We start from the raw sequence: 72,089 nt of genomic DNA on the forward strand, positions 1-72,089 counted from the left end.
GTGGCTAGAATGGAGGCAGATTTGATTTAAGGTTGCATTCCTTCCTTGGTTACTAATGTTATGAACGACTCTCTCACTAAGATTCCTTCCTTGGTTACTAATGTTATGAATGAATCTCTCACTAAGCCTATTACTTTGGAGGAGCTTGAGGGGATTGTTCTCCAGATGAAGAAAGGTCAAGCTCTTAGACCTAATGGATTTCCTATTGAGTTCTATCAAGAATTTTGGGACATTGTCAAGATGGACCTCTTGGAGGTGGTTCTAGAATCCCAAAGAAATAAGTAGATGCTAAAAGCTATGAATGCCACTTTTCTCACCCTTATCCCAAAGTGTGAAGGGGATGATTCTATGAATCTATTTAGACTAATTTCTCTATGTAATGTTATCTATAAAATCATTACCAAGGTGATTGTTGAGAGGCTTAAGAACTGGTTTAGATTCTTTATTTCTGAGGAGCAAGAAAGTTTTGTTGCTAGGAGTTAGATTTTGGATGGGATCATGGTTGCTACTAAAGCTATTCATTCTATGCACTTGTCTAAAGAGAAAGCCATGTTTCTTAAGTTGGACATGGCTACATGGCTAAGGCTTATGATAGAGTCAAGTGGTCCTTTTTTCTAAAGATTTTAAAAGCCTTTGAGTTCATTTTGGAGTGGATTGAATGGCTTAGGAGCCACATTACCTCTATGTCCTTTTCTGTTCTTATTAACAGTGAACCATATGAACTCATTGGAGCTTCTCATGGTCTTCAACAGGGGGATCCCCTCTCACCCTATCTCTTTATTCTTATGGCTGAAGGCTTGGGGAGATTTATCAAGGCTAGAATGAGTCAAGGGTTGATTCAGGGATGGAGTCGGGGAGATAGACTTCCCCTTTATTCTCACTTATAATTTGTTGATGACACCACTCTGATGGGTCTTGCTAGAGTTAGTGAGGCTGAAAACTTTAGGAAGGCCTTGGATATTTAATTGGTGGCTTTTGGGTAAAGAATTAATGAATATAAGTCCTACATTTTTTTCTTTAATACTCCTAAGCCTATACAAATTAGAATTGCTAGAATTTTACACTTTCAAATTGGGGCTCTACCTCTAATGTATCTTGGTATTCCCATTGCTATTGGATCATTGCATGATAGGTTTTGGCATGAAATTCTAGATAAGCTTCATAAAAAGGTCTCCCATTGGACTTATAGGTGGTTCTCTTTGACTAGGAGAGAGACCCTTTTGAATTCTGTTATTCAAGCTCTTCCTATTTATAGGTGTCTTGTGCAAACTGCCCCATCTAGCTTCATTCAAGAATTTGAATCCATGTCTCCTCAATTTTTATGGGTTGGTAATTTATTGACCAAGAAATGGAGTCTAGTAAAGTGAGATTTAGTTTGGAAAACTCAGCAGGAAGGGGACCTTGGTCTTAGGAAAACTAGACTCATGGGTCAAGCCTTGGCAGTCAAGTTGTATTAGAGGTGTTGTTGTCATCAGGATTAGGACTGGGCTAGAATTATCATAGCTAAGTACTTGGGGGGGTTGAGAACTATGATATCCACCTATAAAAGCTTGAGGGTAAAGGATATTATCTGATGCACCCCCAAAAGAGGGGCAAAGATTATCAAATAGGGATTATTTAGGATCTGCAATAAAGGCTTTGAGGCTTTATTCTAGATTGACTCATGGGATGGGTTCCCACCTCTTCTTTTGGAGTACCCTCATCTTCGCCCTTTGAGTAACATTTTTTTGGAAGTTGGATGGACTAAAGTGGAGGACTACAAAGTCTTATAGAAGTTGGGGTAAATTAATGTTTTTAGTTGGAAAGAGCTATAGGAATGGCTACCAAGAGGCTATGAGGAGGAGTGTCAGGAGTTAGCAAAAATCCTTGCTAGAAGAGTGTGTAGCTCTTCAAGGGATAGGGATAAGATTGTTTGGGGACCTAACCCAAAAGGTAAATTCTTTGTTGCCTCTAGATATCATGAGCTTGTTAAGGTTCTTTTTGGAGATGTTGGGGTACCTTGGTGGAAGCAAGTTTGGAGAAACTTGTCTTGGCCTAAGTGCAAATTTTTTATGTGGTTGGTGGTCCAAAATAGATGTCTTAGTTGGGATAACTTATGCAAGTGGGGATTTTAGGGCCCTTCTATGTGTATTCTATGTAAGGGTAGCGTAGAAACCTCCTCTCATATTTTTTTGTTATGCCCATTCTCGAGAGAACTTTGGCATTGTTGGTGGGGAATTTGGAGTAGGCCTTTTTTTCATGTTTCTACCTTGCTAGATTTTTGGGACTAATTGGGATATCCCCCTACCAAGGCTTCTTTTCTACACAAGGCTTGGGATTCTGGCCCTACTTTTATTCTTTGGCATATTTGGCTAGAATAGAAAAGAAGAATTTTTCAAGATAAGAGTATGATGAGTCATCAAATATGGATGCAAGTTATTATCAAACTTCAAGAAACCCTTTTAGCTAAGTGTGATATACCTTATAAAGTGGATCCTATTGACCTACCTATTATTCAGAAGCTGGGACTAGAGGGTAGTAGCTCTCATTGCTCTACTTCTTGTGTGATTCATCATGCCAAGAAAAAGGTTCATCGAAAGAGTTGTTGGAAACCCTCCCTAATGAGGTCTTGAAGGTTAATACAAATGGCTCCTCTAGAGGCAATCCTAGGCATGCTGGGATTGGCAGTGTTGCTAGAGATCCCTCTAGGGTGGTTCATTTTTTCTTTTTGACCTATAAGGGACATCACACTAAAAATATTATGGAAGCCCTAGCTATCTTTCATGCCCTAGAGATTTGTTGTGCTCTGAGAAGGAAAAATATCATTTGTGAGTCCAACTCGCAAGTGGTTTTTGATATGATGAATAAAAGAGTGACAGAGGATAAAAGTTGGCTACATTGTTGGATACATTATTATGCATATCTTCTTACATATGATTTTTTATCCAACTTCCCACCTAATAATACTCTATTTAGTTCTATAATGCATTTGTCCTCTAATGATTCTTGTCACCTGTGTTCTCTCAAAGATGGCTCATAGGTTTTCTCTATTTCCATCCACTTATGTTTAGTGCCTCGGCATAGTATTTCCCTATCTATATTTATTGCAACCTTTTATTAAAAACTCTTCATTCATTCCTAATGTCTCCTCTATCCTATGTGGGCTTGTGTATGTTAGCCAATCGTTACAAATGCCAGTTAATTCCTTTTCATGTGGGCCCCTAACCCCAAGGATGGTGGCCCTCGTGCAGGTGATAAAAAAACTATTGTTAAGAAATATTACTATTATATTGATTTATTTATTGTTAATTACTATTATTAATTCAATTGATAAATATTTTGAATAATAGAATATATTCAATTATTTATTGATTGAGATGTATTTCTATCTCTATACATTTATTAAGATATAATATTTTCATATATGTATCAATAAGCATAATGACTAGTAATATTTATTGACTCATATCAATGCTTTAAGCAATTTGTCAAAATTTTATTATTTATGTTTTATAATAATTTATTATTAAATACTATTTCAAATGAGGGATATCACATAAGTTTTCAATGTTTTATCAAGTTATTATGATAAGGTAATGCCTATTATTCTAGAGTTATATTCCTAAGGTTTTCATTCTCTTGGTAAACACCCATTTTGAACATTTGGTTGTGTGAAAATAAGGAAAATAAGAGGGAACATACACTTTTTTATAGAAAATAATTCAATTTGTTTAATACTAATGTTCACATTATGAGATTTGGCTTGATTTTCTTGGGTTATCAAATCTTAAATCAAGATAGTGAATTTATTACATGTCTCATCAAGTATGGATAGCGTGCTCAAGTATCTCATAGTAAATCCTTAATGATAATTTTGTGTGATAGTGTTTAGATGAAATTTAGACTCCTACAAAGTGAAAAATATAAAGTTCACCTTTGTTACCAACTTAGTTTCCAACCTAGAAAAAATGACTTCACTGTCATCATATTTGGAATGTGAAATAAAAATAAAAATAAATATTTAATATAATAGGTGACACATGTAACTCTACTAGAGCTATAGGTGCTTAGTTGTTAATAGAGCTATAGTTTGTAGAGTCTAAGGCACAAATTTTACTTTCTATTTTATTCATGCACAAATTTTACAAGATGAAGTATCTAGAATTGCACATTTTATTGAAAAGCATACCTCTCCTACAAGCAAAATTGTTATGGAACTCTAAGCTCAAGTGCCCTATTTTAAGAATTTGGCATCTCTAGAGTTCCTATTTGCAAAAAATATAATTTGAAAAAGCTATAGATACTAAGTATTCTTTATTGTTGTTGTATATGTTGAGTATTTTTCTCCTCTAAAAGTTTCCAAATATTACAGTACAATCTTTTTTATTTGTGTATAATCATAAAAAAAAGACAAATATTGTGTGATGGAGGAATGGTGCCTATGGGAAGCAGAGAGGTGCAATTTTTTGTGCCTAAAGACATTAAAGGTATTATAAAATACTCTTTCATGAAATGTTTTTTATGCCTATTTTAAAGGTCTATTTGTTTGGTGTTGTTGCACATTTGATTGAAAATGATTTACTATTATTTCACACACTAACACTCCTTTCTAGATAATATAGAAGCATCTAGTAGTAGTCCCACATGCCCTCCCCATCCAAGATTTATGTGGGGAGTTTGCATCTGATGTGGTGTGATGAAACCAAATTTAGACTCAAATGATCAAACTAGAGTTTCTCTTAAATATATTCATAAGGTATCCATTTTATGAAAACCAATTGCATGATTTAATTATTTGTTCGATTTCATTGAATTTGACTCAATTATTAAAAAAAGGACCTTTTCTTAAATGTTTTTACAAACTAATTGTTTGTAGATAATACATTTAGTCTTAAATTTTCCTCATATAATTCCTTGTATTGATCTTTTGACAAATAAAATGCAATTATATGTTTTTGTAACTAAAACCATTTCTTATGTAAATATTTTTTATGATTTTAATCTCACAAATAGAAAAGTTGCATGGTTACATCATAATGATATGAAGAAGTTACTACCAAAAAAGAAACTCTATTTAGTGTTGGATCTAGATCACACATTTCTCAATTTTGCTCATTTTGTTGAAGTCCCCCTCAAAGAGGTGACATATGTTGCATCAACTTACTTAAAGGTCATATCAAATGTTGAATTAGGTGTGCTAGTCAATCAGTTACCTAGATAATTTTTTAAATATCATTTTAGTCTTTGAAATGATTTCTTCTATAGTTCTAAGGAATCATGCTCTAGTTACCTATTCCTTTTCCTTGATTCCACCTTTTCATGTCTTTTAACAACTCTAATTACCTATGTTGTTCATTGTTAGTCTATCCACTGCTTATTTTCACTTGATTGCTAACTTAAGATTGCTTCCTTAGACTTATTTAATCTTATTCATGGTACATGACTTATAATCCTTTTCATTCATGATAAGAGTTTCTTATTGAGGTGGTGCTATGAAAATGATTTAACCAAGGTTCTGAGTCTTGTCTTGCCAAAGCTTACATTTACTAAACCTTTTTTTTCATTTTTTTTTTATGAACCCTATTTAAACCTTCTAATCATGTTGAATAGAATTCAAGATTTTGTTCATACAGAGTGTAAATATGATGCTAATATTTTCTTTTCTTGATTATATTTTTTATTTTGCCACATATAGTTTCAATGTCTTTGACAAAATTAATTAAGCCAAAGGTTCAATAGATGTAATTCAACACATTCACATCTTGGCTATTGTAATGGATTTGGACTTGTCTAGCAGTAGAATTACAGGGACAAGAAATTTGGTTGCATTGTCATTCTTGGAGTTGAAGCATGTTGGATCAATTTTTTTGGTAATCTTTTGTTTTTTCCTCACAAAAATTTTCTCCCAAAAAATAGTCCCTTAGGTTATGGCAGGATTTGCATAGTTCAATGTGTCCTCTATACATCCATTGCACATGACTTTTGCGTGCTCGACATTAGTATTATTATGGTGATTACATTTCATCATTACATCAAGTGGCTCTATTTTGCAATGCATGCAAGCTAGTCTTAGTTATTGCAAACACTATGAAAAGAAAAAATAGCTAGTTTGATGTGATTTTTTAATGGGGTTTGATATTTTTATTTAATACAAAGCTCTATTTTCCTAGCATAAATTACATAATCATTTGTATCTTTTTCTGAGAAAGCACAAAAAATAATACTTGTGTGTGGCCAAGTATCATGTTATAGTGACCATGATCACGATATATCTAATGTAAGGAAGACAACTTTTTCAATTTGTTGCATTATTCTTTAAAGGGTACTAGCTTAATGGAAGAGTGCATACTTTATAAGTAGGAGGATGGTGGTTCAATTCCATCGTGCCTAATATGACTAAATTAATGATTAAATTAATTACCAAATAAACTACCAAATATATTACCAAATATACTACCATATATACTACCATATATACTACCAAATATACTACCAAATATACTACCATATATACTACCCAAAAAACTACCAAAATTACCAAATAAACTACCATATAAACTACCAAGTAACAACAATAAATGACTAAATCAATTACCTAATCAATGATTAAAATGGTTTAGTCATAAATTTGGTTGGGAGATAAATGTACAATTTTTAGTAGTTTATTTATTAATATATTGATATTTTTATACTAGTGAAATTTCAACAACCATCAAACTTTGCAATAACTATTTCTAACTAGCTCAGGCATCCAAGACATTGTTAAAACAATAACCAACAAGAGTCTTAGATGACTCTATCCATCATAGATACTCCCCCATATAGGAAGCATCAATATTCAATATAGACAAACAAAAGTACTTTGTTACACTAGACTGATGCACTCTTGCATCATCTACTCTGATGTAGGAAGGGGCATAACCCCTAGCATACCTCACAAATACTCAAAAGTCTCTTTGGGAAGAGGCTTAGTGAAAATATATGCAATCTTCTCACTAGCGCTCACATACTCCAATCTAGTTTCCTTTTCTACAACTTTCTCTCTCAACATGTGATACTTGATAGAAATGTGCTTAGTCTTAGAATCCAACACTAGATTCTTAGACATATTTACTATTCTTGTTTTGTCACAATGTATGACAATAGGTTCACTGAACTATATCCTTATATCCTTCAGTATCTACTTCATCCAAACAACTTGATTACACTTTTTTGCTATTGTAACATATTCTACTTTTGTTGTACTTTGTGAGATATAGTCTTTCTTTTTTCTTAGCTAAGAAACTAATCTTTCTCCAAGAAAGAAGGCTCCACCACTGGTGCTCTTTCTATCATCCATATTGCCTACCCAATCAGCATCAGTATAAGCATATAAAGTGAATTAATTAGATCTATCATACCACAATCCAAACTCTAGAGTTCCTTTTAGGTATCTAAATATCCTTTTGATTACTACATAATGTGCTTCTTTGGGATTAGCTTAGAATCTTGCAACAATTTCAGCTACATTTGCTATATCTAGCCTTGTGTGAGTCAGATATTGCAATCCTCTGATCATAGATCTATACTTCTTCTGCTCAACAGTACATGTCTCATCCTTTGTAGATAACTCATGTCTAGTTACCATAGGTGTTCCAATGGGTTTACATGTTTTTAAATGAAACCTTTTCAGTAAATCATTCAAATACTTAGTCTAAGAAATAAAGATTTCTTCTTTGTCATATATGATCTTTAATCCTAGAAAATATTTCATTTCTACAATCATGCTCATTTCAAATTCTTTATTCATTTATTTTGAAAACTTGTCATTTTCATTATCATTTCCTCCAAATATGATATCATCAATAAATATTACCAAAAACATTAATCATCATTAGTTTCTTTCCAATAGATATTACTATCTATCATACCTTTGTTATATCCAAGCTTTTTCAAATGCTTGTCCAATCTTGCATACCAAGTTCTGGGTGCTTGCTTTAAGCCATATAATGCTTTCTTCAATTTGCATACTATGTCAATGTCGTCTATCAAAGGACAACCTTTAGGTTTTTCTATGTACACCTCTTCTTCAACTTCTCCATTCAAAAATGCTAACTTGACATCCATCTAATATACTTTGAATTTCTTATATGTTGCATATGCTAAGAATAAATTTACTACTTCTATTCTTGCCACAAGAGCATAGGTTTCATCAAGTCTATTCCTTCTTGCTATGAGTAACCTTTACATACCAATATTTTCTTGTTCCTTACAACTTCACCTTGTTCACTCATCTTGTTCCTAAATACCCATTTAGTTCCTATCACATTCTTATTTTTTGGTCTAGGGACCAATTCCCATGTCTCATTCTTTACTATCAAATCCAATTCCTCTTTCATAGCTTACTTCCAATAGTCATCTTTACATGCTTCATCTAAATTCTTTGGTTCAACTTGAGATATCAAACATAGTTCTTCATTGATTATACTTCTTATCATCACACATTTATCTCTACTTCTGATTATCTACTCAGGTGGATGATTCCTTTTCATATTCTTACTTGAAGTAGGAGTTGTTATCTCAACTCTTAGTTTTGTTGAAGGTCATAAGTTTTGTTCATGCCTTGGTTCTCCTTCATTCTACAAATAATTGTTAGTCTCAAAGAATACTTCATCCTTCCTTGGTTTAGTGACAACATTCTCATCATCTAAATTATAATCAACTACTCTTTCTTGTATCCTAAATTTCTCATCAACTCTTACATTTTCACTTTCCATAATAGTCTTAGTTCTCATACTATAACATCTATGAGCCTTGTTTTTCAATGAATAACCAATAAGTATACCTTCATCACTTCTAACATCAAACTTACCAATATCATCATCTCTTTTGATATAGCACTTACTAACAAAAATTGTGGAATACTTGACTATAGGTGAGTGACCAAACCATAGTTCATAAGAGGTCTTATTTATGTCTTTCCTACCTTGCACTTTGTTCATAGTGTAGATTGTTGTACTCATAGCTTCTCTCTAAAACATCTTGGATACATCATTCTTAGCTAACATAACTCTTGTAGCTTTTGTTACTAACAGGTTTCTTCTTTCTACAATCCTATTCTACTCAGGAGTCATCAACTCAACTCTTTCTTCTGCTCTAGGATCAGATCTTTTCTCATCAATCTGATTCCCATTTTGCAAATCAATGATAATTTCTACATTTTCATTGTTAGCCTTTGGATCAAAAATAGTTACCAAAGCTATTTCTTCTAATACTTACTTTTTCAATTCACTCTTACCACCATAATTATTCAAGAATCTTTCCATGCTTGCTTTAAATTCATCATCTTCATTAGAAAATGAACTCACTAATACATTTGGTAGTGTTTTGTGATGTCAATTTGCGACGTCAATGTGTATTTGGCATTTTTTTTGTCTTAGAACCTGATGATGTCGCAATTGTGACGTCGTCAGGTTATAAGACAAAAAAAAGGCGCTTTTCTCACAATGTTTAAGAGAAAGCGCCCAATGAACCAGATCTCCTGGCTGAGCGTAAAAATACATTAGGGTTGGATCGATGATTAGTCGATCTCCTAGCTGAGTGAAAAAATACCTTAGGGCTGGATCGATGATCAGTCGAGTGTAGCTTATCTACCTCCGAGCACAACTTATCTACCCCTGAGCACAACTTATCTACCTCAGAAGAGTCATCGAACGAATGGAATGAATGCAATTAAAGGGAATGCAATGGCGGTAGCAGAATGAGTTTAGGCCAAGTTGCATTTCTTTACTCCCTTTGATTCTCTCTATTCCAAAATAAATATTTTGCAATCCCCTTCATTTTGATTGCCCTCGTAGGATGCAGGGGCATTTCTTGTTTCTCTCTCAGATTTTTAAGAGTTTGTTTGGTTTCTTTTGTTTGCCTACTTTCACCAAAAAAATATCATTTCTTGATGTTCATCTCAGTCTAAATTGATGTTTATCACTGACTTGAATTTCTGTCTTGTATGCGAAATATAGTAATTCCTTGGTCTTTGTGTTAGCAATTGTCTTGTCAAAATCATGCGTAGTTTCATCTAAAACCTTTTTGACAAAAGTTGTCTCAATCACTTAGTATGTATGATGTGCCATTTAAATTTATCCTAGACCAAATCTGCTACAGAGATTAGTTTGCATTAAAAAAAAACTCATTTAGATTCACAAGATTATGGAATTTTAATAATGTGCTCGATGAACCATGAGGTTTATTCTCACCACGATAGCTGACATGAATTTGTAGTTCCCTTGAAACATTGGACCAGTCAAGAGTAAATAGATAGTAAGCTTTTTTTAACATAGTTACATTTTACAACCCCTACTTTGGTTTCAATTTATGATGCCTCATATTGTCTTGAGGTCCATCACAAGAAACACATTTTGTGTGCATCCAACAATTTTTACATTTCAAAAGGCCTCATTTTTTTGAGACATTTTTCAAACAACTTACTTGTTCCTATGCTACAGGTTAATATACCTCTATGCATTTTAAATACAATACTAACAATGCCCTGTCATTCTTTAGTTGTCACTCATTCTTGTGGAATGAACGCCAATTCCTTTTCTTCTAATTAGCAGACAAATAAATAGATTATCCAAAGAAACAAATAGATTAACCAAAGAACCATCAATCTTTGGATTGTATCCCCCACTGCCAACTATATCTGGCATCTTGGTCTATAAATTACCACGTCTTCAAAAAAATTGTACCTTATAGAAATGAATTGTGGATGAGAGAGAAAAGAATCTGAAGTGGGAAAAAAAATCCATTCTTTCACCCAAAATCTACGCTCTTTTTTCTTTTCACATTTCTTCACTGCAATTCCAAATTTGTCCATTTCATTTTGTCAAACAGATAACTAAATAACTTCACAGGCTATGGCATTTTCTTATGAAAGTTTATCATCAATATCATCTTTATGTGAAAGAGCCCAAAATTGTGGCATCAGTTTTAGATCCAATTCTAGAAGAGCTATCAGCGAAAGAGCCCAAAATTGTGGCATCAGTTTCAAACCCCATTTCAGACAAGCTATTATCAGCATAAAAAAATGTAAAGTTCAATTGAGAATTAATTGCCATGGGAGAGGTGGACATGGAAGCCCACTCAAGGTAAATTCACATGAGTCTTTCAGGAACTCCTCCATGGAAGATGCTCTGATCACTTCTTGGGCACTCTATAAGCACGATGATGAAAAACCCAAACCAATTTCATCAAAAATCTCATCTTCTAGTTATATAAATTCTCAGGCAGTTGCAAATGATAATCAGACCACAAGTTTTATGGTAGAAGCCCAAGGTTTGTTTTATGGGCATGGACCAGAGTAGTTTTAAGTCAAGGATTTCAATATTTATGATAGTTTTGCTATTTTTATGCCATCGATGTTTTAGTGTGATCTTCAGGTAAGAAAGGGGGACCAAATTCTAGAATGGGGAATCCTTCCCTTAGTTTGTCACATAGTTTTGATGTACAAACTTGCACTGGATATGTTGTTTGAGCTACAGTGCCTCTTGCAACGTTGTCAAAACCATTTGTAGGTAAGGAAAAAGCTTCTAGAGGATTTCTATTGCTCTATTTCTTTAGATTTTATATTAAGTTAGGTGTTTTTATCCAATCTTAAACTTTGTGACCTTGTTTGGAATTCTAGGAGGGGCTGGATTGTGTATGGCACTAGTGTTCCAAGGAGATAATTGGTTGGATGAACTTCATTGGTAATTCTTCATCTCGACAGAGTGCATGGTAGGTACACTGATTTTCAACTAGTTGCTTTGTTTTTTTGCAGTTTAGGGCAGTGGTCCCCCAAAGGGTTTCTCTAGCAAATCATACTCTCTTCAACACCCTCTATAAATTCTCAATAATGGGGACAGATTCCTCATAGAATTCTTCATGAATCCTCCAAATTTATTCCTCAATTTAGTTTTCAAAAATGCTTGATGATGGAGGCAGATTATTCACAGAATTCTTCTCGAATCTTTTAAATCAAATACTGAATTCACTTTAGAGAGTTTCTTTTAAAAAAATTGTATCCTCCTCCACTACCTCTACATCACCATCATCCTCTGATTACTCTGAGATCTAAATAAAAACACCATTGCCATCGTGCTTAGTTTCTGCAGCTAGGGGGACCATTGTGAAGTGACTATCCAGAAGCAATGCACCCATAATGAATGGGTGCTTTGCAAAATCCACATTCTTTCTAGCCATCTTCCCTTGTATGGAAAACTCTACAGAAGTTGCCCTTTTCATATAGGGTTCCGCAAATATTACACAAAATAGCCAGCTCCCTAGATGGGAATAACCAGCTACTTCTCCATCAGTTGCTCTCTTTTGCTCCACAATATCTATTCATACATTTTTTCTTTTTTATTTTCTTTCATTCTTTTCTTTTTTGTAAATCTTAAGTTAATTTAAAATAATATAGTTTATGTGAGTTTCAATATTTTCAGGAAAAAATTATAGAAATAAGAAAATGTGGTATGATGAGAAAAAAACACAGTTCCATGAAGAAAATCTAATATAAGTACATAGCTATAGACAATTTTGTATGTTGATAAATATTGGTCATTTGGTAGATAGTGGTTCAGGTGCACAGTAAATGAGACTAGTTTTGATAGACTAGCCCCTAAGAAAGCTTTGGTCCCCCTCCACTCATAGTGAGCTACTGCTCACATAGGGGAGGCAATGTGTGTGGGTGGGTATGTGTGAACCTATTTTTACAAATAATTTTTTAATTTAATTTTCCTTATCTTTGTTATAGAAGTCATTTATCATTTAGGATTCTTATAAAAACTTAGAAGACCACCATGACAAAAATATACATACATACATACATATATGATGGCAATCTAAAGGATTTAAATCTCATTTCACACATACCAAGTCTTCATCATAATACCAGAGCTATGAGTCAAATATGGAGGCTAATTTCTTTCTTAACATGAATGAGTAGATTTTTCTTTCAAGGGTGGAAATTATGTCACCTAGCTGAGCCACATCTTCAAGCTAGATCCCCACTAAAATAAATAGCTACAATAGAAAAAGTATTACAAGACAACAACCCAAAACAAGAAAACAATTGACAACTAAAATAAAGTTAAACAAAGATCCACTTGCCCAAAAGTTAGCACAAGGTTAAAGCCACACATAACATAATGATTCTATCTATTAAGGAGACCCATGGGGTTTAGAAAGGCTCCCTGAACCTCATCATTAGGTTTTGACTTGGCTCCCATAGCCACTACTATGGGTTTTAACATGGCTCTCAGAAAAATCATCACCCACAACCTTAGAAGATCAATCATCAAAACTCTGACTAAAACTTTGGGGTTTTGGAATGCTCCCAAATTTTGAATTGGATTGCACAATTATTTTGATAGGATTCCCAAGTCTTTTAAAAATTGCATACCTCATAGAAATGATAATTAGAAAGTGATCTAAAACTCTAGGGTTTAAGAAGACTCCCCAAACCTCCATGGGATTTATTTTGGATCCCACAACCATAATGGGATTTTTAGAGGATCTCCAAAAGAACACAATTTTTTTTAAAGGATCCCCAACCCTTCAAAATGGGATTAAACTTGGCTCCCATAGCCAAAATGTTGCCGTCAAAAAAGAGACCTGACCAATCATCCATAGTTGTAATGTGTATTTGGCATTTTTTTTCAATAAATTCCCTATGTGAGCAAAATCATGAATGATTTATCATATCTCTATTTTATGCAATCTGAGACAACTTTTCATGGTTTTGTTTGATCAAATACACATGGATTCTTGTCCATGGGTTCCTGCAAAGAAGAGGGAATATGAGTACGATTATAGTTAAAAGTCTAACTATCTGTCTCAAACTTATAGGTATGTTCTACATGTGACCTAGTATGGTACCTATCTTATCGATTCAAAGAATTCACCCTTGCACCTCATCAACCTTGTAAAGTTTCCTCCACACTGTCATTTTATTGACAACAATAATATAGCATGAAGTTCAAACAACCTTTTAAAGATAAAGATTCTATACAAATAAAGCACATATGTTACAGTTCAGACTTTGCTAAAAGAGATTTAAGATATACAAAAGTCCTAAACAAGGGAAAATAATTTTATTTAAGAGACACAACAGGCTAAAAGTAACATTGCCTACACAGTTATGCTTGGGACTGAATGGCTTAGTCGCCACTTGCTCCTTGTAGCTTTTAAAACCTTCAATGATCACCTTAGTGCATTACTTAGTGATTAGCCTATTGCATAATATAATACAAGTGTTTGAACTTAAACACAACATTTTTGGAAATATTGATGACACGTGCACATCAATTAACATGCTTCTGAACATGAACAAAGAAGCAACCCAAAGCAAGCCACATAAACACAACACCACCAAAACTACAAATAAAATTGTTGGTAGTTATTTTAAATCTATATCATGCTAAAAACTTATGCAAGGTAGTAGAAAAATCCCACCTATTGCTTTTAATCCACAAACACAATCCCAGAAACTCAAAATTTATTCTTGAATGAATTTTTGAAAATAAGTAAATACAAAAACAAAAAAATAACATAGAATAGGTTAAAATGGAAAACTCAAAACACATTGTATTAACAAGGCATATTTTTGAATATTGGGATGCTCAGAAGGATAATTTTGAAGTTAAATAAGCAATTTAATCCATAAAAATAGTCTAGAAGGCGAAAGTTGAAAATAGATCATATTATATTTATTGTAAATTTCAAACGCATATCTCTAATTCGATTAGAACAGTGAAGTAATTTGTAAAGAGTCAAGACTTTGACAAAGCTTAGTTTTGTTAACTTTACATAGCATCTTGACATTCAATGCATGTATGTTTGACACTGAGCTAAGTTATATGTAAGCGTGATAATTTGTGATGGACATGGATTAGAATAAAAGTTAAACCCACATCACTTTGCAAATGATTATTTGGATTCCCAGAAGAAATGTGTAAGTGTGATGCAAATCAATTTGGAATTTTCATACTGATAACTTTATCCAACCTTTTGAGAGAAAGCCAACATCATTTGTGCAGGTTCTTCTGATACTCAGGAAGGAAAGCGCATATTTAAAGTGAACAGAAGACTGGGAAAATATTCCCTCCTAAACTATATCTTTGAACCAATAACCAACCCATGATTATAATAAAATCAAGGTCAGTTGAGCATCTGAAGAAAGTCCATGCAAGGCTCTGTCAATTTAGACAGCACTGAAGCAAATTAACATTCTTCTTTTTAATGACTATGTAATTTATCTTAATTTTTTGACTATGTTCAAGAATTATTTTGTTTTCTTGCAATTTTAGGTATGGATTTTACGATGAATGTCTGAGAAAATATGGAAATGCAAATGTATGGAAGTATTTTATAGATCTCTTTGATTACTTAAATATATGCATTTAAATATCATTTAAACAACAACAATGAGTATATATCAAATCTCTGAACCAGATAATAACAAAGCATTATCAACAACAATATGTCAACAAATCAATAACTAGATAATTTATGTGCTTTTTCATGACTATGTTTGACTCATATAATTGTGATCTCTCTAGCATTATGATATCATTTAATATGTCTTACTAAAGCTTGTAAATTTTGTTCCTTTTTCCATGTCATATAATATGTCTTGCCTTGTAGCTTATATGTTTTGAAATTGTTGTTAGGCCTTGTAGCTTGTATGATTTGATTGCTAGAGAGCTTCTACAGCTAAGCAAGAAGGTTGTTACACGAGTTATATAGCCGCGCACTCAGGTATGAAAATTGTATATTTTTTAATCTAATGTATATTTTAACTAGACTTTTAGCTTATATGTTTTGAAATTGTTGTTAGGCCTTGTAGCTTGTATGATTTGATTGCTATAGAGCTTCTACAACTAAGCAAGAAGGCTGTTGCACGAGTTATATAGCCACACGCTCAGGTATGAAAATTGTATTTTTTTAATCTAATGTATATTTTAACTAGAATTTTAGTTTATATATTTTGAAATTTCTGTTAGGCCCTGTAGCTTGTATGATTTGATTGTTGGAGAGCTTCTACAGCTAAGCAAGAAGGTCATTGCACAAGTTATATAGCCATGTGCTCAGGTATGAAAATTGCATATTTTTTAGTGGCTTAATGTTGTAAGGTCTCTTGAAATAAGACCTTCAGGTGGTTGGTCAAAGTTTTACAAATAATCTTATCCAAAATTTTGCCTAAAGCAATTGAGTGAATGTTATAAAAGGTGATTGGATTAAATGTCTTAGGAATAAAGTCAAAGAAAGTATTTTTTAAATATTAAAGTATTTAGCTAGGTCTAAGAAGATTTGTGTACTTTTGACAATTTTGCCTAGTTTGTGAAAGTTGTAGACCAAATTTTTCATAGCTCAATTTTTTCTTCCTACAAAGAACGATCATGTCAGATAATATAAGTGAAGAACAAAACAAGGAGACAATTGCTAGATTGTGGTCTAACTTGAAAAGAAAAGGTGATGGAAAATGTTATTGTCCTTGCAAAATTTGTAAGGGCTTAAATCATAGAAGACTGCTAATCAAAATAGCTAAGAGACATTTTAGGGAGAATGGTCACATTGAAGTGGGGCATGACTATCATCCACTGGTAATTCATTCATTATATCATTTTAACAATTTATATACATATGAAATCACTTGATGATGAGTTGATGATCATGGTTTATTTATGTTAATCAATTTTATATAGGTTGATCTCCTTAGGGAAGTACATGATATGAACCACAACAATCTGAAGAATATGGTTTTCAAAGTGGAGGAACATGGAGGTACAAATATCCAAGGTGAAGATAATGATCCCATGGAAGATGATGATCATGCGCCAGAAAAAACAATTGAAGATGATGGTATGAATACATTGATCCATGACACATTTAGTCCAAGTGTATCTGATCATGATGATGATGATAGCCTCGATGTACCTCTACTTGAGAAGGCATACGAGCCCCTATACAAAGACTCCTAAACAACTCTTCTCTCTGTTGTATTGTTGTTGTTGAACTTGAAAGTTATGAATGGTTTATCCAACATAACAATGTCATGTATGCTAAGGTATGTCATATATGTCTTTATAGTTAACAAAGGGTGAATAGTGTACCACTAATATTGTTTATATTAACAACTTATATTTTTTGTTGTAGATTGATAGGAAAGTTTCTGTTACCGTCATCAAATATTCTACCTCGCTCATATCGAGAATTATTTGCTATTATGAAAGATATTGGAATGGAGTATTAAGAAATGCATGCTTGTCCCAATGATCATATTATATATTATAAAGAACATGAATTTGCAACACAATTCCCTGTATGTCATACGAGTAGATATCGAACAAATCGACTAACAAAAAAGGTGCCTCAAAAGGTTCTTCGTTACATCCCCATTATTCCATGGATGCAACAATTATTCAGGTGTATTAGCTTGGCTCAATTTATGGATTATCATGCGTGCAATAGAAGTCAAGATGACATTATTCAAATTCCTATGGATGGTTCAGCATTTATGAACATAGAGGAAAAGTGGCAACACTTCAAAGAAGAACCTTGTAATCTCAAGCTTTCATTGGCAGCAGACGGTGTCAATCCATTTGGAGAGATGAGATCTGTTTACTTAGTGTGGCCTATTTTTGTTATCAACAATAACATTCCTCCGTGGATGTCAATAAAGAGGGAGCACACTATGTTGGCAATGATTGTTCCAGGTATCTTATCATTTGATAGTTATTAATTTACATGTACTTACAAATCTTGCAGTAAAATGGTCACAATAATTATGTAATGTTACTGTTCATTCAAGTAGGTAAATATCAAGTTAAAGATATGAATGTATATATTGAGCCTCTTATCAATGAGTTGGTGGAGTTATGGAATGGTGTCACTATGTATGACGTGTCTAGACCAATAGGACAAAGACAATTTCAATTCCATGCAATGCTTGCATGGACACTACATGATGCCCTAGGGCTAACACATTTTTGTGGTATGTTATAGTGAATTCAAGTTGCGCATGATAATTCTAATTATAAAAATCAACATATTTAATAATCCAATTATATCATTATCTTGTAGGTCTTCAAACAAAGGGAAAATTTGCATGTCCAGTTTGTGGTCCAAAAATGAAATCTCGTCATTCAAAAAGTTTAGGAAAGCAGTTGTTTGATGAGTGTAGACACTTCCTCCACAAGAATCATAAGTATCAAAGTATAGAAAAAACATCTTTTCAATGGGAAAGAAGAGACTACATCAAAGCCACAAAGAATGACACCTCGCCTATGGAAGTTGGAATATAATAGAATTAATCGTCGAGGTAATGTCATTCCACCTAATGGTTTATGTTTGTAATTTATATATTTCTATTGTGATTTTTGTTTACTAATTGTGTAATTGATGATCATGAAGGTCATCAAGGTAGTATTGACAACCTTCCAAAGGGACTAAAAAGCTATCCCAGACAATTTAGTAGGTTGCCCTACTATGAGCACTTACAAATTGTGCATTTGTTTGATTCTATGCATATTGGAAAGAATATAACAGAGACATTGTGGAAAATATTGGATGGAAGGCGTGACAAAGAAAAAATTGTTCAAATTTGTAATGACATTCATGAATCCAATCATGCATTAAAGAATTTCATTCACTCAAATAGCAACAGAGATTAGATTAATATAAGTGCCCTTCCTTGGTTATTAACGAAGCAGCAAAGTGATGCCATAAAAGAAGTCATACAAAAAATTCAATTTCCCACAGGATTTGCTGCGAACATAAACAATCTCATATCAAAAAAAAGTGAATTTGGGCCAGGGCTCAAAATGCATGATTGGCATACTTTCATCAAGGTAAGTTATGTTCTTTTGTATTTACAATATATTCATAAACTACGTGTATTGTTTGTTATGTTATGTTAGAAAACAATGAAATGATTGGTTTATAATTATTGCAGTACGTGCTTCCTCTATCTCTCCCAAAGCCCTTCAACAATAACATCAAACAAGTGATATACGATCTTGGAAAATACATGAGGTAAGCAGTAATATCTGTTTAATTTGTTGTATATATTTATTATATTCGTGATTTTTTTTTCTTGCTATGTAATCTATTGTATATTATTTTGTAAAGTCTTGTATCTATATATTTTTTGTGACTTGAATCTCTTAATGTAGGTGGTTGTCATCTAAAGAAATCCATAAAGAAGATATAAACTATTGGAAGAGAAGAATTCCTCATTTACTATGTGAAATGCAAAAGTGTCTACCTCCAACTTTTTTCAATGCACAGGAACACTACCTCATACACCTAGTTGAGGAGATTGAATTGTGTGGACTTGTACACACTAGGTCAATGTGGATGGTTGAGAGGCACTTGAAATATTTAAAGGCTTTGGTTCAACAAAGAGCACATCCTAAGGGTTCTATGGTAGAGGGATATATGGTATTCCAGACTATGGTGTACATTACTAAATATCTTCCTAAGTTTGCATCAAATATCCATATAGATCGCATTTGGGATCTTGAGCCTTTTAAAAAATTAGAAGGGGAGTACTTGATGGGGAAAGGTACATTGAGGAAAGTGAGAGGTAATAAATTATAAGATGTTGTTGTAATAAATCATTTCTTAATTTTCAAAATAAATCGGTTGTAATTTGTCTATTTTTTTTTTGTACAGTTGCTCGAGAGTGGGATGCACTACATTTGTATATTGCAAACAACCTTGATTGGATGACAGTATGGATTGAACAATGTCAACATTCTGGTTGGACATTAACATGGGAAGGTGTATCTTCATTGGTTAAAGAAGCTCATCATAATGGAGATTCCAATGTTACGCAAAGGGAAATAGATTTAACACGTGGTTTAAGAGATTTCTAGGTACATACAAATTTATTAATCACCCGTATGTTTATCAACTCATGATACAATAATTTTGACATGTTTCACATATTATTGCAGGTTAAACACCATAAGGCTATGTTCTATAATGGTCAAAATTTTTGCATCAAAGTGTTGGATGACACGAAGAAAACTTGTGATTCAGGAATAACTGCAGTCTTTCAAGTGACTAATATTTCATCTAGAAACGACTAAAATCCTCGAGAGTTTGAAAATTGATACTATGGCATTTTGGATGATATACTAGAGTTTGACTTTAGTTCCTTCAAATTAGTACTCTTTGTTGTCAAATGGTACAGGCTACGACTTAATTCGAATGATCTTGATAGAACTGTTATTGAACATGATAATGGATTTACAATGGTTAATACAAGGTCATTTGAGCCAGTTGGGGATGAGCCCTATGTTCTTCCAAGCCAATATGAGCAGGTATTTTACTCAGAGGTTCCACATAAATTAGGTTGGTCATTTGTTGTTAGACATGAATTGAGAGGAAGGCCAATAAAGTATAATGTGCATTCCAAAGAAGAAGATATCAAAGAAGTAGAAGATGATGTAGATGTTGCTACTGATGATGATGATGAAGATGATGTTGATGTTGATGATGATGATGATGTTGATGTTGATGATGATGATTTTGATGATGATGATGACGACGATGATGATGATCATGATGGTGAGGATGATGATGATGATGATGATGATGATGATGATGACGACGAGGAGGATGATGATGATGATGACGACGAGGATGATGATGATGAAATTTAGAGGTATGCCATCAATCCTTAATCTATTTAATATTAATTTCTTATAGAAATATATTTGTCTTATATGGTTACATAGTTTATTCATTACCTATTTAAAAGCTACAAGTTTCAACTAGAAATAGAATACTACTAATCTAAATTAACTATTAATCTAAATTAATTAAATAAAACTATTTAAAACACATATTGATGCGTGAATGTATTGAGCCTTATTTTCTTTCAGGTCAAAAGAATTTGTAAGTGTTTAGTCTAGAAAAGGGAATTCATTAAATATCTATAAAAGGGAGTTGTACCTAGAATAAAATTAATAGGGAAAACATAATATAAGTGCTTAGCCCTTCACTATGCCTACTTCCCTTGTAGGCTTATAATGTGAGCCTGATTTAAGTGTTATATTGTGTACCTTTTAATGTTTTTAATTTTTATGTGATTCTTATGATTGATGTGATTATGATTATGATGTGATTATGCTCATGATAATTGAATTACATTTGCAGGAAACTAAACCCCTTTTAGGAGCATCCTGCATAGTCTCATGGATCGACAAGTATAAGTCAATACTCCTTATAGACAGTCTATTTAATACACTTATCAATAGAAAGATTGATGTCCTCTAAGATCTCTCCCATTTGCAGGTACCAAAAAATAGGTATTTTTCAGAAGTGTCTTCCTCGAGTGAGGGAAATATAGGAATAGAAGAGGAAAGTGAGACACACAATTTATCTAGAACAGGGAGATTAACTAGAGGTCAAAGGATTAGAAGGAAATTCAATAAACACATGAAATTTTTCCTTGCTCAAGGGGGGTCATGTTCTTATGATGATGAGATGGAAGGCAACATTGAGGTGCCCTTGAGGTACCAACATCTATAGAAACATTGGGTATCCAAGGAACTTCCTCCAATAAACACTAATTTTTGTGTTAACGAGAGGATATATCACATAACACCATCATCATTGCATGGTTTGGGCCTATTTTCTATGGATGGCATAAAGGTGTCTTACAAAAAAGTTTCTGAATTGATGGAGTATGTTGGACCATGTTATGATTACAAAAGTTGGATGCATATTGTTCAATATTTAAAAAGTATGCATAGGTATGCCCTCTTAGAAAATTATATACAACAACAAGACAATAATCAAAGTAAAAGTGTGGCTATATACATTGATGGAAGGCCAAAAGCAATAGGGAATATTGTAGGTTTTATAAATAGTACACGACCCGGGTCAACTATAAAGCAACCCAATTGCATATTTGAGGTGCGCAAGGGAAATTGTGTATTCATCTGTGCGATAAAATCAATACATGTAGGGGAAGAGCTTCTTATTGATTACAATTTGAATCGCATAGATACAAACGAGGCTACTATCATGGGGGTGGTACATACTATTAAACCAACTTCTAATCAATGACTCCAACATACCATTTAGTCAATAAATTTTTGGGTAACATTTTTATACTTGACCTTTGACACAGGGGCACAATATGAGCAACTACCCAGAGGGGATGCTGGCAATGTTCCCGGCTCATCTACACATAAGTAGGTAAAACTCATTGTAATTGTGCAAACTAGATAGAAGCAAAATGTTATTTTTTTAATGTTGTTTTCTTCATTTTTTTGGAGTAATTTTGATAATACTAATAGTATTGTTGTCATAGAGGGCCAGTGGTTGGAGGGAGGGAAAGGAACCTGCAGTCCCTCAGTAGCCCGCCTCTAAGGAGGACCCGTTTTATATTGATTTAGCAGAGACCGATGACCTGATTGGTTTGATTAAAAATTTTCTAAAGAAAATTGGCAAAGAAATTATACGTTTGGCAACCATTAAGCCTACTACTCAGGAAATAAAAATAGGGCATTTGAATTATTGCACACCTCTGAAACCTTAAAAGTAAGTATTAATGAAATTTTTAATTATAACAAGAGTTCAATAATGGTTTTTATGTTATGCTCTTTTATGACATTAATTAAAATATGGATGCATTTTCTTTACATAGTTTTTGGCATGATTTCGAGCCCCATTCCCATGATGAGGGTGCTGCAGGTGGTTCAGGTAGATCCCATGTTCTATTCACCACTTGTGTTTTCCATTGAATATAGATAGGAATTATCATAATCATTGACAATACATGCAATTAAGACTGAATTTATGCACACATTCTATATTTATGCATGCTCTAACAATTTTATTCTTCAGCTTCAGATCCTATGATGATGCCGCCTCCATCCAGGAAAACCACAAATCTCTTTCTGACTACTGAGTCGACAACACACAGCTTATAGGCATCGACTATTGCACCATCTACTGGTACACAAATCCCTCTTTTTCTCTCTTTTGTTATGTGTTTAAGTGTTATGTGTTTACGATGTAGATTGTAATGACCCCCCTTTGGTAGTCACTCAACGTTTAAACTTTTTCACAATTTTTTTACAACTATTTATTTGATACGCCTTTGGTTTTTATAATTCATGTGAATGATTAACCAAACTCACATGTCTATTATCTTTGAACTCAAACATTACTTTTTCATGTATTTTTCACATCTTCTTGCATGAATCATCACCTTCTTTTGACTGCTATAATTGTCGACTCTTGTTCAGTTGCTATTTCAATGAGTACACCAAGCCTACACAAATTATAATTGTTCACTATAGCCTGAATAGATTTACACTAACCACTAAGCTTGCACAAATTATTCATCAAAAGAGGATGAATGCACATCATAAAATCTACACTTCCCTCAACACATTTATGAGACAAAATATGGTTCCAGCTATTATTTTGTATTCTTTAAATGATAGACCTTATACAACTTGATATTTGCATCTTAATGAAACAAATAAAATAATAACAGCATAAAGTATCCAAAATGATAACAATGCATAGTGGCATGGATCTCCCACCTATGTAATGATCTCTTTAAGAGATGCTATAAAGAAAAAGATGCATTGTCTATTTTTGGATAGTGCTCCAAAATTTCAAGCACTCAAAGTGCTTGGAACATGACCCTAAAGATGTTTAGTAAATAACCAAACTGTTAATTTATTTGAAATAGGTTCTTCCCTTCTGATTGTACAAGCAGAGAGCAGTATCCTATCAATCCAAATCCTCTCTGTACAAAAATAGTGGCCTTCTAAAAGAAATAATAAATGTCATCTTTGAGTACATTATATATCAACTTACAAGCTTATTAAATATGTATGGTTTGCAATATTATATTGACGTGATGATCCTAATCCTTGTTCCTAAACATATTCTTAATTACTAGAATGTTTTCATCACACTAAAGAACGAGCCCTCAAGTAAGCAATAGGGACATCTGTGATGCTTTTAGAAGATGAAATTTTTCAAAAAAAAACTTAAGGAAAAGCAAAAGAAACTAATAAAATGAGGCATTAGGTGTTTAGGACAACCTCTGGACTTGCAAAATGTTGTCCACATACAAAAAACATAGCTGAATTATGTGCAATGTCAGAAAAAAATAGCTAACAGTAAATTTAACTAGAGATTGAAGGTCTTGAAAGCTAAAATTGTATCATTTCTCCCCAATATCATAGTCATTCTCTGCAAATCTTATGCTACTCATAAGCTAGATGAACAAGAGACAAACACAAGCACTACGATCTTTCCATTGCATGCAAAGATTAAAACTATTGTAATTTCCTAGTTTCCTTTGTGGGATATTTGTTAAATCATTCCAAAACAAAATAATATTTGAATGCCAATATGTTGACATTCATTTACTTCCACAATATAGCTAAAATTAAAATGCCAATAAGATTATGGACATGTAGATCCTAACTTCTTTGTAGCTAGTTTTTTGTTGCAATAATTATTTTCTTGCCTGCTATTAGTAACTGCAGGTTCACGTTGAAATATACTGGCTAGGTATTTGAAGAAAAATTCAGATTTAGTTTCCAATAAATCTTTGACCACCATGATAATGGAGTTTTGGGTTTTGTGCAAAATGCTGATATTTTGTTTGTTTTGTGGTTTTCTAATTTTTTGTTATTTTTTGAATAAGATAGAATGCGTAGAAATATCAATCTATTCTAAAAACAATTGGTACAACCAATGATTGAAACAATTTCTTATGAAACAATTTCGTGACAAAGACTTATGAAACTTATGAAACTTTTTGCAATAGGAGCTACAACATCATTCCCTGGATGTTCCTATGTTCCTAGTACAGGAACGATGAAGGATGCCATATTGATCGTCAACAATGATGAAGGCATTCCATTAAAAGTAGCCAAAGTTCCAGGTACTTTAAAGTTATTATTCTATAGTGATATAATAGTAATTTATTTTTTGATCACTCTTCATTGACTAATGATCCCATGATTGTTTTGTAGGGAATGATGTTTTTTGGAAAAAAATTGGTGATGAGTGTTTGCGAATATTCGGGCCCACCGTGTGTACCTGGTGGAACATCATATCCTAACTAAAACCCCAAACCAGTATTTTGATTTCATATCATTGCTAGAATAGTTTTCCTTTTCATCCATTTCTTGAACTATATTAAAGGTAGTTTCACTTCATTTATGAGTCTAAAATGTTTTTTTTTACTTAAAAGGTGGAATCTCCAAGACAAAAAGTTGAAGGATGATCTTATAGAGAGCATGACCCAACTCTTTGAACCTTGTGCATTCGAGAGAAACAAGCTCCTTGAAAAAGCTGGTTTATGCTTGAAGTATATTAGGGACCAATACAGAAAAAAAGTTACAAGATAACCCTAGGTACGAGCATCCACCCTATGTTCCTAAGGCTGAGTGGCAGGCTTTGATTTTGGATGGAAAGTATAAAGCTGACAAGAAAAATGCAATTACACCAGTAGAGAGTACACCAAGGTATGTGATACTATTTAGAATGTAATTATGTACTAATTAACCTCTATATTTATACTATCTAACATATTTAAAATATTTCATAGATTGCCTGATACAACAAAGGCAACAAAGGCAAGACTAGAAAAGCACGGGACACACAAGCTCGGCTTTGGTGGTTTTTCAAAACTTTAAGCACGAGTTGTAAGTATTCCTGATCCTCAACTTTTTCAACTTTTGTATTTCCTTTTAATATTTTAACTACCCTCCATTGGTTGATGAAACAATGCAAGTAAAATTCACCATACCACACAAAAATGCAAGGCTCAAAGTTCAAGAGACGCCTCACAGATAAGGATAAGAGAATTGGCTTCCAACAAGACTATAGAGTTGTGGCTGAATGGCTACGAGCTGAAATCAGTGTGGAAGGTTCTAATAATGATGCATCTGAGCCACAGGTAAATAAGCTAAATGAAATTTATTTCAAATCGAATACTGTACCAATTAGTCTATTTGATGTTAAGTTCCAATATAAAGTGAGTACATTTGTTTTAAGCAAGCAATGATAGCAATGTGTAGGATGTTGGAATGGATCTTGACAATCCTTCTACACAATCTATGAATGCTAAAGGTTCACATGATGTGCATCCCAGTGGTGGAGGTATACATTTGCTATTAAATTTTTTATATGTAATTGCAATTGGTTATTGGATTAACGTAACATTTTGTATAGCAGCTGTAGAGGATCGAGGGGTCGATGTTCATGAGCGTGTTGACATTGAGTCCAAACAAAATGATGTGGTCAGATCAGGTAAAGAGCACCACAGTTATGTTATTTAAAATAATTAAATACTTGTAACAATTATAATAAATTATTTTTAATTTAACTCTTTTATTTGTTATTGCAGAGGACCCCCCTTTGCAACAGCATAGGAATTTGAGATCATCAAGAACAGAGAAAAGAACTGATGAGGGGGGAATTGATGATGACACTGATGCTCCTCTTAGAGCTTACATAAATAAAAAAAAAATAGAAAGGAAAAAAAGAAATGATTGTCATCTACATACCTTAATTGATAATGATTGAATTTCATGTCTCAATGAATTTAATTATGTGCTAATGAATGTTCATGAATTATGTGTTAATGCAAAATATTGATGAATGCTGCATGTTTACAAATCTAATGTGTTAATGAATGTTATCATGTGATATTGATTGAATGTTACATTTTATTAATGGTTGAAAGAATGAATGAATGTTAGATGTTAACGGGGAATGTAGAGTGATGTTAGGGGGAGGGGGGTGGGGCCAAATGAGCTTCCACCTTCACATGGTTGGACCTATTTAGTAGAGAATATTAAACTATTCTCGAAACAAAGTGAAGCTCAATAAGATGTAAGTGAAGCTCAAATTGGCACAAATAGGGAGTCAATATGATGTAAGGGATCATTTGAAGTCCTAGGGTGTCCTAGGAAGAGTTATGGGTGGATGGTAGTGTTTACATGATGTAATAGGCTATTAAAGCCCCTAAATGATGTAAAATGCACTCAAAGTGCAAGATCTTGTAAAATTGCCAACATTGGCAACATAAGCCAACTTAGGCTTGAATGGGGTTAGTTAAGGTTATAGGTGTGTGAAGAGTGTTTTAAAAGGTCTTTTAGAGTCATTTAGGAATGAAATTATAGTTGTCATAAGTATTTAGCCAAGAAAAGGTCACAAAAGATAATCAAAGGTAATGATGTTTAAAAGTTATAAAAACTGTCTATTTGCTGTCATAAGACAGTTAGAAGAGCAGTTGGCATCCAAGGGGACTTTAGTTCAATTTTATGAGTTAGTTAGATGGGAAAAAATTTAGAAAAGAAATGTCTTTATAAGACACAAGGGCAGAAGTTGAAGAGAGGTGTATGTAACAAGAAAATAAATAAATCAAAGAAATCTTATATTCACTATCACAGTGACAGTTTCCTAATTGCAAGATTCGACTTGGTAATCCAATAAAGTTCTTTATATTCAAGATTTATTGTTGTTGCTCCTTGAAAAGATTGTCATGATTTGTTAACTATTGGCAAGGACTCTTATTAACTCTTTTCTAAAGTTTAAAACACAAATCACAAATGACTTATTGGTGTAAAGCATGTTACATACTATTTGTATTGCTAGACAGTATAAATTATCACTCAAAAGTGGAGACTGCATTCCTGGCAGGGTATTTGGAGCAGTGTGATTAGTGGAACATTGCTACAAACAATAATTCTTTTGATCATCACATGGAGGACAGATTGGAATAGAGAGGTATTACCACATTCATATAGTGATCTAATTTTAAATAAAATTGTTGTTTATTTCTCTCACTTGAATATCACTGAACCGCTTATTTCCATTTGTGTTTACTTTTAGGCATTAGAAGCAGGAGATAGGATTAAGGTGTGGGGAGGTTCAGTAGCTCCCATCATAGACAATTGAATGGAGGTAGAACAGTTAACCATTTTTGGAGGTTTATGAATGAATATGGGCTTGTTTGTATTAGTTTGAAAAACCTATGGCAAGATATGCTCAAGGAGATTAGGAGTTGGCTGTGTTTATGGTTTGATTGTACTCCATATCCTAGTTCAAGGATTTTATTTTAAACCATTTTTAGTTAACATTGATTTAATTTCTCACATTTTTCTATTGCTATTTTTTGTTTAGTTACTTTCATGGCTCAGGCTATTCTTACCTAAGGTCACAATTTTCATTGTATTTGGTTAAACATTCAAGTCCAACTGAACCCCTTTGGTTATATCCAAATGAGAATGATTTTTTATCTTCTTTTTGTCCAAATTATCATGAATTATAAAAGAAGCAGATAAGGTTTATGGTGAATTTGATGATGTGAGACATAGCCATGGTCTCAAGTTGATTCAATTGTATCTATTATCATCCATATTGACAAAAAGTCTTTCTTGTCATTGCCCAATGAGGGAATATCTGTAATGCCCCACCAAGGGATCCAAAGAATTAACCTAGAATTTCACTAGGTTTGGTAGCATTTTTTTTTTAAAACATGAAAGTAAATACCACATATAACTTATGCACCATAATGGAAGCAATAGTAATGTCCATCTAAAAGTAAACATAATGTACATAATAGATTACATTCTTTAAGGATCCCTTAACATTGAATTACATCTAAACAACTAACATTATTGAATCCATCTAATATAGCAACCTCATGAAATAATAATGATAAGTCCAATGTTTACACATTATATTTCAAATGCTCAATCATCCACTGTACATGTCACAGGGTATGAAAAGCTTAAAAGAATATACATATGTGAAATAAGGTACATCATCCTATTCTAATCCATGATACATCAAAGTAAAGATAATCACATGATACACATGATACATCATAATAGAAGATATATACATCCATCATAAAAGATCAAACATACTAAACTAAGTGCACGGCTCCTCCCAACCGCTAATAGCATCATTAGACCATTGTGGGCCCTAGCCATCCCTCCATGCGTAACATTCCAAACCATCGAAGAGATCATCGATATTAACATAGTAGGAATGTCACTCCTATCATATACTACATCATATGCAGAAAGTAAACTAACATGCAAATATAAGCATAAGATAACATCATCTAACATATGCTAATCATCAATGAAAGGATACATATCCACCATCATGAAGGACGCATTCAACCATGATGTCTCAATGAATCTCAAATGATAAGAGTGGAAAAAACACTACCACCCAACCGCGTGGTACCTAAGTGGTCCACTCCCACCGTGCTGAGGAGATAATCTCAAGTCCCAAACAGGCTATCCAAAAACACATAGCATAAATCTCTATAAGTCCAGGAATCCTAAAAGCATACTAACTCAAAGGTTCCAATAACAAAATCGACATCTAATTCCCAAAGGCACACAAAGACATGTAGGAACCTGCTATGCAAGCGGGAAAGTGTCATAGCATATATCATGTACAAGTTACCCTGGTAGTTAGCTAAACTCCATGGGTCCATACTAATCCTCATGCGGCCACTAGTATCCTCTCATACTGACGAGGCATACTATGGAATGCAAGGCCACAACCATGTGTTCTCTCTACTCCCATCCTAGTCTGTACATGCACTCGAGGCATGAGTGAGAACAAAACACTTATCTTTTTAGGTTCATTTAGTTACTATTAGGTGTGAATGTTTTTACTTATTAACCAACTTACAATGAGTTACCCTGGCAGCCTCTTAGGGCGCCAGCCCCCATTGCAAGCCACTTCCTGACACTACATGCAGATAACCTACCCTAAGCTCATGGAATCATAAATCTCAAAATCACAAAAGATAATCCATAATAAAATCATCAAATATGCATAAAAGAATCAAATCTCCATGAGCAAGCATCCATAAAAAATCATGACCACAACAGCTCTCTATTGGCAACTGAAGTGTCACTGATAATCAAAAGTATCCATTGGTTCTCAATAACCAAAATATTGTTGGAAATGATTGAAATGATCATAAGAACAATTGTTGGAATAATATATGGAATTGGTAAAGAATGTCCTCAATCATTGTTTTGTCATTGATGTCAAACTTTCTACTTGCAAGGATGACAATTGCTTTAGTGATCCAAATACTATCAATTAGTTGATTGTCAAGGTGGAGGCAATCAATAAGATGTAACTAGAACACTTAGAGAAAGGTTGAAGTTATGATGTTGTAATGAAGTACAAGGATCAGTTAAGCCATTGATGAAATAGTGTATTGGATGACATACTAAAAGATACAAAGAATGAGCACACTAAAACATATCAAAAGATCTAAGGTTTTAGCTAAGTCTTTTGTAAAGCTCAAACCAAGTTCAAGTGCTAAGTAAGTTCAAGTGCCAAGTAAGTTCAAGTGCCGAGCAGAATCAAGTGCCGAGCAGGTGCTGAGTAACACAGAGGTGTCGAGCACCAGTAACTAAATAATGCCGAGTTGCTGCATTATTTTGGAAATCGAAGATTCATCAGATCTAGTCAACAAAGTTATTATCTAGAAATCTATGAATTAAAAGGGAGATAAGAATGATATGTTGGTGGCACAGAACACCATGTAGAACATTTTTAAGATACAACTGGCAAAATTTTATGAAGAGAACAAGATATGGGGTAGATACATTGTATCCTACCTAATCCATTTTGAATCCCTAAAATTGGAGAGGGAGAATTAAGCGGCAAAGGCAAATCAGACTTCTATATAAGAAGACATAAGTTAATGAAGAAATAGTGAGGAATAGAGGCAATAGTGTGAGAGAGAGTTGTAGTCAAGCATAAAAGCATGAAATGTTGAAGAATGTGCTAAGGAGAAGAAAGCACAAGAACTCTGTTTAAATAGACGACCTCAAGGATGATTGCATTGGCAGAATGAGTAAGAAGACTCAAGGAGATGAAGCTTGAGAGGAAGACAAGCAGTCAGAGCTGAAGTGATTGAAGCCAAGCATAAGGATTGAACTGAAAGAGTGATATGAAATCTACAAGATATGTTGTAAGTTATATCAGATCAAAAGACCATTATCATTACATTCTAGCAATTGTAACAGTAAGATAAATCCTATGGACTTAGGTTGGTTTAACAACCATTAGATAAATCCTTTAACAGGGTGACATTCCAAGTGGATGTTCAAAAGACCTTTAACTAGGCCCATTCCTAACAGTTTGGTGAAATCCTCTAACAAGGTCACATTTAATAGCGTATTGTAAGCCTTTAATAGGGAAGGCTCTTAACAAGGCATCACTTCAGAAGAGTGAGAATCAAGTAGCATGTTACTAGTGGTTTTTCCCAAATTGGGTTTTCACGTAAATCATTGTGTCATGTGTTGATCTTGAATGTTTTATCTTTGCATGCTGATTTACAGTAATCTGCTTATATGACTTATTTAAGTTTGAACAAATGAAAAGAGTATGGATTCACTATTAAAAGTATTAATAGGGATTTGTACCTTGAATAACTGATTCACCCCCCCCCCCCCCCCCCCCCTCTCAATTATTCTAAAGAATTCTAACAATTGGTATCAGAGCCCGACTGCTGATTCAGTTTAAAGGGACTACTAGCAGAAAAGATCAAAATGCCAAAGAGAGAAGTTCCCAAGCTCAACAAAGACAACTTTGTTGCATGGAAAAGTTTGATGAAGCTACATCTTGGATCCATAGGAGATTATGCCCAAAATTCAATTGTCACTAAACATGTAGATCCAACAGGTGCTCCTACTGTCGAAGACATGAAAAACAAATAAGAACACAACCAGACAATGCTAAAAATTGCCTCTGCACTTAGCTATGCTGAATTTGATGATATCAAAGGATGTGACACTGCATTCAAAATGTGGAAAGCCCTATCAGACATCTATTGGGGAGATCAGAATGTACAAAGAGCAAAAAGAGAAAGTCTCAGAGGAAAATTTGATGACATGAAAATGGAAGAAAATGAGAATGCTGCTAAGTATGGTGCAAGAATAAAGGAAGTGGTAAGTGCAATAAGATGCTTGAATGGTCAACTGGATGAAGATACTATTAATAGTAAGTTCTTAAGAACCTTGCTCCCTATCTATACTATTAGAGTATCAGCAATACAAGAGCTAAGATCTATACCAGGAAATAATCTAAGCTTTGAAGGTATAATAGGTAGACTCACTGCATTTGAGTTATCTAACTTTGACAACTACAAACCTAAAAATGTTGAATCTTCTTTTAAGGAAAAGTTATCACTAAAAGATGTTGAACTGGTGAAATCAAGGAAAGGAAGAAAAATGAAGAATGTATCTAGTGACTGTAGCACTGATGAGGAAGATGTGGAACAATTGGAAGCATTGCTCGCTAGAAGATTTCACAAGGGCAAAGGAAAATTCAAAGGTAAGATGCCTATCATTTGTTTCAATTGCAATGAAGTAGGTCATATTGCTACAAGATGTCCATAGAAAAAGGATTCCAAGGAAGGCAACAAATACAAGAATAGAAGAGATGATGACAAGAGAGATTACAAAGAAAAAGGTAAGAAGTGTTATATTGTTGAAAAAAATTCTGATGAAAATGATGATGAAGTTGTTTATGTAGCCATGAAGGACCAATCTGATGAAGAAGAAGCCACAGCACTGGTGACATGTATAAACAAGAATGACAGATGGATCATAGACAGTGAATGCTCACATCACATGACAGGAGACAAAAGTAAGTTTGTTAACTTTACTCAATATGATGGAAATAGTGTTAGATTTGGTAATGATGCTCCATGTCAAATCAGAGGAAAAGGTTTCATTAAGCTCACAGACCAAATTTCATGCAAAAATGCATACTATGTTGAAGGATTAAACTAAAATTTACTAAGTGTCTCACAATTAGGCAATATAGGTTGCAAAGTGGAGTTTGAAAACAAAACTGCAGAAATCTATGACAATGATGGTAAACTAATAGGAAAAGGAGATCAAACAAAGAGTAATTTGTTTTACCTTGATATGGATGATGCTTCTTGTCTATTTGCAAAATTTGATGATGAATGGTTATGGCATAGAAGATTATGTCATGTCAACTTTGACAATCTAGTCAAAATCAGTAAAATGAAGAAAGTCAGAGGTCTACCAAAATTGAAGAAGCCTGATAATATCATGTGTAAACAATGTCAGCTAGGAAAGATGAAAAAGTCAAGTTTCAAAATAAAAAACCATACATCTAAAGAGATACTTGAGTTAGTTCACATTAAATTATGTGGTCCAATGGAAATACAAAGCTATAGAGGAGATAAATACATAATGTTATTTGTTGATGACTATTCCAGTATGATGACTGTTATGTTCTCAAAACAAAAATCTGATTCTTTTCAAATGTTTAAGTGGTATGTGGCCAGAGTTGAAAAGGAAACTGGAAAAAGCTTGAAATGTCTAAGATTAGATAGAGGTGGTGAATTTACATCAAATGAATTCGAGACATTCTGCAATGACAATGGAATCAAAAGATAGACGTCAGCTCCTAGAACTCCCCCACAGAATGGAATTGCTGAAAGAAGAAACAAATCTATAATTGACTATGCTAGAACATTAATGATGGAAAAGAATGTTGCTCTAAAATACTAGAGAGAAGCTGTAAGTGTAGCTTTTCATACATTGAACTGAGTACAAGTCAAGAAAGGTACAAATACAACACCTTTTGAATTATGGTATGGATACTCACCAAATGTAAAACATTTCAAAGTGTTTGGTTGCAAATGTTTTATCCTTAAAGATGTTAGAAATGAAAAATTTGATGCAAAAAGTGATGAAGGTATATTTCTTGGTTACTCCACTAGAAGTAAGGCATATAAGTGTTTGAATATTAACACTAACAAAATTGTGGAAAGTGCAAATGTAAATTTTGATGAGCACACTGAAGTCCAAGCTGAAGAACCAAAGAAAATGGAAGAATACAGAACCTTTGTATATTCTTATGAAGGAATGACTGCTGATGAGGATGATGTCAATCAAATTGAAAGTCAACAACAAGTGTCAGTTTCAGCCAATTCACAACCAGTGAATGTCGAGTTGCATTCAGAAGCCGAGTTATAGAATGAAGAAAATGCACAATCCAATTTTGAAGATAGCATACATGATGAAGAACAACCTGACAATGAAGAGCATAGTGATCATGAATCCGAAAGATCAAACATGGAAACAAGAACAGAGCCAAGATTATCCAAATATGTGAAAAGACATCACCCTGCTGAACAAATAATTGGTGACAAAGATGCAAGACCAATGACAAGGAATAGACTAAGACATGAATCATGTCTGATTAGCCAATCTGAACCCAAGACAGTACATGGTGCATTACAAGATGATGACTGGTATAAAGCTATGGAAGAAGAAATTGATCAAATAAGAAAAAATAAAACCTGGAGTTTGGTTCCCAGACCAACTGACAAGAATGTGATTGGCACCAAATGGGTATTCATAAATAAACTAGAAGAGAATGGTGAGATTACCATAAATAAAGCCAGATTAGTATGCAAGGGTTATGCTCAAGAAAAAGGAATAGATTATGGAGAAACATTCGCTCATGTTGCAAGAATGGAAGGAGTAAGAACTTTCCTTGCATATGCTGCCTACAAAGATTTCAAAGTCTATCAGATGGATGTAAAATCTACCTTCTTAAATGGTACACTAGAAGAAGAAGTCTACATTGAACAACCAGAAGGATTTTTTGATGAAAACAATAGGGATATGGTGTGTAAGTTACATAAAGCACTCTATGGTTTGAAACAAGCACCTAGAGCATGGTATGAGAGACTTCACAAGTATCTAGTGCAAATTGGATTTAAAAGAACTGATGATAACAGCAACATGTACATCAAAGCTGAAGAAGGTAAAGACATTATTGTATCTAAAATTTTTGTGGATGACATAGTATTTGGTGGTAAGGAAGTACTTTGTAAAGGCTTTGCTGACAAAATGAAACATGAATTTGAAATGTCTATGTTTAGAGAAATCAAATTTTTTGTTGGATTGCAAGTTCATCAACTCAAACATGGAATATTTACTACACAATCAAAATACATCAAAAAAATTCTTAAAACATTTGGATTGGAGGAATCCAAACCAGTCAGTACACCAATGGCCACAGGAAACAAGCTATCCAAAAATGATGAGTCAGCTGAAGTCAATCAAACGATGTACAGATCCATGATTGGAAAACTACAATATGTTGTACATAGTAGACCAGACATAGCATTAGCGGTTGGAATAGTGGCTAGGTTCTCTACTAATCCTAAAGAAAATCATCTCATAGCAGTAAAAAGAATAATGGGATATCTCAAAGGGACTGATGACTTTGGTCTATACTACAAAAAGAATAGAAAATTTGAACTCAATGCATATACAGATGCAGACTGGGGAGGAAACATTGATGACAGAAAAAGCACAAGTGGAGGTGCATTATTTCTAGGAAAAAGGCTAGTTACCTGGACTAGCAAGAAACAAACATGTATATCCCAGTCCACTATAGAATCAGAATATGTGGCAACTGCAGTCAATTGTACAAACATTGTATGGCTCACACATCTATTGAATGGAATGAAAGAAGAAGTAACAAAACTGGTGATATTGTATTGTGATAATACAAGTGCTATAAACATATCCAAAAATCCAGTGATGCATGGAAAAACCAAGCATATTGCAATCAAGTATCATTATGCCAGAGAATTGGTAGAAGACAAACAAGTAAAGTTGGAATACATTCACACAAAGGAACAAACTACAGATATCTTCACCAAACCATTGCCCATGGATGCCTATGAATATCTTAGGGGCAAGCTGGGGGTTATACCCCCAAGTCAAGTAGTTTAAGGCAACAAGGAAGATGCCTTGCATCAACAGGAATAAATCATTGAAATATTAACAGGTTGATGCAAAGGATGATAGCAGGAACAGAAACTCCAAATTAGTCACAAGCATGGTGACAAAGGGAGAAAGACAACAAGAAGCCAAAGCTTATATTTTGTATGATAAAGATGCTACATCTTTGGCATTTATGTCAAAGAGGGAGAAATATGCAAGAAATTGATCAATGCAAAGAAAGAGGGAGATATATGAGATCAGTAGTGAAAATACAGCAAGCTAACATATACAATCTTGGTGGTAACTAGATTGATTACTTGACCAGTTTGGTTTGCCATCAATGCCAAAGAGGGAGATTGTTGGAAATGATTGAAATGATCATAAGAACAATTGTTGGAATAATATATGAAACTGGTAAAGAATGTCCTCAATCATTGTTTTGTTATTGATGTCAAACTTGCTACTTGCAGGGATGACAATTGCTTTAGTGATCCAAATACTATCAATTAGTTGATTGTCAAGGTGGAGGCAATCAATAAGATGTAACTAGAACACCTAGAGAAAGGTTGAAGTTATGATGTTGTAATGAAGTACAAAGATTAGTTAAGCCATTGATGAAACAATGTATTGGATGACATACTAAAAGATACAAAGAATGAGCACACTGAAACATATCAAAAGATCTAAGGTTTTAGCTAAGTCTTTTGTAAAGCTCAAACCAAGTTCAAGTGCCGAGTAAGTTCATGTGCCAAGTAAAACAGAGGTGTCAAGCACCAGTAACTAAATAATGTTGAGTTGCTGCATTATTTTGGAAATCGACGATTCGTCAGATCTAGCTGACAAAGTTGTTATCTAGAAATCTATGAATTAAAAGGGAGATAAGAATGATGAATTGGTGGCACATAACACCATGTAGAATGTTTTTAAGAGACAACTGGCAAAATTTTAAGAAGAGAACAAGATATGGGGTAGATACATTGTATCCTACCTAATCCATTTTGAAACCTTAAAATTGGAGAGGGAGAATTAAGCAGCAAAGGAAAATCAGACTTCTATATAAGAAGACATAAGTTAATGAAAAAATAGTGAGGAATAGAGGGGATAGTGTGAGAGAGAGCTGTAGTCAAGCATAAAAGCATGAAATGCTAAAGAATGTGCTAAGGAGAAGAAAGTACATGAACTCTGTTTAAATAGACAACCTCAAGGATGATTGCATTGGCAGAATGAGTAAGAAGACTCAAGGAGACGAAGCTTGAGAGGAAGACAAGTAGTCAGAGCTGAAGTGATTGAAGCCAAGCATAAGGATTGAACTGAAAGAGTGATCTAAAATCTGCAAGATATGTTGTAAGTTATATCAGATCAAAAGACCATTATCATTACTTTCTAGCAATTGTAATAGTAAGATAAATCCTATGGACTTAGGTTGGTTTAATAGCCATTCAATAAATCCTTTAACAGGGTGACATTCCAAGTGGATGTTCAAAAGACCTTTAACCAGGCCCATTCCTAATAGTTTGGTGAAATCCTCTAACAAGGTCACATTTAATAGTGTGTTGTAAGCCTTTAACAGGGCTGGCTCTTAACAGGGCATCACTTCAGAAGAGTGAGAATCAAGTAGCATGTTACTGGTGGTTTTTCCCAAATTGGGTTTCCATGTAAATTATTGTGTCATGTGTTGATCTTGAATGTTTTATCTTTGCATGCTGCTTTATAGTAATCTTCTTATATGACTAATTTAAGTTTGAACAAATGAAAAGAGTATGGATTCACTATTAAAAGTATTAATAGGGCATTTGGACCTTGAATAACTGATTCACCCCCCCCACCCCCCCCCCCCCCTCTCAGTTATTCTAAAGAATTCTAACAAATATATCTCAATCATACTGATCGAAGACTCCAAAATGGTTGAGTCAAACATGTCACAACATGACATCATCAAGAATAAATCCACATTTCAGTCCCATCATGGCGACTAGAAAATAACCAAGGATAATTGATCGATGAACCAAAAATGGTTAAGTCAAGTGTCTCATACATAAGAATCTCAACTATAACAATCAGTAATTACAAACATTACATAGAGCATTCCATCACATAACCATGGTTGGGTTTATAAAGATCGAGATTAAAACATCATCATGACATCACAATCACATAACCCCCAAGCCTCTAGTAGACATCCTATAACTGGTCAACACTAGTCAACCCAAAACCCAAAAAAATAGCATAAAGAATACACAATGTAAACACATGTTTTGGTTTTGCTAAATTTACATACTTGAATTAAATGTGGAGGTCTCATTTTACGTTTCCAAGTTGGATAGTGAATGGAGGAACATTTTGTATGTTTTTCCCAACCCATGTATTGTATTGACTGATAATGGTCTTCCCTCTAACTCTTAAAATCAATTTTCTAATGTTCTAAATGTCTTTTATATACACATTTTGATGATAATGACCCCCATCATTTTCAAAATAATAATTGAAATTCTTTTCATATTCATCTTTCCAAATTAAAAAGATTAAATTGAACCCATATTGCTCAACTATAACATTATAAAATAATTTGTTATTTAAGAATTACTCTTTAAATTCCAACCATTTATCAATATATTAATTATTTATTATTAACAATGTATATACATATATATACTTATATATATATATATATCTATATATATATATATATATATATATATATATATCTATATATATATATATATATATATATATATATATATATATATATATATATATATATATATATATATATATTTATACATATATATAAATACATATACATATATAATTATCATAAAATTGAATTAACAAAACATATGGCAACCACACATTACACACAGCGAGTTTAATAACTGCTGGTCACAATTATATATGCATCTTGCGGATTACAAATACACTGCGGTCGCAGGTACACTGCAGACCGTAGGTACTCTGTGGTACCGCAGTCCGCGTGGTCATAGCCATCGGCGAGGGTGGGGAAATAAGTCCCTCCCACCCCATTCCAAATTTTAATATTTTTTTTTCATAACATTTTTTAATAAATGTTATCATGCACGAATACAAATTGCGATGCGATTTTAATGAGATTTCACTATGAAAATTCATTTGACTTTTAATTAAATAAATATATATGTATATATACATATGTATGTATGTATATATATATAAAGGTATATATGTATATATATATGTGTGTGTGTGTGTGTGTATATATATACATACAAATTTTTATCAAATATTACAGCATATAGACACGTATATGTATATATATATATACATATATGTATATGTATATACATATACATCTACATGTATATACATATACATATACATGTATATACATATATATACATGTACATATACATGTATATACATGTATATGTATATGTATATATATATGTATATATGTATATATATATATACATATACATATACATATATATATATATATGTATATGTATATGTATATATATATGTATATACATGTATATATATATACATATAGATATACATATATATATACATATACATATACATATATATATACATATACATATACATATATATATACATATACATATACATATATATATACATATACATATACATATATATATACATATACATATACATATATATATACATATACATATACATATATATATACATATACATATACATATATATATATATATATACATATATATATATATATATATATATATATATATATATATATATATATATATATATATGTATGCAGATTCAAAAATATAAACATATATATACACAATTTATTTTAAAATTCCAATTTTCAGAATTTTCCTATAAACTTTTGATCTCAAATTTATCCAATAATACATCTAATGGTTTTGGCTACAATTTAAACCCTAGCCCCATGTTCTTTTCAGATTTATGCAAATAAAGATTCTCAAATAAATTTTAACTACCCATATTGAGAATGCATACAATTAAAATAGGAAAAACCTCAGAAGACATATGGAAGACACGAAGAAGACAGAGAATGCAAGATGCGGAAATAGCATAAGTAACATCACAAGAATCTACCTGAATTCTGATGCTAATTCGCTCTTCCTCAGAAAACCCATAGAGCAAGCTCCTCCCTTCTTCAGAGTTCCCGAGTCCTCCAATGCTCCAAATGCTCTCCAAACGCTATGTCTAAGCTTCTAGGAATGCCTAAATATAAAGAGCTCTCAGGAAACACCTAGAATGTCTCTAGAAACAGCTAGAAGGTGTCACCAACTAAGCATGTATCTTTTCCAACCTTCTAGATGAGTCATAAGGTTGTAGACACCATGTGCTTAATTGATGCACTAACCCCCGTGTTGTTGACATATGAGAAATGAAAAGGTGTGTTAACTCCTAGACAAGCTTATAACTCCGATTTACTTTTTATATAATTTCTATTTAAATTTTTTATAACTTTTATTTTAATTTTTATAACTTTTATTATTATTTATTTATTACTTTATTATTATTTTATAATTATTATTAATTATTAATTTTTAATTTTCTTTTATTTAATTATTTTTCCTCAATTAATTCTCATTTAATTAATTATAATCAAAATATCAAAGATCATGATATTTTATATTAATTTTGTCAAATAATTAATTTATTAATTAAATCTATTGATTAAGACTTAATTAATAGAAAATTCACCATAGATCTCCAATATAAAATATGAAAACCCATCATAGAACAATTCACACAAAATCAGTCTGAAGGGTTAAAATCATGAAATATGTCATCTGACACATTCGGTGGGTAAAATATCCAGATACTTGTCCTACCTCACTAGGACAAATGGTATAAGGGTTTGGGATTTGGACTTGAGAATTTATCTCCCTTCTCTTATCATTGAGATAGTATAATAGGGTATGCTCATCCTAGCAATTCAGGGAAGTCGATACCCAATACCTGCAACCTGCATAAAAACCATGCATGTACATCCAATATATATAATGCTAAGCTAAATAGACAATGGCAAGAAGTGGTGCATCGTGTAGATCCCAACTAGCAGGTGACTACGACTCCCTTCCTTAACCATATCAAAAATGCCATACAATATGAGAAAACATGCACACCATACACATACAAGTATGGGGTAAGTATCCATAATAAAACACATGAGATAATAAACCATCTAACTAATCATCAGCAATAACTGAAAGCAATGTAATGATCATCATGCATACATGAAATGTAAAGTCTAAATGATCTCATCATATACCAATTGAATCCATAACATAATGTCTGATAGTCTCAAAACAATACTACTAATCCATCAACATAAAACTAGTCTAACATAGTTTGATAATAATAGCAACAATATGTCCAGAAAGATGCGAACGAGGGCAGGCACTACAATCTCCTAAATAAAGAGGACTTTATATGGTGAAAATTTTATAGGAAAGAAAAGGGGAGATTCACTAATATGCTAAAATGATGGCTTATGCTTTTGCTAATAACCCGTTCTGGAAAGCTAATATGACTAGACTAGGTTTATGCAAATCAATGTTAAAAAAATTGAAATTGAATAACAAGTATCACTTTCTGTGTATGAAGTAATTCTCTAAAAATCAACTAATCAATTTCAATGCCATAAAATTTGACATTGAAAACCCAAGTTTTTAATTTTTCGTGAAATGAAAAAGTTCAAACAAAAATTTCATTTAGACAGTTGGCATAAATCTTATTTTTGAATTGCCATTTGGCACGCACCTATCCATTACACACCTATGCACGTAGTTACCTTAAATATTCACACACCCAGCAAAGATTTCATTTAAATAGTTGGCATAAATCTTACTTTTAAATTGTCATTTGGCAGGCACCTACCCATTGCACAACTATGCACGTAGTTACCTTAAGTATTCCACACATCTAGAACTCTCTGCTCTGTTTCCATATTGTTTGAAGCTAATACTTAGAAATCTTCGACTTCTGATTAAATCAAACTAAATCTTTCTGATGATGGAAATACAGAGAGGGTTTTGAGTATCACAGGGGCAAGAAATTGGAAATAATTATGACGATATTCCTTCCTATGTTGTTCTTGTGTATACTGTTAAATATTCAGCTTTAAACGCAGACTTTATAAGCCTGGTGATAGAAATGCTTCCTATCCCAAAAATGGCCAAGTTTTAGAGTTAGCTAACTTTATTTTTAACCTTTTCCTCTTCTTTACATAATAGAGCAATGAAAGTGAGGATACTATGGGGGTAAGCTAGATACCACTATTACTTCTATCAACTCTTTGAATGTATTATTTGTGACATGATTACTATCAGGTTAACTCAATAGTGATTGTCTTCGTGTTTTAGCTAGGACTATTAGCTAAGGCTCGATATTATTTACCACAATTTGAAGGGGAGAAAATAGTCATTTTATCATAGGCTTGTGTTTTCTTTTGCCTAGGTAGTAGGTCTCCTGTTAGAGCAATATTTTGTTAAAATATCTTATTAATGGGTATTGCATGATGTGTTTTGAGAACAAATTTTGGCCAATGAAGTTAATCTTCGATATCAAAACATGAGCAATCAACAGGTAAGTAGCCTTTCCCATATGAATGCATATCTTCCCTCACCTTGCTAACTAGAAAATTTTTGTGAGGAGAAATACAATGATACCCACTAATTTTGTTATGAATGCTGGAGTCAGGTTTTGAAGTTCAATGGGGTGAAAGTAAAAAACATATAAGCATCTTCCTCATCTTGTCGAATATAAGTGCCTCTTGTAGCCAAATAATCTCATTATTCCCACCTCCATAAGGCAGGGACTTCAGCTCTACAAGAGCTCTTGTTTATATTTGAATAAAATTGCAACTTAACATTCTCCATATGATGCTACTTATCATAGGATGGCCTTGGACAATTTTGTGTATCCCAAGGGAAAAATTTGAGAACCTTTTTTTAATTGGAATGTCACAACTGGTGGATTATTGGTTGAGTATTGTGGAGAAGACCTCACTTATCTTCATTTCCCATGGTCTAAAGAATGAAGCAAAGGAAATGATTGAAATCTAATAACAACATTTCAACTGGGGCCTTGTAATTGTATATTTAAGAGGCAACTTGCTAAGATTGTTTTAATTATGTTAAAAAAAAACTAAAAATTTAATAGTACAATGTATGTTAAAATAATTTTGGAGCAATTTTCAATTCGTGGGCCTAAATTGGTGACCATTCATAAGAAACATTTAAGCTTCCTATTCAATTTTCACATCTAGTGACAAAAAACCCTTGGGCTTTCAAAGATATTAAAGGACAAAAGCTCTCTTGGAGTTCCATTACTAGAATTGCGAACAAATGTTATCATCTCTATCTAGGACATCTCCGCATGAGCATTGCATTGGAGCAGATTTGACCAGTTATCTTAAGTTTCAAATATAGAGCAACTAGACTTGCAAGGGAATATTATATTCAAGATTTGGATATCTTCATTGTTGATTTATAAAGTAATAGTTGTTGATCAAAATCATTTCGTTGTTAGATCTTGAGTACCATACTTTGAAAAAATTGTTATCATCATAAATTGCTGACAGTATTTGCACACATCATTGTTTGTAAAGCATTTATTGAAAACTTTTGACATTTTGGGGGGTTTGTTGCAGAGTTCCCAGTAACAAATGAACTGAGCAAAAAAAAAATTGTTTTACTTTGTCTATTGTCATAATTGCGATGGACCCACTGACAGGGTTGTCGTCACATCTATAGCAACCCCATCACAATTGCTCGAGATTCTATCAAAATTGTGACACCTACCCTAAGCATTGCGACGGGATTTCTGTAGATGCGACAACAACCCCGTCAGTGTACCTATCGCAATTGCGATGGTAGTCAAAGGAATTGTGACAGGTTGATGCCACAATAAGGTGACTGCATATTGATGGATAGGCATCATAATTGTGATGGTAGAGGATAGACATCATATTTTGCGAATAAATAATAGCGACGTCTATTATTGTCACAGTTGCGACACATAGCTGTCGTAATTGCAACACATAGCCATTGCAAATTGATGCCAAATGTATTAGTGATTCTTTCTAATTTTCCTTACTCTCTTAGGGCATGTAGATGAAAGATGACCAAGCTCTTTACATGTCCAACTAGCAAAAATTTCCATACCTTCTTGTTCTCTTTTCATAAGTAGATCAATACATTCCTTGATCTCCATGTCTTCTTTGGATCTAGATCTATCTTTTCTTGTGCTTCTATCTGGAAAGTCAATGGTCAAATTTGTACACAATTATGATCTCTCACCAAGAAGCTCCATCTTCTGGATGTCAAAATTTCCTCCATCAGACTTAGGACTATCTTTTCTATAATACTCATTGCTGATCTCCCAAAGCTATTACCTCATGCTCTGATACTAACTGTTAGAAATAATAGTCCACCAAGATAATTGAGAGGGGTGGGGGTGTGAATAAATTATCCAATAATTAAAATATTTATTAACCTTAAACAATATTATCCATTCAACCAATGTAAACACTAACCATAACAAGATGCACATAGATAATTACACCAAATATGTTAACTAGGGAAACCCTTGATAAGAGGGAAAACCCAATGAGAATAATGCCTACAAGATGGTGTACTAATATAAATATTCCTTGTTAGAGGATGGACCCTGTTAGGATTTGTGCCAACTCTATTAAAGGTTGTGGAAGATAGAAGGACCCACTATCCAAATAGCTTGTGGGGCAAGACCACAAAACTCACTGCCCAACTGATCTCTCATTTATTCCTTACAGAATAATTGTATGTACTATACTTTAACTTATTTCCTCTATCATGTCAATCAAACCAATTACTATCAGATCTTGTAGACTAGATTATGAACCTTGGATTCAAGTATTGAACTTTGGATCACACAATAAAAGCTCAGTAATGAAGTTTCCTTCACTTCCACTCTACTTTGATTATCTTCACATTCTGCTCTTTTTGCTACTTACAATCATTCATATTACTCCATACATCCATCATACATGATAAAGGAAAATATCCTTCCTTTCTATTGAATGCATAAAACAATTCCCTAAGTCAGTTGTTACACTTTCTCAATTAATTATTATAGGACCACATTAAGAACATGTTACACTTAGTGATAACATTAATCTTTCACCTTAAAATTTGAATAAATTTCCATAAACATTACATTATGATGAGAGAGATTAGCTATGTCATCACCAACATGTCTTCTTCATATCTTGAAATTCATCTTCTTAGAATAAGAAATCTGCTAAGAGATATAACAAGTTTACTAGAACATGCTTCTATAAACTCTATCTCAAAATAGTCTTCACTGAAACTTGCATAACTTCTTCCAAACTTAATATCTTACACTTTCAAAGTTAGCTATTTATACTAGACACATAGTATAATATCCCTTTAACCTCACTACTAAAAGTACTCAATGATCCATTTGTACCAACTTGATCTTTCTGATGTTCTTCTATTAGATACCATATAAAATTGCTATGTTGGCATAAATGACAAACATAGTCATGAATGTAATATATCATCATGATAATGATCTAATCATGTTTTTGCAGTACTCCCCCATAGTAATATCATTGGTATTCATGCTTCCAACATATGCATCAATAATGAAAGTTCAATTGGCAAAAAAAATCCATATCCAAGCCATAAATGTAACCTATAGTTATAGATCACTTGCAACACTACACAACTTTTAGACCCAACAAGTTATCATACATATCCAAACCAAATAATGATAGCTATATAATCATGATACCAATCTAAAATATAAGATGAGTATACAATGACATCAAATCTTAAATCTCCAAAAAAAACAATGTCATAAGCTCACAGTGTTACCATAGTCAATATATATCACAAAGTATTAAGATTAATATCACTAAATAAATCATGTCAAACTTGCACCAAATTAGAATAAATGCGTAGAGATCTCCAAGAAATTTTTGCTTACTTGTTGAAGTCCAAAATCTAACTCTAAATGCCCATGTTATGCACTAATCTATGCTCAAAATAAATATCTAACTTTTGATCTCTTAAAACCTGAGAAAAAAGGCCAAAATCATAGAATCAAACCTATACCAAGTTTTAGTAATTTGAATTAGCTTTCCAATGACTATGAGAAGTTTGAACTCTAATATATGGTTGTTTTACCAAGACAATATTTTTACCATTTTGACTACAATTTTTCACTTTTTTTTAGTGATGAAAATTCAGATGGGATTAACTTTAATGAACATGAAAAACCTTTGCATTTTCTCTTCACAAGGCCAAACTAGGGAAGATTATATATCAAGATTTATGAAAACACCAATTTGGATCCAATGGTGAGATTTTTTTGGCCTAAAAGACTATTTCTACAACCTCCCCCTTAAAACCCTCATTTACATGAAACATCCAAAAAACCCTTTTGTCCAATAATTTCACATACCTAAAATCTACCAAATTCCATCATAACAACGAATTCAAAACTCTTAGACTTGCAATAGATAACCTATAAACTCTATAGATCTTTCCCTCTCTTTTATCCTCTCATGCATTCCCATGGATTCAATATAGGGTTACAACAAGAAAAACCATAACTTTGATATGACTTGTAAGGAAACATTCAACAAACATATAATTGTTTCCACATAACCCATAATAGATCTGAACAAAATAAGAAATTAAAATCCACATGCAAGAGTATAGAAAACATACCCACAAAAATATGACACAAGATATACTCTGGGAAACCATCATTGAGGTAAAAACCAAGCCTCCAAAAGCACCCATCACCATGTATAATTTAACAAAAATACCATTGCAATACAACCATGGAAGCCTTCAAAGCCATAGCCATAATCAAGCAATCCATGTGAACAAGCATGAATCTACACATCCCATGTCATGCTTCCAACCTTCACAAATGTTCCTTTGGCTAACCTATCAAGCCTTGCCCCACTCAACTCTTTACTTTTTGCTATTTTTTTTGTCTTTACAACTACCCTTGTGGCTACTTATATAGTAGAAAGTCCCGCAAAACCACCAAGTGGTATAACATAAACCATGTGTTACCTAATATATTGACCCCACATTTAATATTAGACATTTAATTCATTTTCGAATGTTAAATAATTACATCAAATATTATCACAATGTTAATAAATAAAACTCATCAAGTATATCCCATGAAAATCTCTTCATGTTGCACACCCATCTAGGTGCTTCTAGGTGCAACATTACATAATAAAATAAAATAATACAATATAATAAAATTATGCAATGTGTGCAACACCCATTATCTCAACAATCAAAGAAACCCTAACTATATGTATAGTTATTAGAAATCCTAACTATCAAAGAAGTGTATGATCAATGTTATTAGAAGATTATGAGAGAAGTTTTTTTTGGAAATCAACAATAGGATGAAATAATATAATCAACCCTAAGATCTAGTCATATTTTTTGTAGGGTTAATAAGAAAGCATGAGATTATAAAAGGGATTGAGATACAAAGAGAGCAGCAAGATAAAGAGAGAGGAGAATCAAAAAAATAAAGAATAGCATAAAAGTTTATCATAGAGAAAGAATAGAAGAACTAAGAGATCTAACAAGCTTAAGGAAGAAGCAAGAAATAGGTCAAGCTATCTTGTATAAATACTTAATAAGTTTTCTACAAGATTTGTACAGTCTTTTACAAGATTATTATGTGCATGTATGAATTTTTAGCAAATCCTCTAACAAGGTGAATTCCTAGAAGGGCAGGATCTAATCTTTAGTTGAGTAGTCATAATAGATTAATGATATAATAACAGTGTATAAATCACACCTCATAGGATGAGTTTCTCGGAAAGAAGCACTATTGCAAACCTCATTGGAAATATTTTTTCCTATACTAAAAAAGTTGTATGTTCCATCCCCACCAAATTTTTACCATTTCACCAAGGATTTTCTACAACACCAAATCTATGTGTTATGTGTGTAATGATTTCTCTTATCTATTGTTATTTACTTTCATGCATATGAGTTATTAAGTTAAAGATTGCACGACCATTTATATCTAAGAGTTAATAGATTAATGCAGTGTTGGAAATGATTGAAAAGATCATGAGGAAAGCTGTTGGAATGATATATGGAAATTGTAAAGAATGTTCTCAATCATTATTTTGTCATTGATGTCAAACTTGTTATTTATAGGAATGAAAATTGCTTTAGTGATCCAAATACTATCAATTAGTTGATTGACAAGGAGGAGGCAATCAATAAGATATAACTAGTACACCAAGAGAAATGTTGATGTTATGATGTTGTAATGAAGTACAAGGATCAGCTAAGCCATTGATAAAAAAGTGTGTTGATGACATATTATAAGATATAGAGAATGGGCACACAGAAACATATCAAAGATGTAAATTTTTTTAGCTAAGACATCTATAAAGCCTAACTAAAAGAGAGGGAGCCGAGTAAGCTAGTAGGAGCTAAGTAGATTCCTAGTTGAAGCCGAGAAAGATCAATATCAAGTGCGGAGTAAACTTCAAATGCCGAGTGATATCAAGTGTCGAGTAAACTTCAGATGTCAAGTGATATCAAGTGCTAAGTAAACTTCAGATGCTGAGTAATATCAAGTGCCAAGTAAACTTTAGGTGCCGAGCAGATATAGTGCCAAGTAACACAGAGATACCGAGCACTAGTAAAACCAATAGTGCTGAGTAACACAGAGATGCCGAGCACTAGTAAAACCAATAGTGCCGAGTAACACAGAGATGTTGAGCACCAGTAAAAATAATAATGCCTAGTTGCTGCATTATTTTGAAAATCAAAGATTCGCCAAATCTAAGCTAACAAGGTTGTTATTTAGAAGTTTGTAAATTAAATGGAAGTTAAGAATGATGAGTTGGTGGCATAGAACACCATGTAAAATGTTTTTAAGGATACAACTGACAAAGTTTCTAGATGAGAACAAAATATAAGGTAGATACATTGTATCCTACCTAATCCATTTTGAAACCCTAAAATTAGAGAATGAGCGGCAAAGGCAAAATTAGATTTCTATTTAAGGATTCATAAGTCAATGAAGATGAGAGAGAGAGAGGTGGTCAAGCATGAAAGCATAAAATGTTATAGGAGGTGCTACGGAGAAAAGAGAGCATAGTTACTTTGTTTCAATAAGAAGACCTCAGATATGGATGCATTGGCATGATGAGTAAGAAGACTCAAGGAAATGAAGCTTGATAAGAAAAAAAGCAATCAGAGATGAAGTGATTGAAGCCAAGCATAAGGATTGAACTGAAAGTGTGATCTAAAATCAGAAAAGTATGTTGTAAGTTATATCAGATCAAAAGGCCATTATCGTTACTTTCTAGAAATTGTAACAGTTAGTTTAAATCCTATGGACTTTGGTTGGTTTGATAGCCATGAGATAAATCCTTTAACAGGGTGATATTCCAAGTGAATGTTCTAAAGTCCTTTAGCCAGGCCCATTCCTAACAGTTTGGTGAAATCCTTTAACAAGGTTACATTTAACAGTGTGTTATAAGCCTTTAACAGGGCATCACTTTAGAAGAGTGAGAATCAAGTAGCATGTTACTGGTGGTTTTTCCCAAATTTGGTTTCCACATAAATCATTGTGTCATGTGTTGATCTTGAATGTTTCATCTCTGCATGTTGATTTACTGTAACTTGCTAATATGGTTGATTTAAGTTTGGATGGATGAAAAGTGTATGGATTTATCAAAAGTGTAGAAAAAGTATTATTAGGGCATTTGGACCTTGAATAACTGATTCACCCCCCCCTCTCATTTATTCTAAAGAATTCTAACAATTGGTATCAGAGCTAAATTGTTGATTCATTTTAAAGGAACTATAAGCAGAAAAGATCAAAATGCCTAAGAGAGAAGCTCCCAAGCTCAACAAAGACAACTTTGTTGCATGGAAAAGTCTGATGAAGCTACATCTTGGATCCATAGGAGATTATGCCCAAAATTCAATTGTCACTGAACATGTAGATCCAACTGGTACTCTTACTGCAGAAGACATGAAAAACAAGCAGGAACACAATCAGACAATGCTGGAGATTACCTCTACACTCAACTATGCTGAATTTGATGATATCAAAGGATGTGACACTGCATTCAAAATGTGGAAAGCCCTATTAGACATCTATGGAGGAGATCAGAATGTACAAAGAGCAAAAAGAGAAAGTCTCAGAGGAAAGTTTGATGATATGAAAATGGAGGAAAATGAGAATGTTGCTCAGTATGGCGCAAGAATAAAAGAAGTGGTAAGTGCAATAAGATGCTTAAGTGGTCAACTGGATGAAGATGCTATTAATAGTGAGTTCTTAAGAACCTTGCTCCCTATCTATGCTATTAGAGTATCAACAATACAAGAACTAAGATGTATACCAGGAAACAATCTAAGTTTTGAAGGTATAATAGGTAGACTCACTGCATTTGAGTTATCTAATTTTGACAACTACAGACCAGAGAATGTTGAATCTGCCTTTAAGGCCAAGTTATTACTAAAAGATGTTGAACAGGTAAAATCAAAGAAAGGAAGAAAAATGAAGTATGTATCCAGTGACAGTAGCACTGATATGGAAGATGTGGAACAATTGGAAGCATTTCTTGCTAGAAGATTTCACAGAGGTAAAGGAAAATTCAAAGGTAAGATGCCTATCATTTGTTTCAATTGCAATGAAGTAGGTCATATTGCTGCCTGGTGTCCACAAAAAAAGGATTACAAGGAAGGCAACAAAACCAAATTTAGAAGAGATGATGACAAGAGAGATTACAAACAAAAAGGTAAGAAGTGTTATATTGTTGAAGAAAATTCTGATGACAATGATGATGAAGTTGTTTATGTAGCCATGAAGGATCAATCTGATGAAGAAGAGCCTACAACACTGGTAACATGTATGAACAAGAATGATAGGTGGATCATAGACAGTGGATGCTCACATCACATGACAGGAGACAAAAGTAATTTTGTTAACTTTACTCAGTATGATGGAAATAGTGTTAGATTCGGTAATGATGCTCCATGTCATATCAAAGGAAAAGGTTCCATTAAGCTCACAGAAAAAATTTCATGTGATAATGCATACTATGTTGAAGGATTAAACTACAATTTGCTGAGTGTCTCACAGTTAGGCAATATAGGATGCAAAGTAGAATTTGGAAATAAAACTCCAAAAATCTATAATACTAATGGTAAACTAATAGGAAAAGGAGATCAAACAAGGAGTAATCTATTTTACCTTAATATGGATGATGTTTCTTGTTTTATTGCAAAATTTGATGATGAATGGTTGTGGCATAGAAGATTATGTCATGTCAACTTTGACAATCTGGTCAAGATCAGTAAAATGAAGAAAGTCAAAGGTTTACCAAAATTGAAGAAGCCTGATAATATCATGTGCAAACAATGTCAGTTAGGAAAGATGATAAAGTCAAGTTTCAAAAGCAAAAAGTATACATCCAAAGAAGTACTTGAACTAGTTCATACTGACTTATGTGGTCCAATGGAAGTACAAAGCTATAGAGGAGATAAATACATAATGTTGTTTGTTGATGACTATTCCAGGATGATGACTGTTATGTTCTTAAAACAAAAATTTGATGCTTTTCAAATGTTTAAGTGGTATGTGGTTAGAGTTGAAAAGAAAATAGGAAAAATCTTGAAATACCTAAGATCAGACAGAGGTGGTGAATTCACATCAAATGAATTCGAGATATTTTGTAATGATAAAGGAATCAAAAGGCAAACATTAGCTCCTAGAACTCCCCTACAGAATGGAATTGCTAAAAGAAGAAATAGATCTGTGATTGATTGTGCTAGAACATTAATGATGGAAAATACTGTTGCTCTAAAATACTGGAGAGAAGCTGTAAGTGTAGCTGTTCATACACTGAACTAAGTACAAGTCAAGAAAGGTACAAATACAACACCTTTTGAATTATGGTATGGTCACTCACCTAATGTAAAACATTTCAAAGTATTTTGTTGCAAATGTTTTATCCTTAAAGATGATAGAAATGGAAAATTTTATGAAAAAAGTGATGAAGGAATATCCCTTGGTTATTCCACTAGAAGTAAGGCATACAAGTGTTTGAATACTAACACTAATAAAATTGTGGAATGTGCAAATGTAAACTTTGATGAACATACAAAAGTTCAAGCTAAAGAACCAAAAAGAATGGATGAATACAGAACCTTTGTGTATTCTTATGAAGGAAGGACTGATGAGGATGATGTCAATCAAATTAAAACTCAACAACAAGTTTCAATTTCAGCTGACTCACAACTAGTGAATGTCGAGTTGCATTCAGAAGTCGAGTTGCAGAATGAAGAAAATACACAATCTGATTCTGAAGTCAGTACATATGAAAGAGATGAAGAACAACCTAAAAACTCAGTACATAGTTACCTTGAATCAGAAATATCAAACATGGAAACAAGGATAGAACCAAGATTATCCAAATATGTAAAAAGACATTACCCTGCTAAATAGATAATTGATGATAAAGATGCAAGATCAATGACAAGGAACAGACTAAGACATGAATCATGTCTAATCAGAAAATCTGAACCTAAGACAGTATATGGTGCATTACAAGATGATGACTAGTACAAATCTATGGAAGAAGAGATTGATCAAATAAAGAAGAACAAAACCTGGAGTTTGGTTCCCAGACCAGTTGACAAGAATGTGATTGGCACTAAGTGGGTATTTAGAAACAAGCTAGATGAGAATGGTGAGATTACCAGAAAAAAAGATAGACTAGTATGCAAGGGTTACGCTCAAGAAGAAGGAATAGACTATGGGGAAACATTTGCCCCTGTTGCTAGAACGAAAGGAGTAAGAACTTTACTTGCATATGCTACATATAAAGATTTTAAAGTCTATCAGATGGATGTAAAATCTACTTTTTTAAATGGCATATTAGAAGAAGAAGTCTACATTAAACAACCAGAAGGATTTGTTGATGAAAACAATAGGGATATGGTTTGTAAGCTACATAAAGCACTCTATGTTTTAAAACAAGCACCTAGAGCATGGTATGAGAGACTTCACAAGTATCTAATACAAATAGGATTTGAAAGAACTGATGATAACAGTAACATGTACATCAAAGAAGAAGAAGGTAAAGACATTATTGTATCTGAAATCTTTGTGGATGACATAGTGTTTGGTGGAAAGGAAGTTCTTTGCAAAGGCTTTGCTGACAAAATGAAACATGAATTTGAGATGTCTATGTTTGGAGAAATCAAATTCTTTGTTGGATTGCAAGTACATCAACTCAAACATGGTATATTTGTGACACAATCAAAGTACATCAAAGAAATTCTGAAAAAAATTGGATTAGAGGAGTCCAAACCAGTCAGCACACCAATGGCAACAGGAAATAAGCTGTCCAAAAATGATGAATCAACTGAAGTCAATCAAACAATGTACAGATCCATGATTGAAAAATTACAATATGTTGTACATAGTAGACCAGACATAGCATTAGCAGTTGGAATAGTGGCTAGATTCTCTGCTAATCCTAAAGAAAATCATCTCATAGCAGTAAAAAGAATAATGAGATATCTTAAAGGAACTGATAACTTTGGTCTATACTACAAAAAGAATGAAAAATTTGAGCTCAATGCATATACAGATGTAGATTGGGGAGGCAACATTGATGATAGAAAAAGAACAAGTGGAGGTGCATTATTTCTAGGCAAAAGGCTAGTTACCTAGACTAGCAAGAAACAAACGTGCACATCTCAGTCCACTGTAGAGTCAGAATATGTGGCAACAGCAGTCAATTGCACAAACATTGTGTGGCTCACACATCTATTGGAAGGAATAAAAGAAGAGGTAACAAAACCCATGACATTGTATTGTGATAACATAAGTGCTATAAACATATCCAAAAATCTTGTAATGCATGCAAAAACCAAGCACATTGCAATCAAGCATCATTATGTTAGAGAACTGGTAGAAGACAAACAAGTGAAGTTGGAATACATTCACACAAAGTAGCAAACTACAGATATCTTCACCAAACCATTGCCAAAGGATGCTTATGAATATCTTAGAGGCAAGTTGGGGTTAATACCCATAACTCAAGCAGTTTAAAGCAACAAGGAAGCTGCCCTGCATCACCAGCAATGAATCATTGAAATATCAAAAGAATGATGCAGAGGATAACAGAAAGAGTAGAAACTCCAAATCAGTCACAAGCATGGTGGCAGAGGGAAAAAACAACAAGAATCCAAAGCTCATATTTTGCATAATAAAGATGCTACATCTTTGGCATTTATGTCAAAGAGGGAGAAATGTGAAACTTGATCAACACAAAGCAAGAGGGAAATATATATGAAAGAGGGAGATATATGAGATCAGCTAGTAAAGATGAAGCCAGCAAAGAAAAGTAGCAGATAACTTATACAATCTTGGTGGTAACTAAGTTGATCAATTGATCAGTTTGGTTTGCCATCAATGCCAAAGAGGGAGATTGTTGGAAATGATTGAATAGATCATGAGGAAAGCTGTTGGAATGATATATGGAAATTGTAAAGAATATTCTCAATTATTATTTTGTCATTGATGTCAAACTTTCTATTTACAAGAATGACAATTGCTTTAGTGATCCAAATACTATCAATTAGTTGATTGACAAGGAGGAGGCAATCGATAAGATATAACTAGTACACCAAGAGAAAGGTTGAAGTTATGATGTTGTAATGAAGTACAAGGATAAGCTAATCCATTGATAAAAAAGTGTGTTGATGACATACTATAAGATATAGAGAATGGGCACACAGAAACATATCAAAGATGTAAAGTTTTTTAGCTAAGACATCTGTAAAGCCTAACTAAAAGAGAGGGAGCCGTGTAAGCTAGTAGGAGCCGAGCAGATTCCTAATTGAAGCTGAGCAAGATCAATATCAAGTGCCAAGTAAACTTTAGATGCTAAGTGATATCAAGTGCCGAGTAAACTTCAAATGCCGAGTGATATCAAGTGCAGAGTAAACTTTAGATGTTGAGTAATATCAAGTGCTGAGAAAACTTCAAGTGTCGAGCAGATATAGTGTCGAGTAACACAGAGATGCCGAGCACCAATAAAAACAATAGTGTGGAGTAATACAGAGATGTCGAGCACCAATAAAACCAATAGTGTTGAGTAACACAGAGATGCTGAGCACCAGTAAAAATAATAATGCTGAGTTGCTGCATTATTTTGAAAACCGAAGATTCGCCAGATCTAAGCCGACAAGGTTGTTATTTAGAAGTTTGTAAATTAAATGGAAGTTAAGAATGATGAGCTGGTGGTATAGAATACCATGTAAAATGTTTTTAAGGATACAACTGACGAAGTTTCTAGATGAGAACAAGATATCAGGTAGATACATTGTATCCTACCTAATCCATTTTGAAAACCTAAAATTAGAGAATGAGCAGCAAAGGCAAAATCAAATTTCTATTTAAGGAGTCATAAGTCGATGAAGATGAGAGAGAGAGAGGTGGTCAAGCATGAAAGCATAAAATGTTGTAGGAGGTGCTAAGGAGAAAAGAGAGCATAGTTACTTTGTTTCAATAAGAAGACCTCAGATATGGATGCATTGGCATGATGAGTAAGAAGACTCAAGGAGATGAAGCTTGATAAGAAGATAAGCAATCAGAGCTGAAGTGATTGAAGCCAAGCATAAGGATTGAGCTAAAAGTGTGATCTAAAATGTGCAAAGTATGTTGTAAGTTATATCAGATCAAAAGGCCATTATTGTTACTTTCTTGCAATTGTAACAGTTAGTTTAAATCCTATGGACTTAAGTTGGTTTGATAGCAATGAGATAAATCCTTTAATAGGGTGATATTCCAAGTGAATGTTCTAAAGTCCTTTAGCCAAGCCCATTCCTAACAGTTTGGTGAAATTTTTTAACAAGTTCACATTTAACAGTGTGTTGTAAGCCTTTAACAAGGCAGGCCTTTAACAGGGCATCACTTTAGAAGAGTGAGAATCAAGTAGTATGTTACTAGTGGTTTTTCCCAAATTGGGTTTCCACGTAAACCATTGTGTCATGTGTTGATCTTGAATGTTTCATCTCTGCATGTTGATTTATTGTAACTTGCTAATATGGTTGATTTAAGTTTGGATGGATGAAAAGTGTATGGATTTATCAAAAGTGTAGAAAAAGTATTATTAGGGCATTTGGACCTTGAATAACTGATTCACCCCCCCTCTCAGTTATTCTAAAGAATTCTAACATGCAGACATAGGTTATCAGTCAAAACATAATAAGAATCTTGAAGTTTTTAAAGTACTAATTCACCCCCACTCCTCGGTACATAACCTTTCCAATCTCTAATTAACAATTGGTATCAAAGCTTAGTTCTCTTAAAAAATGTTTGACAACTTGAGAGTAGATCTAAGAAAGTATAAAGGTACAAGACAAATAAATAACTTGAAGAATCTATAAATGAAGCTATATCCAAAAATGATAAAATAAATAGAAAATGAAAAGTTTAATTTGCAAAGAGGAAGGAACTATAAAAAATATTACAGAAAAATCTTGAGGATCTTGAAGAACTTGTTAATATGAGATTTTTTTTAAATGAAGAATTTGTAATGGAATGATCATTATTTTTTCAATGATGCCAAAATTACTACCTATTGGTGAGACAATTGCTTTTTGGTCTAAAAGCTATCATTTAGTTGATTGATGAAGAGGATTTGAAAAGAGGAGATAACAATAGAAACTAGAGAAAGGTTGAATTATTCGGTATTCAAAAGAAGCACTAAGTAAAGTAAGACATTAATAATATAGTGTATTGTTTATCTACTTAAAGTATGAAATTAAAGATTACTCAAGTTAAGACTGGAAGAAGATCAAATAAGAAAAGTGTCTCCCAAGCCTTGCTGAGTAGTCATTGCAAGGTAAGTAGAAATTAGTAGAAGCCAAGTGAAAATCAAGAGGTGTCAAGCAAAGAAGATAAAGTGCAAGCCAAGTTAATGTTAGTATATGCTAAGTAAATTTTAGTTGGTTCTAAGAATTAGTAAACTTTAGCGTTTGCTGAGTGATAGAACAATATAGATGCCAGGTGACAGTAAACAGTGTTAAATTAAAAATTTGACTAATCTAAGCTGACTATTTTGATTTATTGAATTATGTGAAGAATATGAAAGATAAATATGATAAACTAGTGGCATAAAATTCAAGATAAACCATTTTGAGAAAAATTTAAGAAAGATTGAAGAGGAAGTTTCTAGAAGAACTAAATGGAAAAGTGGGTATATTCATTAAATCCTACCTAATCCCACCTAACCCTAAAATAGACAATTGTGGTTAAGTGAAAAAAAATCTAAATTCTCTATTTATAGAGATAGCTAGTCAAGAGCAAAGGTTGTCATGAAGACAAGGAGTCTAGGGTATTGCTTCATTTAGTGGTCGAACAAAAGAGACTATAGTCAACATACAAAGGAAGAAGGATTAAGAGGATGAATTCTTGAAAGGTGAACAATCTATCATAGTCAAAGAGTACGAATGCCAAGTAGAATGGAGGACTAAAATATAGATCTATAATCTATAATTGAATTGTAAGTTTTATCAAATCAAGTCCTACTGTTACTTTCTAATAACAGTACTAGTGTGGATAAAATCTATTGGATAAAGGTTGGCCTAACATTCATTTGTAAATCCTTTAACTAGGTGACATTCTAATTAAATGATCTAAAGTCTTCTAATAAGGCTCACTCTTAATAGGGTGATTGAAATCCTTTAATTGGGTCACATTTAATAGTGTGTATTGTAACCTTGAATAGGGTTGGCCTTTCATAGGGCATCACTTTAGAAGAGTTAGAATTAGTAGCATGTTACTGCTATTTTTTCCCAAATTGGGTTTCCACATAAAATCCTTGTGTCAAATTGTGTAAATTTTCTTATGGTGTTTCATGTTTACATTTATGTAAAGCTGTTTTGACCTAGGACGGTAACCTACAAAGTTTAAGTATTGTATGATCTAATGGATGCATGCATGTTGAAGTTTTATGGATATGGGTCTACTAAGAATTGAAAAGTTTTATTTATACATTTAGATATTGGATAATTGATTCACCCCCTCTTAGTTATTCTAAAGAATTCCAACAATTGGTATCAAAGCCATATTGCTTGAGAGGATCAGTTTGAAAGTACTGAAAGTAAAAGATCAAAGATGTCTAAAAGAGAGGTACACAAGCTTAACAAGTAAATCTTTCCTACATGGAAATTTTTGATGAAGATACACCTAGGAGGTCTTGGAGACCATGCACAATCTACCTTTACCAATGAGCATGTTGATATTTTTTGGAGCCCTAACTATCGATGATCAAAAAAAAAAAAAAGAACACAATCAAGAAATGTTAGAGATTGCCTCTACCCTAAGTTACTCTAAGTTTAATGACATCAATAATTGAGAGAGTGCAAAGAATATGTGGGTTGATTTACACACAATTTATGGAGGAGGTACAAATGTTTTGAGAGCCAAATTTGAAAGACTAAGAGGGAAGTTTGATGACATGAGAATGCAAGAAGATAAGAACATTGCTCAATACTACTCTAGAATAAAAGATGATGTTAATGCTATTAGAGGAGCTAATGGTATTATTTATGATGATACTATAATGAGAAAAGTACTGAGAACACTATTTCCTATCTATGCTATTAAAGTTTCCTTTATACAGAAATTGAGATGTATACCTAGTACTAATCTATCCCTTGAAGGTTTGATGGCTAGGCTCACTGCTTTTGAACTCTCTAATTTTGATGATTTCAAAATTGAAAATGTTGAATTTTCTTTCAAAGCTAAACTTTCATTAAAGGAACCTAAATAGAAAAAGAAAAAGGTCAAATATGTTTCTAGTGATAGTGATCTAGATGAGGAGGATGTAGAACTACTTGAAGCATTCTTGGCTAGGAGATTTTAAAGAGGAAAAGAAAAATTCAAAGGTAAGATACCTATCATGTACTTTAATTGTAATGAGGTTGGTCATATTTTTGCTAAATGTCTAGAGAAGAAGAGAAATAGAAGTGGTGACAAATATAGAAGAAAAAGAGAGGAGGATGTATCATCTAAAAATGGAAGAACTTCCATGTTAAGAGTGTTTATCCCTTTGAGTATGTGGTCTAGGGTCATTCCAAGCATCTTGAATAGGTCTTTGCATGGATTTCATTGTTTTTCCCTTATTTTGCTTCTCTCTCTCTCTCTCTCTCTCTCTCTCTCTCTCTCTCTCTCTCTCTCTCTCTCTCTCTCTCTCTCTCTCTCTCTCTCTATTTACAGTGTATTTCTGATAACTTTCTTTGTGAAACCAAGGACTTTGACTTTCTAGGTCAAGGAGGACCTTTTAGGTCAAGGTCTACTCAACCCTAACCTAAGTCAAGGATAACCTTGGCCCTAATCTAGGATAGGGTCAACCTTATCCCTGACACTAAGTCTATTTTTTAATTTCTGTAGGTTTTAAGATATCAAGCTTCAGAAAGTTTCATTTTCCTGCTTACACGTCAAGTGTTTCATGATTCAAAATGGTAGACTCTTAAATTAAATTTAATCTAGGCCCATTTCTTAGTGTGAGGGTTAATTTTGATTTATAACTCCCATGTCATTATTCTCTTGAAGTTTATGCCCTAGATCTCTATATAAGGCATCCTTATTCCCTCATTTTGACATGTATCTAGTATCTACTTTCTATGGGTGAAGTTATTAGCTACTTTTTATGAGGACCATCTCTAATCCATTATTAAGAATCCATTTTCAATTGAGAAAGAATTCTATCATTCAAGAATTGAATTTTTCCATTGAAGATCAAGGATTGAAGAATTCAAGCCTTTGAAGGGATTTGGTTCAAGCATTCAAGATTCATCATTCAAAACCCTAGATCTATCCATCATGGTAGTGTGATCTTCCTTCAAGATCCTTTGTTCACCTTTAAGATCTATTCATTCTTCTATCAAGGTGGATTCCAAAAATACAATAATGGAGTCTTTGATTTATATTTTTTAATGTTATATTCAAGCTTTCATATCAATATACTTGTTTACATTTCAAATACAATTGCATATCCATTAAGTATCATAGCTTCATTGTTAGATTTAGTTCTATTACTTTCTAGCATTCCTTATTTCGATTCTATTATTAAGGTTGATTCTAAACTATAGTTTGACCAAGGAAAACCCCTCATCAAAACAAAAAAACCATTTTTCTTATAGATATAGGTGTGGAACAATGAATTTTAGTGCAGATTTGGATACCCTTTTCATCAAACTTGTAAGATTTGTGATCATAAATTTCATCAGAGTAGTGTAGATCAAGGTCAAATTTTTAGGGCACAATTGTACCTTAGGGTAAGATTTTGTCTCTCTATCTAGGTCAAGGTTGATGTACTTTCAAAAGGAAAAAATACTTTTGGGGTTTCTCTATCTCGACATTTCAAGTCTAGAACAAGTTACAGAATTCCCTAAAACTGAACATAGATATCAAAAATCAACATTTTCCAAATTTACCCTACTTTGAGGTTAGTATTTGTCTTCTATTTATTTCAAATTTTAAGTACTTACTTTTCCATAACAAAGATTATAGCATCTCCTTTCTCCATATTCTCCATTTCTTGATCCATTTGTGCATTGATCACTTTGTTGTGGTTAATCAATTTGGATCATTCTTTTTATGAATTTGAGTTGAGGATAGGTCCTATTTTCTTTCTATATTTGATGAACACTCTTACCCCCTATATTTTGTGGAATTAGATTCCCTATTGTATTTTTTGGTGTGAAATTTTATATTTGTTAGGTCTTTTCTTGCATTAATATTAGATAATTCAAAAATACAAAAAATCTATATATTCAATAAAATAAAAAAACATTTCTTGCATTTCATTTATTATGAAGATTATGAAGATGCTTTGGTGTTTGGTCATGTTTCTTATAGCCCTTCTTTTAGCATCTCTTTACCATAATTATGATGTTCATGACAGTGTCATTCATTTTATTATGTTTATGATCTTTTATTTTATTCCCACTTATACTATTGTGAATTTAACCAATACTAGTCTCCCTGCATTCACAACTTTCATTAAGGATTCATGTGGTAGACTTATTATTCTTTTGGATTGTGTGAAGGATTTGGTAGATGATACATCATCTCTTAATCTTCATAATTTGATTCTTATTATTCCTAATATAATGCCTGATTCTCCATATGTTAATCCTTGTTCTTCTCATTCTTATGATAGTATTCAAGATATAGTTCAAGATGTAGATGTGCAAGACTTCTTTGGTTTACCTTCTCCTCTAATTCATTATGATATCAAAGGAAAGGGTAAATACACTTCTTCAAAATCTATTATTCCACCTTATACTATCTTTTTTCATAAGCATGATAAACAATCACCTCATGTAGAAGCTTTACATGATATGTACACTATAGGATATAATCTAATAACTAAACAAGGTTATAAAGGTTTAGGGCTTGGACTTAATGAACATGGTATTGAGTATCTAGTTCATATACTCTCTAAACCATATTTGCATGGTATTGGTTGTTCAAAATCTCAAGTTAAGGAAGGTGATGTTAATCATCATCATCCTCTTCATAAACTTCTCTCTACACCTACCATGGATAACTCTAATATGCTAGAAATATAAGAGGAGTAACTGAGAGGGGAGGGATGAATCAATTACCACTAAAATAAATCCTAGTTCTCTTTAGATGTTAGTACAAAATAAACCCTTGAAAATTGAATACTATTGATGCTCAGTAAACACACATAAAATATTGTAAATTGGTAAATACTAAATATGATTGATAAGTACTTAACATGTAAATCTTAGATGTTATCTATGATTACCATTATTTTAACTTAGATGCAAGCACATAAAAGTAAATTGCATGAACACATTTTACACCAAGATTTAATGTGGAAACCCAATTTGGGAAAACCACCAATTGCAAATAGTTATTGTTTTCACTCTTTTGAATTGAACCCTATTAGGAGCCAACCATATTAAAGGTTACAAAACAAACTATTAGGTGTGACGTTATTAAAGGATTTAATCACCCTATTAGGAGTGGCCTTGTTAGAGGCCTTTAGACAATTCAATAGAATTGCCACCTTGTTAGAGGTTTTACAAATAGTTGTTAAGCCAACTCTATTAAGAGATTTAGATCACTAATACAATGGTTGGAGACTAACAATGAGATTACCTAATTTCTAATGCAATTGAATTGCTGATTACAAATCTCTATTTTGGCTTGTACTTGATCCTTCCTGATTGAATATATCTTTTTCTAGCTTCACAAGGATATTCTTATTATCCTTCCAATGTGCTTCCTTACTACATCATTAGATCTTCAAAATATTCCATGCATTCACACTCTTACATGCTTTCAAATTCTCAACTTGACCTAATAATTATATCATTCATATTGTCAAGTTGGCTCATATACAATTTAGAATAACTAATATTCATCACCTTAGTAGGCTAGAACAAATAGATAAATCAATTAAACTCAATTTACCAAACTAAGAAAATTCTTCATTAGCTAACCTTGCTTGGTAAATGTTAACTCGAAAATGATTTTCTTGTATTAACCAAGTGAACTCGGTTAACACTGCATATTTGCGAAGATCCTTTTGTAACCAAGTGAACTCAGTTAACACTGGTTCCATCCAAAATTTCTTTCATTAACTGAGTGAGCTCAGTTAACACTCATCTTCTATAAACTTTCCTTTGATGATCAAGTGAACTCGGTAGACACTGCCTTCTAAACTAGGCAAACATAAGAACACTTGGTAGACAAATAAAACTATCTTCACTGCCTAAGTGAGCTTGACATGCACTAACTAATAATGATATGATATTTGTGTAACATCAAAGACAATACACAATTAATCAATTGTATCCAACATGAAATATGTTAAGAGGTGACAAAATAGGTGTATGTATAATTAATAAATTTTAAAAAAGAAATCTTTAAAACTATACCAAAAAATGCCTTATCCAAGTACAAATGTCCTTTTCATTATCATAATATGCACTTGTTGATTTTAAAATTTTAAAATTATATGTTTGCAAAGGAGTTGCTTTAGGAATTATATTTCACTCTTGTGCAGTTTTACAATTCCTTCATAATTTTGATATAGGGGAATCGCCTCATTTACAGAGCTCAAAGTCAATAATATTCTCATATAGAGTTTATAGTGTTTTAATTAGAGATACTATATTGCAATTAAAAAATTCTACAAGAACATATTTTAACACTCCAAAAGATGTTGATTTTAAGATAGAAAAAATATTAAATCATATGAAAAAAATTTAAATATTATATTATTTCTAGAGGGGAGAGTCCTCTTTCAGAATGTATAATTTTTGTTCTGGTTTGAATACATTTGTTTTGAAAAATGTGGTGGCAGATGAAAACTATCGATTTCAAGCAAGTTGAAATTTGAATCATTATAAAAGAGAAAATATAGTTCTAAAGCCATTTTTTTTTTTTGATTATTCTAGCTATATATGTTATCTATAACATAGTCTAAGTTCAAATGGAAATAATTTTATTTCCATATAGTTTTGCGGTGAGAACTAAACCCCTAATTTTTAGCATTTTTTAGCTACTAAAAATTTTTCAATAAAAAATAAAAAATATATATCAATTCTTATTCCAAATAATTATTAAAAATTATAATCCTAAACTTCATCCATTTCTATATATTCCATTAGTTTAGATCATTTTCAAATTTTAAATAATAATACTAATTTTATATCATTGAAGGTGAAAAGTTATACTTTTGTTAGCCTTTTCCTTTACAAAAGGGTGAAACAGGTTTGTGCCTCTACCCAGGATTATTTCGATGATGTTACATGTATGCTCATATAGTAATTTTAGTCATTTCATGATCTTAGTTAGAGGAATGATTTAGATGTAGTTCTTGTATATGAGCAATGTTAGTATCCTAATAGAAACAAAATTTAAATAAAGCTTCTACAAACTAAACAAAATTCATAAACTTCAAGATAGACTAAGATGAGCTCTCAATTGAGAATATGAGCCATTAATGGGCTCTCTCAATGAGAAGCTCTCTTGTTGAGTAGCTTTGTCTAAATAGATAGGATGTATGCTCAAGCTTTATGCTTCAAAAAGGGCTTCAAATGGAGTTGGAATTTGGGTGTGAGTGTATGGTTTTGATGTAAAATGGCTTCTCAAAATGGAATTATGACTTTACTTCATGGATTGTGTTAAAATGGCTTGGGAGAGGATTCCTTAAATAGGAAAAGGCTTGAGGGATTGAGGGCTAAGATGCAAGGCTGGAAAAAAGCCCATGGAGGGCTCTGATTGCATGAGAGGAGAGCACATGGATTTTTCTTCCTTACAGCCAATCAAGGAGTGACACATGTCACAGGGTGAGAGGATGGAGGAAAGGGGAAGGATGAGTCAAAAAAGGAGGCTCAAGGGATAAAATCTTCATAAAGACCCTCATAATGGCTTGTAAGAGCAATAAAAGGGCTTGGAAGAGTCATTTATGGCCTAGTGGGCTTCATAAAGTTTTATGGTTGAGATATTTTGAGGGAGATGAGAGCAATTTTGACTTGGGCTTGATTAGGAATGTTTTAAGCTTGATTAGGCTTGTGCAAATGATTAGAGGATGGATTAGGATGGATTAGGATTAGCTTAGGGATAGGCAAGTGGATGGCATTTAATGAGGGTGGGTGAAGGAGGAGATATTTGTTAACTTTGGCTTGGGTTAGTAAGTCTTAACCCATGTTTAGAGAATGTGACAAGGTTAGGAGGGGATTAGGATTAGGTTTAAAGACATATTCTAGAAGAGTCTAGACTTTGGATGAGGATAAAGACTTTCTAGAATAGTCTAGAATTTCTTAGGATGAGGATGAAGACTTTCTAGAAGAGTCTAGAACTTCTTAGGATGAGGATAAATTAGATTTTTGAGAAATAAATAAAGTTTTATTTATTTTAAGGGTTTGGGTTGAGGAGATATTTATTAAAACCTTTTTAATAAACATGAGGATTAATATTTAATCTTAATTAAATATTTTGAGTTGGGATTAGGAGTAGGAAATTATGGGATTAGCCTTTAATCAAAATTAAAGAAGGATTAGAAGATTTTGGAAGAGGTTAGTGGTCTTAAGGAAATTGGCCAAGTTTTGGGCAAAAAATAATTTATTTATTTATTTTGGGTTTTTTGGTCAATTTATTAATTAAATAATTAATAAATAAAAAAATAATGTTTAAATAAGATTTAAACATTTTTGGGAGGGATTCCTTAATTAAATATTTTTAATTAAGATAAAGGGATTTAATGGCATAAAAATAAATAAATTAATTAACTAATAAATGATGATGTCATCAGAAATTTTTTCAAAAAATAAAAATACTTTATTTTCTAAAAGTTTTTAGGTGTCTACATTTTGCCCCTCTTTGATGTGATGCCACAAGTGGCATGACATCAAAGATAAGAAAATAAGATGCCCAAGGCTAGAGCAAAAGAGGAGAGAATGGACTGCAAGATGCCCCCTCAAGAAGGCGGCGGGGAGAGAAAGTGAGGCTCGACAACTTCTTGAAAAGTATAGGAACCCAAGATGATCAAGAAGACTCAGATTGGCCTAAGAGAAGAGGTTTAGTTAGCTCAAACTCTCACTATGGGAGAATGATAAAGGGAGAATCAGAGGCACAAGAGGAAGCAAACTTAAGATCTCAAGGATTGTAGAGGATGAAGGAGCGGAGCGCTATAAAAGGAATTCAAGATGGGGAGATGGATGAGGGGATTAAAAAGCTGATGCAACACGATTTCAAAGAGTTAGATTAGCAGAAGATGAGTTTCAAAGATCCCTAGGACTAAGATTGTGGATCTCGAAAGATGAGGCTTGGTGGATTGATTTGGATTAGTGGATCCCTAAGACTAGGATTGTGGATCCCTAAAGCTAAAGGTGAGGAGTGATTCAAAGAGATACTGATGCATAAGCTAGGGTAGGAGAGATGGATGGGGGATAATGGAGATTAAGGAAAACCATTGAAGCTTTTTGAGTGGGGGGATACTTCAAAGAGAAGTACCGCCATGTAGTTGAGCACTAGATTTGCTATAGGACTATTGGTTAATTGCCAAGGTTACCAAGAACATCAAGGCCTTTTCACCAACTGTCCAGAGCACAAACAGATTGACTCAAAACAAACATGCAAGGATTGCCCCAGTATCACACATGAATCCCAGAGGAAGCAGTGTGGAAACGACACTGGGTAACCCACAAGCAGAAAAGAAAACAAGCAAAAGACATGATCAAGACCTTACGCTCTGATTGCCCCATTCTTTGTATACCATGATATGGAAGATCATGGAAACCTTGAGGAGGGAATAAGGAGATTGTTTGGAAAAGATATTTCAAGACCCAACAGGGAAGAGTCCAAATCAAAAGAAAGCGAAAATCCAAAAGAGAACCGTTTTCCAATGAGATAGGTAGGATGAGGTACTAACAGACCAAGATCAGACATGAGGAAAGCTATATCCTGTAAGGACCTATCGGAGAGCACCTAAGCTAGTGGATTTGGATGAGTGATGCATCTGGAAAGTTGAACTAAGAAAGATAACACTTTGGTGATAGGAAATCTAGCTAAAGGATGCATTGGAATAGCTAACCAAGATGTGCAATGTGTGCAAGATGCTGATCAAGGAGGAACTGACATGAAAGCTAGATAGATACAATGGTACTAAGCTAAAGAGGATGTACAAGCTAACAGACCAAGATATTTACAAGCTGAAGTTGACCAAGATAGTTACAAGCAGACAAAAGCTCAGGATGATAGGATAGCGGGATGGTTCGATGTTGTGCAAGATGCAAAAGCTAAGGGTGGGGTGATAGCGAAAGATATGGATTTGGCAAGATGCATCCAATGATGATGAGAGATTTTGTGACCAAGGATAGCTAGAGGAGTAGGATGAGATGGTTGGATAGGATGGTAGATAGCTAGGATTATGATGGATATAAAGAGATGACATTGGGTTTGCATGAGGATAGCCTAGAGCTAGATACCAATGACAAGGGAGGATGGACAAGACAAGATATCCAAGGAATATAGTGCCCCCAATTAGAAGATAACATGTGGAAGGAGGTCTTATGATGGATGTGATAGGATTGAAGCTAGGATGGAAAAAGATGAAGGGGCTAGGGAGATGGATGATAGATGGGATGGTTGGCTGAAGCTACAGGAGATAAGTGGATGGTGTGAGATGGAAGATGGAGGGTGGAGGATAGGTGGATAGATTGGAAGATGGAGTTGGATGGCAAGATGATGACCAAAAGCATGAGGGTGATAGGCTAAGCTGGGGATGGCGGGACTACGCATGATGCTTTTTTGCCAAGTTTTCATCATGGTACTTGTCCAAGGCGCTTGATTTGCCGAGTTTTCACCAGTGGATGCTTTATTTTTTATTTATTTATTTATTATTATTATTATTTTTTTTTTTTTGACTTTTTGACTTTTTGACTTTGGACTTAGCTAGAATGATTTTGGCTTTCTTCAGCTATTTTTGGCTTATAGATGTTGGTAGGATGGATGAAAAAGGATTAGATTGAACAAGTGGAACGGTGGGTGGGAGTTTGACGGATAATGGATGAGAAGACATAAGGCTTGTGGGTAAATGGATGAGGAAAATCGAAAGATCATCATTGGCACACACCTTGAGAGGTGATAAAGTAGTGGGAAAGATGGTTTTGAGTGAGGTTGAGGAGAAAATGGAGGAAGAGAAAGATAAGGACTAAAAGTAGAGTTGGAAGATGGAGGATGGGAAATTTAGGATAAGAAGCATAAGGACTAAAAGTGGATTGGGGGGATGAAGGATGCTTATATGGGGATTTGGATGAAGGATGGATGGATGAGGCTTTTTTAGTAGCATGAATGGATGCCAATTGAGATTTTTCTTTGAGATGCATTTCTTTTATGAGCATCTTGGGTATTCACATGATTTTTGACTTTTTTAGCTTGGGCTTTTGTGGCCTCTTGAATTTTTCTTTGATTGGGATCAAATGTTTCTTGTTTTGAACATGTATTTTAGAAGGGACATGTTGAGACTTGGATTTTTGTGGATTTTTGGATTTATGCTTTTTTATTTTGGCATCCAATATGCTTCTATTAGCCATGGGATGGGAACAAGAGCATGGAGGAGATGGAGGGATAATTGATGGAGTGATAGGGTTTAAAGTTTGGAAGGGATTCAAGGGTGAGTGCCTTTGATGATCTAGCTGGTGGATTTGAGGGGATGGAAGGATAGATTGGAACATAGGATATGGATGGATATAATTGTCCAAAATGGATGGAGGGAAGGAAGGATATGGGCTCAAAATAGATGGAAACGATGAAGGTGTAGGTCCCAAAATAGATGGAGGGGATAAAGGATTCATATTAGGTATGTAAGGACCCAAAATGGATGGAAAGCGTGTGGTATTTAGATAAGGGATATATGGACCCAAAATGGAGGGTTGGAGATAAGGAGTAGGATGAGGGCCCAAAATAGATGCGGAATAAGATGGATGGGAACTTTGGGGTGGAGATGGAAGGACTTGGGACCATGCAGGAATAGTGGGGATACCAACATCTAGAAATACATTTTCATTTCTTTTTTCAATATGATGTTCATTATTTGGAACACAAGATGTGAATCCATTACTAGCTGAAGGAGTTGGAGCTTCGGATATCATAATTAGTTCTTTTTTGATGGATCTATCATCATGGATTATGGGAGATGTATGATCATGAAGCAGAGGAGATGGGAGGATAGGATCTTGAGTTGGGTGGGCTGAGGGAAAGGGATCTTGAGATGTAGTAAGTAAGATGGTAGGATTTAGATATGGAGGGGATGGTAAAAGTGGATTATGTAGGGGAATAAGTGGGATGGCAGGATCTACTATTCTGTCGGATGGTATTTCAACATGCTTTTGGACAAGATCTTGACAGGAATGGATGGGAGTGGATGCATGAGGTTCATTATATGGGATTTGGATAATTCTCGGAGGAGGAGATGTGGATGGGATTTGGAGCAATTCGATGGGTGGCGGGAATTTGATGCTTACGGGAAGTGGAAGGATTTTAAAAAATTTGATGGATGGTATGGGGATGGTAGCTATGGGAGATGGGGGTGATATTATAGATGGGGAAGTTTCATCACTAACTACATCACATGGTTGGATTAGATGACATGGCTTATTGACTGTTGGAGGTGGCTTTTCTTGTATTTCCTCTAGGAGATTCCTTGGAGACTTGTGTGTCAGAGGTGGAGGTGGTGGATTGATAGGAATAGTTGGTGTGATGAGGGTGGAAGATTGGAAGCTTGTTTGATTGGGTGATGGAGGAGAAGCTGGGATATCAGATGGCATGACTAGATAGTTTGGAATAACTCTTGGATTTTGGGGGATGGTTGGTGGAAGGCCTCTAAGGCTTTCAATATACCCATCATAGTCAACAAGATTTTCATCATCATTGGAATAGGAGGTGGCGGGAGCAAGGACAATACGACCGAACACATCATGATAGGTTTGGGATTTCATATTTTGATGATGAGTTGAATGGGGATGGGGTCTTGCATATGGATGAACATGGAAGCTCATGGTTGGATTTGGATTAAGTACAGATTTTGGATTGGCTGATGAAGAATTTCCTAAGGAGAGTCAAAGCTGTATGACAGACCTAAGGAGGATTGGCTGGAGATTTTTGGCTTTCCTGTGGATGGAAGACTTCAAGGACATGCTATCAAAAAGTGAGAGTTTTTCTTTACTATGTGCTAGATTTGGTGGTGGCTATGTCAACTTGAGGATAGATTAATGATCCTATGGGCATGACACGAGATTGACCACTTGTGGATCCCAACCTTTAGCTCAAGGTGATTAGGGATACAAGTGACAAGGCTAGATTACCCTAGACAAAGCTCTGTCAGAGGGATAACCTTGGCGAGATGGGCTGATTGGTAGGATTGATTGGATAGCAAATTCTAGCAAAATGACAACAACTCTCTAAAGGCTTGGGTGTGATTTTGGATTGGGTTGCTAGCTGGCTGGGGGGGATGATTTGAAGAGACTTTGGATTTGGGATTTTTCTAAAGCAAGGAACTAGATAGATTCGGTTGCAGCGGGGGAGCTTGGATGATTTTTCGATGAGGCAGTGACTACGCTAAGTATGCCTTGAGATGGGAGATTTTTTCTTTTTTTGAGATTTTGACCAAAGTTGGAAAACATTCATTCAAAAGCTATGAACAAACAAGCAGACAAAATTTTGGAGGAAGCACGTCAAACATACCAACATCCTAGGAAGCTTTCTACAAGGATGAAATTTGGTTTAGCTAAGGAGTCCTCGATATACATAAGGTACATGATGCCCAAATCTATAGATGAAATCAAAAATATGTCACACAATCAAGAGGAGCGGTAACCCACTTCTCCTCTTTCACTTCTCAAGGGTATAAAGTTTCTTGAGGCTTAGCCCGAGTAACAAAATTTTGATTCCAAAAGAGGTGTCTTTGGATTCATCTCTCAATTTTTATACTCCGCCAGAATGCTGGAGTTGAGGTCGTCCCAAGGGGTGATGAAATCCCCAAGTAGGCCTCTTAAAAAGTGTAAAACAAGACCACATACATGATCTTGGGCTTTAAAAGATACGCGTTTATTCCAATTGATGATTTAGATTTTGTAAGCTATGATTGAAGACACTTATGATTATGGCATACAATGTTCATTCCAATTTGATAGCATCGTCAGCATAATGAAAGTTGAGAGGTCATCAACATAAGAAATGCGAGTGTCATTGAAAATGCATCCAAACCATGCAATGTTCATTGATTGTTAGGCATTCAAGATTGAGTGTGAGTTTTTTTTAAGCCCAAAACAAAGATGTGTGAAACTCGATTGCCAAGCGCGCGCCCAAAGGCCCTCCACGTCAAGATTTGTCCAATTTTTATGCCCAAATGAAGTGTGAGCAAGATTAATGCGCATTCAAAGAATTTTCTAACTTAGAAAAACCACTAAAGACCCAAGTGAGTGGATTTTGATCTTTGTGGAGCACTTAACACCCTCTTAGGTAGACCCATCCCCATAGATGGCGTTGCGATTACAACCAATGGTTAAATTGATGGGTGATTAAAGAGGGTGAGTCCAACTACAAACTTACTCAAAGCGTCTTTATTAGTTTTTATAACTTAGAAGATTTCAAAAATGTGGATTCTTTTTATGCCCCAAAAGATGATTATTTGATCTATGGCTTTCAAGATTGGATTTGTTGTTTTAATCATGCATTCATAAAAAAAAAAACTTGATTTTAATCCATGGCACTCAAGAGTGATTTTAGCAACATGCATTCAAAGACAAGTGATTAAACATTCAAGTTTTTTCCTTTGAGCATTCAAGATTGAGATTTTGTGTGTTGTTTTAAGAACTTTGAAGTGCTTTGTTTTAACCTTAGATCATTCAAGATTTTTTTGGACTCAAAAGTGAAAATGACTCTTTGGACTTTGGTTTTCATTCAAGATTTTTTGTTCTAGTTTGCATATTTTAAGCCCAAAAATGATATTCCTAAGTTGTTTTGATGCATGAAAAACCTAAGCAACATTCAAGATTTTGCAACAAGACATTTGTTTGGAACAAATAACAAAGCTTTTTAGGACAATTTTGGCAACCATTTAGGACTCTTAGTTTTCATGAGATTCTTAAAAGAACTTAAAAATATTTGCAAATGAGGTTCATTTTATCCTTGATTGATGCTTTGAGTTTGATTTAGATTTTAGTGTGCACTTAGTGTTGATTTTGAACCTTTTGAAATGGAAACTTGAAGTTCTTTTTAAATTCTCAAAAATGAAGTGTTCCTAACTTTGCATGAATGCATCTAAAACCTTGATGTTGCAAGGATGCAAATGATTGGATTGGTTTAGTTTCACTTGTTAAAAGATTTTTTCTTTTTTGAAAATTTTTAATTTTTTAATGGATTTAAGTATGATTTGGGGGTTCATTTTAAGCACAAAAAAGAAGTGTGTATGATTTTGCTTCCTTAAAAAAAATGGGCATGATCTCCCACAATAAGAAGAAGAAGAAGTATATGGAATAAGAAGAATATAGACAAGAAGAGGAAGAAGAATTTCAAGTTCTTTGTCCACCTATAAGCTTGAAAAATTTGCAAACACTATGAGATATACTATGAGTTCCTTTGTCTTCTTCATGCTCATGT

The sequence above is a fragment of the Cupressus sempervirens genome, chromosome 2 (assembly GCF_028749045.1).
Source record: "Cupressus sempervirens isolate cs-2001-9-10 chromosome 2, ASM2874904v1, whole genome shotgun sequence".
NCBI lineage: Eukaryota > Viridiplantae > Streptophyta > Pinopsida > Cupressales > Cupressaceae > Cupressus > Cupressus sempervirens.